Source organism: Ictidomys tridecemlineatus, chromosome 9 (genome assembly GCF_052094955.1).
Source record: "Ictidomys tridecemlineatus isolate mIctTri1 chromosome 9, mIctTri1.hap1, whole genome shotgun sequence".
Classification (NCBI taxonomy): Eukaryota; Metazoa; Chordata; class Mammalia; order Rodentia; family Sciuridae; genus Ictidomys; species Ictidomys tridecemlineatus.
Window position 1 is genome coordinate 122617486 of NC_135485.1, and position 72089 is coordinate 122689574.

General features: G+C 44.0%; 1 protein-coding gene across 1 annotated transcript; it reads left to right on the top strand.

Annotated features, from left to right (window-relative positions):
* The first annotated feature begins 8681 nt into the window (after positions 1–8681).
* Tmem154 (transmembrane protein 154) lies at positions 8682–51581 on the top strand. The gene is made up of 7 exons (XM_021734751.3): positions 8682–8845; positions 28412–28666; positions 28759–28797; positions 34766–34793; positions 35954–36039; positions 38023–38080; positions 48309–51581. Exons 1-7 carry the CDS (start codon positions 8788–8790, stop codon positions 48322–48324), a joined length of 540 nt encoding a protein of 179 aa, XP_021590426.1. The 5' UTR covers positions 8682–8787; the 3' UTR covers positions 48325–51581.
* Positions 51582–72089: the final 20508 nt, after the last annotated feature.

Here is a 72089-nt window from a genome sequence, read left to right on the forward strand (position 1 = left end):
AAGTGATTCCTTCCCTGGGCCTCAGGATGACCTTCCCCAGGGCTTCAGAGCTGGTTTATTTCCCTGTCTTACTGATGTGGGGCCAGCCACGTAACACTTGCTCTGACCAAGGATACATGGATGGAAGGACAGCGTGGCCCGTGTGGGCAAAGCTGAGAATCGTCACAGGCCTTGGCTTGCTTCTGTCGTGCTCCCGAGATCTTCGTCTTCTGTGCTCTGCCAACATGGACCCCATGATGTGAAGCCAATTCCAATAAGATCAGAGGACTGGGATCCAGCTGAGTACAGCCTAGATCAGCCAAACCTCAGCAGACCTGCGACCCACCCTCAAGATGGGTCTTTTCTAGACCTCTTAGTCTATGACTGTCTGCCATGGAGGTGTTCAGGATTATTCGTTGTATAGCATTAGTGCAGCAATAGCAGATTGATGTGTCTCTTAGGGTTATTCATTCAGGAGTGGCAAACCTGAATGGAGAAAATCAGAGGAGAAAAGAACTGTTTGTGATCTCAGGAGACGGGAAGGCTCAAGAACCTGGCTGGGTTGTTTGTAGCAAGTCTATGTTTCTAGAAGCTGAGGTTTACCTCTCTGAAAATTGTTATATGAACCTACTCCCTAAGGAAGAGGCCTGGAATCTGAGATCATCCAGCCGGCCTCACTGCTTTACAGATGGGGCAAATGAGGCCAAGAGACTCGATGGTGGACTCACTAAGACTGGGGCTGCCTTAGTCAGCCTTTCACCACTACAAAATACCTAACAAGAACAAATTAAAGGAGGAAATTTTATTTTGGACTCACAGTTTCAGAGGTCTCAGTCCATGGTTGGCCAACTCCATGGCTCTGGGCCAGAGGTGAACCAGAACATCATGGCGGAAGGGTAGCCATGGAGGAAAGCTGCTTTGAATGTGGGGGGAGAGGGGCTCAGGAAAGATGCACCCTTCCAGGGCACACCCCAGGGACCCACCTTCCCCAGCCACGTCCCACCTACCCATAGTTACCATCTAGTCAGTCCATTCCAAGTAGGATAGACTGATCTGCCTACAGCTCTCGCAACTCAACCACTTCACCTCTTCATATTCCTGCATAAACACAGGAGCTTCAGATCCAAACCACAACAGGGACTTTTACTTTTGATTCTCAGTCCAGTGAACCCACAGTTTCTCACCGTAACTGTCCTTTCCTGGGAGAAGTTTATATATTGTTACTGAAGCTATTGTGACCATAAGTGGCAAGATAGTAGAAGAAATTCAATAAATATCATACGTATTTAGGGGCCCTGGACTTATTTTGAAGTACCTAAGCCCACCAGCAAATTAGACCATTTGGTCTAGAAAAAGGAAGACACCACTAAAATGCAAAAATACCGTCAAGAGTTAATACTTAACTTTTGATCTAAGGGCCAGAGCTGCCAAGAACCAAAGACCAGAGGTGCCTTTTAGAGACAACCCTTCCGGCCAATTCTTTGGCATTCCCAAGGCCAATCCTAGAGGAAAACTGTAGAACATACAGGGGTGGGGAGGGGGCGTGAAAAGACTGAGGTTCATCTGAGTAAGTGGGAGTTACTCAACTGTGGTGTTTATAAGTAACTGCATTCGGTTTGCTAACCCAGGACCTTCTGCATGCTAGGCCAATGCTCCACTACTGAGTTACACCCCCAATCCCACCTTAATAAAAACTAATCACCTTTAATAGAAAATAAGCACTGGAATTCAAAATTGATGCCATAATAGAAAAATAGAGTAAGTTATCATTTCTCCATACCTGACTTTGTGACCTGTGAATTTTTTAACTAGAATGTATTAGCAGGGTTGTAATACCAACTGCTAGTACTGGGAAGAAAGCAGGAATAATACTGCTAGCCATTATATAGAGAAAAAAATCTAGAAGGATTAAGCATAAAAAGGTCTTGGTTCGCTTTCTTTTTCTTTTTTTCAGTATTCAATCCAGGGCCTCCTGCTTATCAGGCAAGTTCTCTACCACTGAGCTACATCTCCAGTCCTTTTTACTTTGTTTTCAAACAAGGTTTCCTGAAGTTGGCTAACCTGGCCTCCAACTTGTGATCCTCCCACCTCAGTCTCCCAAGTAGTGGGGATTACAGATATGTACCACTGCACCCAGATTGCTTTTGGTGCATTTTGAATATTTGTGTTATAAATGTCGTGTATTTATAATATGAAAAAAATATGTATTTCTGTGTGTGTGGTGCTGGGGATTAAACGCAGAACCTTTTATGCAAATGCCCTACCACTGAGCTACACCCTCAATCCTACTTTAATAAAAAAAAATAATCAACTCTCACTTTCTATTGTCCTCTCTCTCCTGATACAAAGTCCTTTCAAGTTTCTCTTATTTGTCGCACTACCCATATGTATACCCTGGCACTGGAATTGTTACTCCTACCATTTTTCCTAATTCTTTTTTTTTTATGATTCAAGAATTTATTAAGTCATTCATGCAAAAGATACTGATAATTACATTAGCAAAAGATCAATATAAAAGCAACCCCACAATTCTGCACCTGTCCATTTAAAAATTTTTGTTCTACTGGTTTAAAGGTCATTTTTTCCCTAATTATTTTATAATTTGCTATATCCTCCAAGCCCCTGGGCCTTTGTATTTTCTAGTATTGTTGTTTGAGAGTTAAGGTGGCCAGCACGCCACCAACTGTGATTCTGGAAAGTGTAATTAAACAGAAAACAACAGAGAAACCATTGAGATCACTAGTTTGCATTCATGATTCTGGAGGGGACTTTGGTATAGATACTATGTATTTACTAATGATGGATGTCTTACTTGCAGAAGTAGTTTTTTTAAAAAAAATTTGAAGTTGTAGATGGACAGTATGCCTTTATTTTATTTGTTTATTTTTATGCAGTAACCAGGATAAAACCCACATGTGCTAGGCCAATGCTCTGCCACCTGAACTACAGCCCCAGCCCCTTGTAAAAGTATTTGAAAGCATTACGGGGGAAGAGGCAGTGTGATATGATCAAAACCGAAACAGCTGTACAAGGAAGTTTAGTTCCTTTTAACAGGTGTGGGAGGCCACAGATGAGTAAGGCTGGGCAGTCACGGTGGCAGTCAGAGGTGCAGCCAGATCTTCTTGGTGTGTTCTGATGGGGGCTGTGTGGGACCCAGTGGAGCAAGGGTACTCACCCCAGCCTGTGGGTGGAGCTAGAAGGAACTTCTTAGAAGGTCTCCTGAGCTAAGTCCTGAAGACCAGTCAGGGTCAGTCAAGGGAAGAAATGTTCCTAGAAGTGGTGAAGAAACATGGGCAAGTGAAAATTACACAGCCAGGCTTTATTGTTAGTTCCAAGCTCCCTGGAAGCCAAGGCAAAAAGTGAAAATGTGACATGCTGTGTGTTTCTTACTGTTTTAGTCAGCTTCTGAGCTGCTGGGACCGAAACACCCAACAAGAACAACTTCGAGGGGGAAAAGTTTATTTGGGGTTCGTGGTTTCAGAGGTTTCAGTACAGATTCCATTGCTTTGAGCCCAAGGTGAGGCAGTAAGTCATGGGGACAGCGCCCAGCAGAGGAAAGCTACTCAGCTGCTGGCAGGGTCAGGAGAGGGTAGGAGGAGGAAGGGTCTGCAGGAAAGACACACCCTTTCAGGGCGCGCCCCCAGTGACCCACCTCCTCCAGCCATGTCCCACCTGCCTGTAGTTACCACCCAGTCATTCAAACTAGGATGGACCAATCAGGTTACAGCTCTCATAATCTAATCACTCTATTTCTGAACAGTCCTAGTTAACAGGAGCTTTGGAGAGACACCTCATATCCAAACCATAACACTTACTTTTTGAGAAAAGGAACATACTATTCCAGGAGCTAAAAGTACAATTCTTGAACAGGTGATTTTTCAGGTTTAATTGTATATAAAAATCTACTTGAGTATTATTAAAAATGCAGAGTTCTGGGCCTCAGCCTCAGGGATTCTGACCCAGTAGTTCTGGGGTAGAGTCCAGGCCTCTGCATTTTAATAAGTTCTCCCAAATAACTATGATGCAGGTGCCCCTCCTAAAGTCCACTTTAAAAAAATACTGCCACGGGGGTGGGGTAGCTCAATGGTAGAGCACTTGGTTAGCATGAGTGAGGCCCCGGGTTCAATCCCTGGTACCACACACACACAGCAAAACAAAAATTGCCCTTAAATGAATTTTATTCACTTATTCATTTGTTTCTTAAGCATTATCTTAAATGCTGAGGGTAGACCAGAGAACAAGTCACTGAAGCCACCTGCCTCAGGGAGACCCGGTCAACCAGGCTTCTTCCCAGGTCCCGCCCAAAGGGCCTTTTGTAGACCAGGCCTTCTGCACTTCCACCTCATGCCTAGTGCCACCTTAGCTCCTAGTGACAATGCTTTCCATTCTGTGGTGGGGCAGGCCACCTGCAGATACCTTGGAGGCCTCAGGATGGAGGAGGTGCAGGCTGGCGCCTGTGGAGGAAGCCCTTTGGATTCTCCCAACTTGGTAGCAGTTTCTCTGAATGAAGAGCTAAAGAATATGTGGGGGGTGGTGGCGGGCAGCCAGGAGGCGGGGACAGACTCCAGGGGTGCAGATGGGCTGAATCTGGCTGTGGAGGCTCAGCTGCTCAGCTTGAAAGGCAGTGAAATGTCTGTCCACCCCTCTCCCAGAGGCAGCTTCCTGTACTCTGTGGGGTTCATTCTCACCTGCCATGCCAGTGCTCCCTCTGGGCAGTCCCTCGGTCCCTGGGGCCTTTGTCTGTCTCCCCTTTCCTTCCTATGACTTCAGAATGATTTTCAGGTGCCACCTGGAGTTCTCATTACCTTGTCAGAGGGGACCCCTTCCTGTTACTCAAATCCCAAGGGACTGTCAGTCACCACCAGCTGCCATTTAGTCAGTGAAAGAAGCCCTAGAGTGTGTGTGGGTGGGTGGGGGAGGATGTGTGCCCATTTTATGAGTGAGTGTGCATGAGGGTGGATGTGGAGTGACTGCAGTGGCCAGCTCATACATAAAAAGTCCAACATGGACCCGTGATCTGCAGTAGGCAGGAATCGGCTCACTCTCCGACAGCTTCCCTCGTTTCCATCCCCACTTCTAATTTCAGAGAAGCCAAATACAGTTACTGGAACCCACAGGCAAACTTGCTGCTAGTCCCCCGCTGATGGGTGACTGTCACGGCCCAGCTGAAGCCTCCCGATGGATCTACTGTGAGTCCTGCCTGCCTTTGGGTCTCTGCAAAATGCAAGTGATGGCAGCTGTGTCCCACCCTGGAGCGAGCCCTGAATTAAACAGCCTTTGCTCATCCTCATTTATTCCCACAGTGTGCATGAATGAGAGGGGAAGCTGCCTGTGCACATGTGCGGGAGTGGGCACCCACGGCTCAGTGCTGGCGATGGGAAGTGGAATGGAGGGAAGGGAGTTCGCATCCGCTGTGAGATCCTATGACCTCTGAATGTGCTCCTCTAGGGTCGGTGGAGCCGGGGGGAGCAGGGGGGACAAGAGCAAAGGGAGAAGGAATCCGATGACAGAGTCGTGGATTAAAACTTAGCCATATCCCTTCTGCATGTGTTATCTGCCTCTCAATGCTACCTCAGGAGCTGGGGACTCTCCTGGGAGTAATATTTGACCCTGCCTGAGTATTTTCTTTTATTATTTACTTATTTATTTATGTACCAGGAATTGAACCCAGGCGTGCTCAACCCTGAGCCAGTATGGACAGTGATGGTAAAAACATTCTCCTCGCGATAAAGTGCTAAATGCCCCTAGAGCTGGTTTCTCTCCCTGTCCTCCCTCCTGAGCAGATGAGGCCTCAGAGCATTTCCATACGCCTTTCCTGCTGTCAGGAAGCCACTGGCAAGCACCAAGGAGATCTTCCCCTGGCTCTGTGCAGGTCCCTGGCTCCCAGGCTCCTGGTGCCTCCCTGTGGCACCAAGGCTCTGACTTCCTGCCACAAGTGTTTCGGGATTTCATCTGAAGTCGACCAGCTACTTGCCAAAATTGATGGTTGGTAAAATTAGAACAAACAGAGGTAAATAGCCCTTTCCCTGCCACACAGTCTCCCTGTGATTTTAACTGCAGCAGAGAGGTCGCTGGGGTGTTACCGTTTTCTGATCAATGATGGTAATTTTCTTTCCCTTAAGATCAGCTTTATCAAGCTAAGGGTCTTAGCAAACACTGGGGTCAAAAGAAAATTACATGCCTGTGCAGGATTTCTCTGTGGCTTCAGTTTATTTTGTACACCATTCTAACTGATTTAGGGTTGTGCTGCTTAGAAGCAACGCAAAGCACACTTGTTGAAACTCCAACAAGCTGTTTGGCCATTCCCTGGGGCTCAGAGGGAGGACTGCACAATAAGACAGGCTGAGGTCCAGCCCCAGATACCCGACTGCAAAAACTTCCCCAGCAAGCTGTAGTTTTAACAAGGAAGAACCCAAAGCTGGCAACCTTCCTTTTGCCAAATACATGTCTCAAGCCTTGAAGCAACAATGCTTTAATAGTTTGGAAATGGTAAAAGGAAAGAACTCCCAGGCCCTGGGCCTTCTGTCTTGCACGCGTGTGGAGAAATGCTTGCTGCTGCAGGAGTAACTGCCTCCTGAGCTCAGTGCTAGAGGGTCTGGAAGCCAGTGGTGTATTCACATGCTCCGCAAGAGTTCAGTGAATAGTTCTTTCCCTGTTGTTTTCTCTATTTCCTTCTGCTGTTCTGTGTTATCTTCTAAAGTGAAAAAAGCATAGTTTATCAGGAGTTCACTTAATTGCCAATTTAAAACATTAAATGCATACTATAAATCCATGAACAAACTGATCATTACATGAATCACCAACCTATTTCCTGTAGATAAGAACTAAGATAAACATGACTATGACATTGAAAAACAGCCATTCACTAAAGAAAAAGTTCTTGGCTGTGACCTGGCTGAGGAATTCCAGTTATCTTCTGCATTTACACCATTCAGATCATGAAGATAAAGTGACTCTCTGGGTGTGCCTCTCCAGGTGTGATGGTGCATGCCTATATGGCTCTGGAGGCTGAGGCAAGAGGATCACAAATTCAAGGCCAGTCAAATCAATTTAGCAAGGCCCTAAGCAACTTATTGAGATCCTGTCTCAAAAAATAAGGAGGGTTGGGGATGTGGCTCAGTGGGTAAGCAAGCACTAGGGTTCAATTCCAGTGCGAAAGAAAGAAAGAAGGAAGGAAGGAAAGGAGGGCAGGAGGGAGGGGAGGAGGGAGGGAGGGAAGGAAAAGAAAAGAAAAAGAAAGAGGAGGGAAGGAAGGAAGGAAGGAATAATCCAGATGGTAATCTGCATGGTGCATGGAAGGGTTCAGAGGTGAGATGAGTCCCAGGCCTTGACCCTACTCATTTCTCTCTGCACAGCAGCGAACATGATTAGGAGACTGTAGTCAGTGATGCTTAGGCCCTAAACCTGAACCATGAGAAAGACTTCAGATAGCATACAAAAACCTAGTACATGCTGGGCACACTGGTGCACATCTGTAATCCCAGGTACTTGAGAGGCTGAAGCAGGAGGATTGCAAGTTTGAGGCCAGCCTCAGCAACTTAGTGAGACCTTGTCTCAAAAAAAAAAAAAAAAAAAAAAAAAAAAAAAAAAGGCTGGGGATGTAGCACAGTGGTAGAGCACATTGGGTTCAGTCTCCACTACCACAAAACAATAACTACAACAACAAAAACTTGAACAAACTCGAACGTACTCTGATCTCCACAGTGTATGCAACAGACATTGCTTCCTACTTCGTTTCTGTGGGGTGGGATTTCCATTCTCATTCTAATCTGATCCAGTCCCATTTTGCTTGATGTGAACAACTTCTGAGAAATTTATAGTGAATGCAAGAAGGAAGAAGGGTGATATGCAGATTCCCTTTCCTGCCCGACATTATCTTGGCCTCTGGAAGTAGATCCTCTGAATGATGGGTTAGCCCCAGCCAGCAGAGTACTACCTTGAGCGAGCAGAGTACTACCTTGAGCGTGCCTGTAGCCTCATGTCTTGCCTCCAGATGGGCCTGAGAGCAGAGGGAGAGAGATGAGCTGGTAGAGAATCTGTGTGGCAGTTTTCTAATGGTGAAATGGTCCCTGTCCTCTGGGCCTATGCTCTCCAACACGGAAACCACCGAGTTGTTTAAATTAATTTAAAAATAAATAAAATAGTGCTGGGGCGGTAGCTCAGTGGTAGAGTTCTTGCCTTGCACATGTGAGGCACTGGGTTTGACCCTCAGCACCACATAAAAATAAATAAATAAAACAAAGCCATGCTGTCCATCTAAAACTACAAAAATATTAAATAAATTAAAATAAAAAAATTCAGTTTGCATTAGGCTCATTTCAAGCGCTCAGTAGCAGCGCAGTGCGGCTGGTGACTACTGACCTGGACAGCGCCGGGTTTGCATTTCCACCAGCGCAGTTTCACTGGACAGAGCTGTCCTAGGTTCTAGGCAGTCCCAAAGACTCCCAGGCGGGATATGGAAAAACCACAAACCCAGAAGGCACGTGGTCCAGGTCCCCCAGTCCCAGATCCTGAAGGACATCTAAGCCACAGGACACCGTTCCCAAGGGGGCATTTTCAAAAGTTGAAAACTGGGACTCGGAAGGGCCGGGGAGGGGTGCTCACTGAATCAGTGCTGGGTGAGCAACTTCTCTTTTGCAATCCTTGCTGGTCCGACAGGCTCCTGCAGTTACATCACTTCCTAAAAAACAGGCAAACACCTCTCCTTCAAGTGAGCACCGACCCAAACCAGCAGGAAACAGGAAATGTGCGCGCTGGAGGGAGGTCGGGGCGCAGCGCCGCATCCTGACCGCACCGAGGCTCGCTGACATGACCGCTGCCCGCGCCGCCCTGGTCTTCGCCCTGGGACTCGTCCCCGTCCGCCCGGGTAAGCGACCTCCGGCGGGGAAGGAGGATCGGAAGGGCTTGTGGGCGCCGGCAGCTACTGGACTCTGCAGGGGTGGGTCACGCCCAGAAAATCGAATCCTTTCTGTTACCAAAGTGGAGAAAATTAACTGTCCCGCGCGGGGCTGGGGGTGGAGGGTGGACTTCGCTGTCACCGCAGCCGTCAGATCGCGCCCCAGTCCTCGCTGGATCCAAGCCTCTTGCGAGATGGGTGGGTCCCTGTAATTGACCGACTTTAATGGGCATATTAAGAAAACCATAAACTTTTTGGCAGTTGGTGGAAAAGGACGTTTCAGTCGGCTGCAACCCAGGAAAAGTGAATTCGCTTTTCGTAGCGCGGGCTGAGAGGTCTGCAGGTTCCAAACGCTCCTGGAAGAACGCGGCTATGGAAATGTATTACTGGAAAGCATACCAAAAGTTGGGAAAAAAATGTAAACAGGAAATTATCTGAGGACTTATCATGCACCCACTCTCTAACACATGGAGAAAGTTCTTTCATCTGCTTTTCTTTGATCTTGTTACTTCCGGGGGTATTTCCTTGCATTGATGGTTACTAATGATGGTTTGTTTGAAAAAAGTAATGATCGTAGCCAAGTAAAAGAACTGGAAAAGGTAAAATATTAAATCTCAATATGTTATGTTAAAAGTAGCTATTGATGTACTCTTGACAGTTGCTACAACAGGCAAGATCAGTCTCCATTGCTTCTTAAGGTTCTGTTTGACCCGCCCTTGGTACATAAGCTGGCTGCCCAGGGTTTCTGTCAATGGATACCGGCTGCTGCTAGAGTACAGCAGTGTTTGAAGCAGACAGGAAAGCTCGCAAGCTACAGTTCTTTAAATAGGACCAGGGACATCAGCCACTGACTTTGAGGCTAACTGTCAGCCCCCCTCCTTCCCAGCCCCACAACTGGGTGCTCTCCAGGGGTGTCCCCAGACATCTGAGGCGGAAGGCTGCCGGCAAAGGCTCACGTGTGCACTGGAAGGATGTTTGGTTGGGACTGGCATAAGTGGCTCAGAATGAGTTTGGGATCAAGGTGTTGTTTTACACACAAGATTTTGAGGCTGCAGGGGAAACATGAAGGAGCCCTGGGCACCTCTAGGAGTGAACTAAAGGGGAAACCCTCTTTAGTTCATCTCTGACTTCCTCAAACTCTGTAAGGGCTCAGCCTAAATAAGGAACTCAATAATTGTTGCTAAACACTAAATCATCCCTGGAAAGGGTATGAGGCTGGTCACTAGTAGCAAGATCAAGCCATACTGGGGGGGCAGAGGGCAACCAAGTGACAGAAGGTGAGGTGACTAAGTCCTGCTACCAGTCAACGCTTCCGACTTCTACCCCAGCGTTCTTTTCACTTCCTCCAGAGACCAATCACTCTCTCTGCTGCCGAGACCTGTGGACCAGTTCCTAGGAGACGGTTGCTCATTGCTTAAAGGAGCAGAACTTAGCCGAGCAGAATTTAGCCATGCCACCTCTGCATATTGTTGTGCCTCTCAATGCTCCCCTGAGAGTAATATTTAGCCTTGCCTGAGTATTTTCCATTATTATTATTATTAGTAGTAGTAGTAGTAGTAGTACCTGAAATTGAACCCAGGGGTGCTCAATCACTGAGCCACATCACATCCCCAGCCCTTTTTATTTTGAGACAGGGTCTCACTGAGTTGTTTAGCACTTCACTTTTTGCTGAGGCTGGCTTTGAACTCGTGATCTTCCTGCCTCAGCTTCTCAAGCCTCTGAGATTACAGGCATGAGCCACTGTGCTTGGCTATGCCTGAGTATTTTCTTGAGCTCTTGAAAATTGATTGAATGGAGGTGTCTGTAGTTCAGGAGATGCTAAAAGAGGAGCGCAATTACTCTATAACTTTAAAAGGCTCAGATTAAATATGACCTTTTTTTTTTTTTTTGGACCAAGAATTGAACCCAGGGGCTTCTAACCACTGAGCCCCATCCCCAGCCCTTTTTATTTTGAGACATTGAGACGGGGCCTCCCTTAGTTGCTGAGGCTGGCTTTGAACTTGGGATCCTCCTGCCCCAGCCTCCAGAGCCTTCAGGATTACAGGCCCCGCTATGACCTCCTTCTCGATGTCTCTGTTCACAGTCCCTGCCCTGGAGCTCTGTTTATCCCCTGTCACATTTCCATGGTCCTGAACTCCTGTTAACACAGATAATTGCTTGGAACCCTAATTGTGTACATATCCATATCTCCTTCCACTAGACGGGGAGCACCTTCAAGGAAAATCCTCTTTAGTTCAGGTTTTTAAAATTTATTACTATTGTTATTATTATAACTTGGTGCTGGGCATCAAATCCAAGGCCTCTCCTGTGCTAAGCTTGTGCTCCACCACTGAGCTGTTAATTTATTTTTGGCTGTCCCTAAGTCCTACCAGAGCTTGGCATAAATTAGGAACTCAATAATTGCTGATACATGCTAACATCATCCGTAGACTGGATATGAAGCAGATCAATGAAAACTGATGAGTTCTTGAAAACAGGTAGTTTGGAATAGAAGAAGTCAAAGATGAAATCTGCATTTCAGGAGACCGCAGGGATCGGCCACATAATTGAATGTGTTAACTGGCCCTGCCTGGATGCCCCGTGTGTGAAAAATGCAAAAACGCCTACTTGAAAAAGCTGCTTAATAAAAGCTTATTATTTTGACATTAATCAAAGGAAAGGCTATTCCGAACTAAGGCTTAATTTTAAAATTAATTAGTGTATATGCTTGAGAGCTCATGGTGCCTGAGACTTAAGGATATGAGTCAGTTTATAAGTGTCACAAGAAGTCATCTGGGGATTTTTGGTAGAAGAAACCAATCTACTGACCAGCCAGAGTCTCACCTTGCATCTGTATTTTGAGATATATCCCAAGTTCAGCATGTGTGAACAACAAACAGGCCACATTATATGACACTGCAGTTGCATGAGACCAGCATGAGACCTTGGAGTCAATATCTCTTCTCTTTGTGTGGACAGACAGCCCGATGCAGGAATTGAGTGCTATCCCAAGTGAAATAATCCACTTGGAGCTCACCAGAAGACAATTAAGGAAACAGCTTTTCTGGGATTTTGACCAAATCGATGATCATGGTTTAAAAAGCTCTGGGCCATCACGTCTTGGCCAGCGAAGGATCCTCAGGAAGTTCAAACTCAGGGCCACACTCTGCCGTGCAGTGGAGGGAGGCGCTTCTATCTCTGTTCTTTATGCTGTGCCCTGTCCATGTCAGCTTCACAGGGTCAGCAAACTAAAGGAACTTCCCAGACACCAAACACATGGGACTTATTAGCTGCCACAAGCAGAGGCGGTTACAGAAAGGAGAGCTAAAGAGCACCAGGCAGAAACAAGGTGTCGGTGACTGTTCTGATGGCCAGAGGCGAACACGGGAAGGACTGGAAGATTCTCTGTTCTGTTTCAGAAGAGTAAGATCCACACAATTACTGCATGAACCTTGAGAGGCAGAGAAAAGTAGAAGAACACACCAGCTGCATAACTGAAGTTGCACTTTCTTACACCGTAGAATCTGATATCTCACGTCAATGATTAGGACTGCCATCTGCTATTTCCTGAGACAGTCCCAATTTCAAGAGTTAATAAGATTGATAGGTAACATTACAGTGCTTGTTATATGTCAGATGCTGTTCTAAACGCTACATAAACTAGCTCATTTAATTCTCAAACAACCTTATAAGGTGGACTCTGTTATCCCTGTTTTACATAGGAGAAAGTAGAAGCACGGAGATGCTAAGTGACTTGCCCAAGATCACACAGCTAAGTAGTGGACCTAAGTAAAATTCTTCCTCAGAAATCCCTGCTCTAGCCACATACCATACTACCTTGGGGTTTTCCTGTTCTGTCAGGCTTGATGTCTAGTGGATTTGGGAAACCATGGCTCTGGTACTTTCCTTGCTATAGATGTATCACCTAGCTGTTGGCCCAGTTTCACAGTTATGGCATTTTAATAATAGGGTTCCATTTGTTTGCATTGGGTTGGGGACTGATTGACAGGGAAAGGGATGGTGAATGCTGGGTTAAACTTTGAGCAGCCAACCGGGAAGGGAGGAGCCCAAATAGTGCAGAGTGAGCAATCCGAGAATCTGGGGATTAGTTTAGGGAAGACCAGAAGCAGGAAAAGCAGATTGCCAAAGCCACTAGGTAAGAGGCTTCAGGGGGTGGGGACCTGGGAGAGAGAGAGTGGCTATGTCAAGCAGAGCTACTGTGGGAACTGACCCCAAGGACCAAGTGCACTCAGGGACAAAGACAAAAGAAACCACACAGAATGCTGAAACAACCTGTCAAAAAACAAGACAGAATAATACGAATAATAAAAATAAAAATCACAAGAAAAACAGAGGTAGAGAGGGAGTGAGGTTTAAAGTCCTCCTGTGTCTACAATTCTGAATCCCAGGAACAGAGAAGAGGCGCCCTGTTGGATGGATGAGCTCAGTTCTGTACGCAACCTCAACTCGCCTGCCTGTGTATCATTTGCATCACCCTCAAATGTTGGCAAAGGTGTGGAGAAACAGGAACTGTGGGCCGGGGTGGAGGGGGTGGGGGGTGATTCAGTGCAATCCTACTGCTTAACCCATCCATTGGCCTTTGGATGTTGATGATCCTATTTTGCATTTCTAGAAAGTCTATCCTTTTAAAAAATAAAGTTCAGCTTTGTTTTTTAACCTTGGTTATTTATTCCTTTTTTTTAAAAAAAAAGATATTTGTATTTTAAGCTCTTGTCATCTCATTGATGACTTTCTTTTTTTTTATACCAAGGATTGAACCCAGAGGGTGCTTGACCACTGAGCCACATCCCAGCCCTATTTTGTATTTTATTTAGAGACAGGGTCTCACAGAGTTGCTTAGTGCCTCGATTTTGCTGAGGCTGGCTTTGAATTCGTGATCCTCCTGCCTCAGCTTCCCGAGCCTCTGGGATTACAGGCGTGCACCACAGTGCCTGGCACTTTGGTGACTTTCCTCTGCAGTGTGTGTAGACCTAACCTTGCTGCTTGTTGTCTCTGTTCACGTGCACTCATGGAATCTTTGGGGGGCACCGAGGGCAAAACCTGGCACACAGAAGATGGCTCATCCTATCTCCTTGAACCCCAAGCCCTCTGATCCCACCACTGAGCTATTGTCAAGTGCTCTCAGCTCCAATTCTTATCTAGTAGAACTCCTGTCTTGCCACCGTGAACGAGGATTTGGAAGAAGTGGTGACAGGGAAGTGCCAGCCTTGAGGAGAGCTCATGACGGGAGTTTAGGCTTAACCTCAGCCAAGAGCGGGACTGGGAAGGGGGAAGGCATCAGGGATCAGCCTCCAAGGGCTGCACGAGGAGGTACCAGAGCCTCCGCATGAGTGTGAGCAGAACTAGACCCGGCAATGGAGCCAACCCGGTCACCAGAGGTGGGACCGAGGAGACTGGAGCCATTGCCAATGACAAGGAGACAGCAGAACAGGGAAAATCAGAGTGAGTCAAGGTCATAGCTCAGTGGGAGAGAGCTGGCCCAGCAGGCATGAGGCCCTGGGTCCCATCCCCAGCTCTGAGAAGGGAAGGAGGAAGAAAATAAAAGAAACGGCCACAGAGGGCCCAGGGTGGGTTCCACAGGTGGCAAGATCACCTCCCCTAGCTTTGACCTTTGCCAAGGCCATTGTAGCAGCTTTAAAAAAAAAAACACACGACCTGGGGCTTTAACTTTAGCTTTTCACCTGGTGGATGAATAGGAGCCTCCCAGAAGCATTATGGGATCTCTTAGGGCCCCTGGCGGCCCAAATCTTTATTTTGGGGAATCCCCACTAGGCGATATGGCTTTTCATTTCCTCTACAACCTTCTTTTGATTTCTCTCCCCCCCCCCATTTTCTGGGCCATTTCCTGGCTTTCTTGTGATTTCTTTATGCATTTAAAAGGTCACTTCTTATTTTCAAGCAATGTTTCTAGGTGTAGCACACTGGGAGAAGTGTCAGGCTCTCAAGTATATCAGATTACTGAAAAAGGAAATTTTTCTATACAACTGTTTTGGAGCATGATTTAGAAATATCTAGTGACCCGAAGACAGTTTCACTCCACAATCCCAAGAATTGACTCCTGGATCACTCAAAAATGTACAGCAAAGAGACATGGCCAAGAACGTTGATTATAGCATCGTTTGTAAAAACTGGGGATGGGGAGAGAAAGCAACCTAAATGTCCATTCACAGAAGGAGGAAAAATAAGACTTTGTACACTTATAGAATGAGACACCAAAGCAGGTAAAAAAGATTTTTTTTTTGGCAGTTGAGATATATATTTTCACAAAACAGCATGTAGCACATGCACACCATTGTGCAATATGCTCATCCATATGTCATGATTTTGGGTATTATATAAAAATTATGCATGTATTTATGGTTAAAAAAGACTTCTAGATACATTGATCAAAATGAAAAAATAACACCCTGAGTGTTATTGATGTGATCTTCTCTCTTGTTTCTGGAAAAGATTCAACATGGGATCAGGAACACATCAGTGACCCTGGGCATAATTTCAACGACTTCAAACCCAAGTTTTCCATCTGTAAAATGGAAACAAAATCAAATTTTGGAATTTATATAGTCTATGCAATTACTCTTATAAGAGCTTTTTTATTCATTTTAAAAGTCGTAGGTAGCATCAGCGTTCATTTACGTAATTATATAAGCAGGGAATCCAATTCGCTCTAAGTCAGGCCCCGGTACTTTCCCTTCTCCTTCCCTTCTTCCTTCCCTGTTCCCTTCCCTCTGTTCTACTAATCTTCTATTTAGTGTTTTTTAGTTGTTGTTGTTGTTTTCTATCAGTGCCTTGTGGATATACATGAGGTGAGATTCCCTGAGGTATATTCATATATGTAACAGGACATTTTGGTGAGGTTCATGCCACTATTCTTCCCTTTTCCCATCCCTCCTCCATCCCCCTCTTATCCCCCCGCCCTGCCCCACTTTGGTCTAAGAGCAGGTAAAATTGATGAACTAGAACCACATGTATCAAGATGGATCAGTCTCAAAAATAATATTGACAAAAAAGTCATTGGAAAATAATTATACACAAGCAGGAAATGGCAGCACACACCTGTGGTGCTTAGGAGGCTGAGGCTGGAGAACTACTTAAAGCCCAGGAGTTTGAGACCAGCTTTGGCAATATAGCAAGACCCTTACCTCAAAAAATACTTTTTAAAGAGATTATTATGCACAGAATTGTTATATTTATTTTAAAAGGATTTTTGTTTTGTTTTGTACTAGGATTGAACCCAGGGTGCTTAATCACTGAGCACATCCCGAGGCCTTTTTATATATTTTTAAATTTTGAGACAAAGTCTTGCTAATTTCCTTAGGGCTTCACTAAGTTGCTGAGGCTGGCTTTGAACTTGAAATCCTTTCAGAATAAAAAGGTTGTAGTCCAAGCTTTAGCCATCTAAGACCCAGTAGCCAAACCCAGCCAGCTTCTGTTTTTTTCTTGTTCTGCATAAAGTTATGAATATTCTCTACATTTGTAAATGGTTATAATTTTATAGTTATATAAGTAAATACTTGCATCCTGGCTTGTATTTTGCTTCTTGACCCCACAAAATCTGAAATGTTTACTCTCTGGCCCTTTAAGAAAAAGTTTGCCATTGCTACTCTAATCAATATGGAAAACTTACGATATTTAGGTGGTGGGTCCCCTGCTAATTGTTGTGTGTGTGTGTGTGTGTTATTTTGTACTGGGGACTCAACCCAGGGGTGCTTAATCACTGAGCCATATGCCTAGTCCTTTTTACTTGCTTGTATTTAGAGACAGAGTCTCACTGAATTGCTTAGGGCCTCTCTAAATTGTCGAGGCTGGCTTTGAACTTGCAGTCCTCTTGCCTCAGCCTCTCAAGCTACTGGGATTACAGGAGTGCACCTCCATGCCTGGCTCTATCCACCTCTAAATCCATTGCAATGTGGTTCCTGCCTCAGGTGCAGCACCCAGATTGCTCCATCTGGGGCATGATGCCTCCTGACAGCTACACCCGAAGGAGCCATTTCTGTCCTTTTCTGCGTTTCCCTGTAGCACTGACCAGATTGACTCAATCATTGCCATTCTCCTCTTCCTTGGACCCGACGTGTCATTTTCTCCTAGGTCTCCTCTGATGACTCTGGTTGCTCCTTTTCAGCTTGGGGCTGTGAAGGATTTTTTTCAGCTGCTCATTTCATGTTCCTCTTTTCTTTCTCATTCCTTCTGCTATTCCCGGGCCCTCCTATCACTTTCATGGCTTTAATCTCACACTTGGGCTGACAGTTCCCAAATCATCACCTGCAGTCAGCTCTCTCCACCCAGCTCTCCTTGGCTCTGTCACAGGACTCTGAAGCTGAGCGTGTCCAACACAGAGTTCATTCTCTGCTCCCTCTCGTTTAGACCCTCCTTACCTTCACCTGGGCTAACTTCTTAACCCACGTCTTTGCCGCCAATTTCACCTCCATTTCACCCAACTTCCAGGGCGGTCTTGCTGTAGGACCAATGACATCCTTTTCCTCCTGTACTTATCCCTTTAGGGTTTTTTATTTTCTTAGGACAGATTCCAAACCCCTTGGCATCATGACCACCCTCTTACCAGCTGGAGCTGAGTTCCTGTCTCTCTTAACCATGGCCACATCCCATTATGTGCCCTACGATGTGACAGCTTGAACATACCAAGCTGTCAGGCCCCTGGGCCTTTTTATGTCCTGGGTCCCCAACTGCAGCACTCATCCCTGTCATCTTTGCTTGATGCACCCCTGAGATCCAGTTCAGTGGTCCACACCTCTATAAAGACTTCCTGAATCCCAGCCCCAGATGCAGCAGGTTCTCTTCCACACCCTCATGATGCTCCTTGCACATAAATATTATGGCGTTTATTAGTCTGTGTTATATTTATTGATTTACATGCCATCGTCCTGACTTAGTCATTTCCCTGGGAGCCAGAGGCCTGGTCCCATTCACCCCTCTATCTCAGGATTTAGAATAATGCTGGTATGCCATTGGTCCCCACACAAGTGTGGTGACTGACTGACACAATAAACAAATGACATGAAATTCATCTTATCTTCAAGACAAGATTAAATTTGTTGAAATAATGAAATCAAATTATAGTAATACCTGAATCAATGTGATATTTACTTAATCCACTTTTATAATTTCATTCTTAGATGTGAACTAATCCCAGATTTTTTTTTTATTTTTAAAATATTTTTTAGTTGCAGATGGACACATACCTTTATTTATTTATTTTTCTGTGGTGCTGAGGATCAAACCCGGTACCTCACACAGGCGAGGCAAGTGCTCTACCACTGACTGAGCCACAATCCCAGCCCCCAAATATTTTAATGTATGAATTAAAGGTGGTTCACTTCTGTCTCTTCAAATGAAAACAATTATCCTTCCCTCCACTTTCCTGTAGAAAAATACTGTGTAGCTTCAGAGAAAGCATCCTTACACGCCTTCTTCTCAAAATATGGAAGACCCAGAAATATGCGTTCAACGGCAGGATAACTTGCAGAAGGGACAGAAATTTAAGTGCATTTGGGGAAAATTGTTGAAGGGAAACAAAGGGACTCCAAGTTCCATAGACACTAGTTTTCAAGCCAGTCAAAGCTGATTTAAAAACTTGAAGTACATCCCATGCGAGTCAGTATACATATGAGACCCACACAGGTAATGCACGAGACATACTTACACTAAAAATCACTCATTGCTTGTCTGATATTCAAATTTAACTGAACATCTTGTATTTAATTTAGTAACTCCATTTAGGATTATGATTATCTTTTCTCAAGCAAAGATCATCTCTCTGTTTATCCATGAATAAGATCATAGACCTACTGACTATAGACATGTTGATTATGTAGCTGGGTACATATGAATTAGACAAATATTTAGGTTGAGTTCTAGATCAACAACTCAAAATAACAAGCAAAGAAACTATCACTGAAAAAAAAATTTAGATTAAAGAAAAATAAATAAAAGTAGATCAAAGAATCTATTAGTGTAATGAATCACAATAAAAACTCAATGAGCAGCATCGTAAGAGGGAATTCATAAATACAAAGAAGAGGTTGACAGAGTGAGAACAGCGCAAGGGCAGTAGCTCAAGCAGCAGCAGTGAACTTCAGAGCACTGGAGGCCTGTTCTCCCGTCCAGGTGAAAGGGCAGGACTGATTCTCCTCAAAGGTTAAGCAGGATCAAAAGCCAGCCAACCTTAGGGACCTGGGCAGGTCTTTGCTGAGTGATCTAATATTCCCTTTATCTCCTCTTAGGCTACTTCTTTTTTTCTTTCTTTTTTTGGTACCAGGGATTGAACCCAAGGATGTTTAAATACTAAGCCACATCCCCAGACCTTTTTGTATTTTATTTAGAGTTAGGGCCTCACTAAGTTGCTGAGGCTGGCTTTGAACTTGTGATCCTCCTGCCTCAGCTTCCAGAGCAGCTGGGATTACAGGCGTGCGCCACCTCGCCACTCTTAAGACCTCAGCAACTTCTTTCCTTCTTAAGCCTCTTGCAAAAAAACTTCAAACCATAAACTAACTCTTGTCCTCTGCTACCGCAGAGGCTGGTGCTGCAGCCCTGGGGTCACGGGGACCTTGGGGGACAGGTGTGCCTCCACCCTCTCCCTGGTTCCTCCTGAGCTCCGGGTGGGGTGTGTGGACCACTGGCGTGGCGGACCTCATCTCTTTCTGCTCTCCTGTTCTCACAATTCATCACAAACACACACCTGCCATTTCCTGCTGCGCTGTCCTACAGTTGTTTTTTCTGGAAAAGCTGAGCCTCTGCTGAGCTGAATGAGGACTGTGACGTGGGGACAGAAGTTCCCTGATTTCCAGAATGAGGTGGGCAGTGTCTCCCTCTGCCAGTGTCTCCTGGTAGGCCAGGCTAGGGTGTGGCCGGGAGCACTTGTTTTCAAGTTCTTCTGAAGTTGGCCAGCTTTCCACACCTGGACCGACTGCCTGAGACAATCGGCTTATAAAGGTCAAGGTCTCTACTTGGACTCACAATATGAAAGTCTCAGTCCAGGAGCCCTTGGCCTCTGTGGTTGGGGGCCTGAGGGGGGGGGCAGCGCATCATGGCAGGAAGTATGAGGCAGAGTGACGTCACTCACTTCATGGCCGGGAACTGAAGGAGGAAAAGAAGAGACCCTTCAAAGACACCCCCTCAGTGACCTAAAGACCTCCCCCTAGGCCCCACCTCTTAAGGTCCACCACCCTCCTATAGCGCCACGGGCTAGGGACCAAATTAACACATGGGCCTTGGGGGGATATTCTGGAGTCATTTTGAAATTGGTTATTCAAATAAAAGATAGAAATATACAAAAAGTAGAAAAGTACTCAGGTGAGCAATGATAACTATCATTTAATGACCCCCCGGCTCCATTTCAAAGCACTTTCAGGCCTTATTATTCTACCGATGGTGGGAACAATTTTGTTTTAAGGTTTTAAAATGTGTATGTGCTCTGACCCATAAAAATACTTATTTTTTAAAACTGTCAAGTCTACGAGCTAGGATTCCAGTGCAGGAAAGGTGAAGTCAAAGGGCTAAAGATGCAGCTTCTCAACATTAGTAACTTCCAACAAGAGACATCTTGGGATCTAGAAAAATCTGATTAAAATTGAGCAAGCTTTCCCTATAAGTAAATAAATATAAGTAAGTATAAAATGTTTAAAGAAATAAACAACATCTCCTTCGTGGTAGAGCAAGGTTTTGTTTTTGTTGTTGTTGTGTTTTGTGTATTTTTTTTTGGGGGGGGGACGGGTACCAGGTATTGAACCCAGGGGCATTTAACCCCTGAGCCAGGTCCCCAGCCCTTTTTATTTTGAGACAGGGTTTCACTAAGTTGTTCAGGTCCTCGCTAAGTTGCTGAGGCTGGCTTTGAACTCCTGATCCTCCTGCCTCAGCCTCCCGAGCAGCTGGAATGACAGACATGTGTCACTGTGCAAGGCCAGAACATGTGAACTGCAATTACAGGGCGCTTTTCAACACACAGAGATAAAAATATATATAATATAAAGCATCACAGGTGAATCCCCAGAACCCACTGCTGCATGAAGGTGCTTTTCCAGAGAACCCTCCTCAAAATGAGCAAAAAAGAGACATTTTTAAATGTTCTTTTGTCATAAGGCATTGTCTCCTGTAGGTGTCTGATGGTTGTAGAGAAAGGGTCTAAGCACCCTTTCGGCCATTAACCTGCACTGCTTTCCTCTGGCCATTTTTCTGACCATTTCTTCTTCAAGGAAATATGTCAGGACAAACAAATTAGGTGACTGTTTTCCCTTATTAAAACCTGTCACATACAAAGAGCACTGAGCTTCCAGGGAAAACAGCAGCCCCTTCACTTCCCAGTCCTGCTCCCAGGGGGGATCAAGTGGCCTGAGCTTCACGTGTGGGCAGGCCTGTGAAATGCCCCATGCCCCCCACTAAGGAAATGTAAACATGACACCTCATCACTAGGGACTCATAACTTTGCATTTCGCAATTTCTTTAATTACCCAGGATTTTTGGGGGGGAGGGGAGAGGGCCTGTATTTCCTGGAAGGAAGTTATCAGGTGAGGAGGGTATCAGATTCTTTTATTTATTTACTTAGGTACTAGAAATTGAACCCAGGGGCACTAAACACTGAGCCACATCGCCAGCCTTTTTTTTTTTTTAATTGATTTTATTTAGAGACAAGGTCTTGCTGAGTTGCTTAGGGCCTCCCTAAGTTGCTGAGGGTGGCTTTGAACTCAAGATCCTTCTGCCTCAGCCTCCTGAGCCACTGGGATTACAGGTGTGCGCCACAGCACCTGGCTCAGATCTTGATTATAGGGTGAGAGGAGTGATACCAATGTTACCTGACCCGCCTCCCCCGTCCACATTTCCTTCAGTCGTTCACTCCACAGACAGCTGTGACCTGAAGGACGACTGAAATGAAAGGAGGGATCCGATTGAACTTGGTAGGCTGGGTTCCAGATGCTCGGGACAGTCCAGGACAGTGGAGGAGACGAACAGAGAGAAGTCCATGATGGAGGCGACTTCAAACAACAAATGATAGGTTAGTGCTGTTTTGAAGCCAGGTGGTCTAGAGAAAGAGCAGAGCCCTTCCGCGCGCCATCTGGGGTCCATGAGCCAGGGTGTCCCAGAGGTGTCACCCTTCTACCTTGTCCGTCAAACAGTCCTCCCTCGACAGGCGGGTGCCTGGTGAGTCTGGTAAGGCCATTTGTTCCTGTTTTGTCCTGACCACATCAAAGCCAGTTTCCAAAATGCTACTGGGGAGAAGGAAGAGTAGGCAGACTTCTTGGATTTGGTTCCTGAGTCTCCTGAAATTCATATATGGTCCGTTGTTCCACAGAGCAGGAGAGAACAATTAACACCTGCCACGATCTGTTTCATTTCACCATCTAAATTATAAGTGTTTCCATAATTTGTGTACAGAGTTCGTATAATTAACACAAGAAAGATGGGGTATCTGATTGAGGTTCGACATTCATCCTGACATCCTGTTTAGTAATATTCTCTCACCTTGGTTTAATTTCATGTGGCATTAGCAGCCTGACAGTCCGGCCGTTAGGATATAACACTCTGTCTAATTTTAAAAATTAGAATGACGAGGGGTGTAGCTCAGTGGTAGAGCATGTGCTTAGCATGTGTGAGGCTCTGGGTTTCACGCCCAGCACCCCAAAATACAAACAAACAAATATTTTTCATTCCTAGGTTTCGGCACCAAAAAGTACAAGCCCAAAATTGAAACATAAAGCCAGATGTCAAAAAACAAAACAAAACAAAATAACAACCTTGGTTACACATTGCCACTTAAAAAAAAAAAAAAAAAAGGAGAAGTGAGCCTGTTTGCGTCACAAAGAAGCAAAGTCATTTCCACGCAGTGATGATGCTCAGATCAGTGATAAAGGGGCTCTGTGTGGCTGGGCTGCTGGGGCCCCTGGGCCTCAGGGATCCTCACCAGATGTATGAGCTATGAGACCCAGATGTGTTTGCATGAATATTGTAAATAAGCATTTGTAAATGCCTTGCACACCATGCAGTTTTTATTATCCAGGGACTTTAGGATTTACAGTCAGGGGAGGTATTGAAGGTTGTTTGCAAGGTCACATGACCGTTTCCATTATCTCTTAGTAATGCTAATAATAGTCCTGGGAGAGTTTGTGTTGAGGTCACTTGAGATAACCAGGAGTGGGCCACCCAAAAGAGAGACAATGTGTTGGATCTGCACCTTTGGGGCCACCAGCCTTGAGCCCTCACACCTGACTTGGCAGGTGGGTCACATGCAGGGTTCAGGGGCACGAATGCCAAGCTTTGCAAGGTCTTTCTGCTTTTCAAGGGCTGCGTTTGGGTTTCTTCTTCTCTCCTGCACTTGTGTTTGCTAAAGTCCCTCTCTCCACCCTCAGTCTCTCTCTCTCTCTCTCTTTAGCAGTGTCACCAGTTTCACCCAGGGCCCCACCCCTTGTGCCCTGAAATACATCCAAATTTAGATAAGAAGATTCGAACATAAAATAAGGAAGTAGTACCAGGCAGATGAACCTTCCGGGGAACAACTGAAACCGACACGTACAGAGATGGGGAAAGAAAAAGAGTATGACACAAAAATAACAAATCGACCAGCACCTGGCCTGTGCATGCCCCTTTAAGGCTTTGGAAGCATCTTCACATTCATTATTACATGGTCTGGGATGTAGTTCAACGGAGAATTCTTGCCTAACGTTTATTATTTCTTCTGCTTTCATGCTAACACTGTGGGAGAGGCAGATCAGAAGGCTTACTTTTGGGTCTTTTAAGGAATGGAAGGTTCTAGAAGGGAAAGGACTCTTCCCTGGTCTCCCAGATAGAGACTGACAGCAGGTCTCAAGCCCAGCTCTTCTGAATTCAGATCTTATCTCCCTTCAGTGATAACACGGCTGTGTCCAAGGGGCCCTGGATCAACACAAGAACTGTCCCTGCAACTCCCACGGGGCCCATCACTAGAGGAATCCTGCTTTCCTCCACAGTGCTGCTGGACCCCGGGGCTGGAAGAAGCCTTGTACCCAGGAGGCTCCCACAGGAAGTCACCCTGGACTAAATGGGCCTTGGCAAATGTTTACTAGAAAAGGCTGGAGCTGGGCTATGGGAGGCTGCAGGTGGTGTCAGGGGAACCCATGTCCACTGGGTTAAAAGTTGCTGTGACCCTGCTGGTCACGGGCGAACAGCTACAATACTTTAGGAGAAAGTCTCCCGAGCTGCTGTCTGTCTGTTCCACTCATGTCCACTGGTGTGACCCCTGGTTCTTCCTTTGGTTTCCATCTTGATTTCATCCACTTCTGATTTCTTTCCTAAATCTCACCTCTGGCGCTTTGCCGGCCCACCCACTCCTGGTTACTAATTTCATTCTGTGACACTCCCCCGGACCCTTTTCCACTCCCCTGTCTATGACTCTTAGAGCTGATCCCCAGTGGTTTCCACTTTCCTCTGACCTCACAGATCCTTGGACATCTGGCCTTTCCCTGGCTGAATCCTGCCAGTTCCCCCCGAAGTGAGCCCTGGGTGAGGGTTGTCTTGGAGAAGCCTTGAGGTCAGATGTGATGCTGTGCCCAGCTCTGCCTCTCCTGCCTCCCCCCTTCTGAGGTACCCTGTACTTGCCCTTGTGCAAACCTGGAAGGAACCACAGTGATATTGTAGCAGGCTTGGAAATACAAAAAGAACAATCTAGATTTCCATCAAAAAAGAATTCCAAACAATGGGGAGGGGGCAAAGAAAGCTCTCTGTATACACTCATGAAATAATTTCAAGATGAAATTGGAAGAGAAAAAAGTAAGATTCAGGACAGTATATAAATTTTGCTACCATTTGTGTTAAAGAAAAAAAGAAAGAAAAGAAAACAGGAAATAATACTTACTAGTGTGATAGGGTTTCTCTGGAAGGTAGCAGAAAGAGCAATTATCTCTGGGGAAGGAAACCAAGGGACTTGGGGAAAAAGGATGATAGAGAAACTTCCTTTTTGAGCTTAGTACCATGGGTATATTCATGTCCAAAATTTTAGATTAAAAACAAGCTTGGGCTGGGGATGTGGCTCAAGTGGTAGCGCGTTCGCCTGGCATGCGTGCGGCCTGGGTTCGATCCTCAGCACCACATACAAAGATGTTGTGCCCGCCGAAAACTGAAAAATAAATATTAAAAAAATTCTCTCTCTCTCTCTTTAAAAAAAAACAAACAAGTTAAATGTTTTGGAAACAACAGAGATATAGGACTAGATGGAAACTGGGGACTCAAGAGGTGATATTTTTGTTGTTTTTGTTGTTGTACCGAACAGAGCATTAAGTCATTAAGGGATTAAAGAATTTTTCCAAATTCCTACAACTAAGTGACAGAGCTATGACCAGAGCCCTCATTTGACTCTTGGCACCCTATTCGAGGTGGACAATAAAGTTGTGAAGATCAAATCAACCAACACACCTTTATCCTAGTACCCATCAGGAAGTAAGCAATCAATCAATGCCAGGTACTGTTATTCATTATTTTGAGACTATCACGGAGTTCAGGTCGATGGGGCAGGGAGAACTGTGAAGGAAGCTGTCATAGGAGTCCCTGGAAATTAATACTTGTAAGAAAAATAAAATGAGGGTATGGGAGAGAATGGTATGAACCGTTGATTCTTATTTATTTAAATAGACACTAGAAGTGGGCCGTGTAGCTCTAGCTGCTCAGGAGGTGTTTGATGGCTTGGACAACATAGTGAGACCCCATCTCAAAAAGAAAAGAAAAGGAAAAATTCACTAGAAAATAATCTCAGAGCGCAAGGGGTGCTTCATTTGGAAAACATATGTGAGGATGTGCATTATGGAGAGAATCTCTAGCTCCTTTACACAATTCCATGAAGGGCCACCTGTGACCATCATGGTCTCATGCTGGAAAACTCATGTACCCAACCCAGGACCATCAGGGGCACTTCTTTCCATTTCTCTTTTATTTCCAATTGTTGAAATGTCCTCGTTATTCCTGCTAACTTATTTTCTTCCCTATTTTCTATTTTCCTGTGGCTATAGGTCAAGTGGGGACTCAAAGAGGGTTGAGTGTTCCACTGGGAGCGTCATCTGTCTCCCCTGGAGAGGTACAGAAAAGATCATTCTGGGAAGCTTTGTTTGCAGTGCATCTGGGGTGAGAGCCTCAGCAAGAGCCCTGGCAAAGCTGAGGCTTCTGGAAATCTTTTGCTCATGTTGCCCTAGTGCCAGAAAGCTACCTCCTAGGCTCCCTCTCTTGCTCTCCACCTTATTGCCAAACTTCATGATTTGCAAGCATTCCTTTCCTCCCCGATTCAAGGAAAAATATAGTGTGAAGGGAATCAACCAGATGCCTGTCAATAGATGAAAGCATTAAGAAATGGTGTGTGTGTGTGTGTGTGTGTGTGTGTGTGTGTACATACACAATGGAGTTTTACTCAGCCACAAAGAAGAATAAAATTATGGCATTTGCTGGTAAATGGACAGAAATGGAGAACATCATGCTAAGGGAAATAAGCCAGACACAGAAAATCAAGGGTTGAATGTTTTCTCTCATATGTGGAAGCTAGAGCAAACTGAAGGAAAGGTGGAGAAGATTGGTATCATAAAGATATAGGGGACATCAGTAGAGTAGAAGCAGGAGATTGAGAGGCAGAGTGGAGACATGGGAAAAGGAAGGAAACGCTGAAAGAATTCTTTAAAAATCATGCTATGTGCATATGTAAATATGCCACAGGGAATTCAGTCTCCCACAGGAACAGGGAATCCATTTGATAATCACTTTGGTAAATGCCACCCAAAACTCTCGATCAGAATCAAGTTATATTCTGCAGTTTGTCATTAAATGATAGATACTGGGACCAAAAGATTACGAAAAGTTGCCCAAGATCACACTTGGAGTGGTAAAGATTGGATCTCAGAGGGCCCAGAACAGAAATGAAGCTTTTAACTTCACACTCTATTTTTCTTTTTCTTTTTTTATTACCTTGACAGTAGGGAAAGCTAAAAGTTTATTTATTTTTTGATTGGTTCTTCCTACTGGGACATGAAAGTGGGAGACTGAAATGTTTATCTATAAAACCAAAATAATTAACTGTGACTGTCTTCGTTCACCTGCCATAACAAAATACCACAGCCTGGGTGGCTTAAACAGTTCTGGAAACTGAGAAGTTAAAAAATCAAGGTACTGGCAGATTCAGGGTCTGGTAAGAACCCTCTTCCTGCCTGCCCGGTTGCTGAATCCTCATAGGGCAAAGAGAGAGCAGGCAGAATGAGGGCTCAGGTCTCTTCTTCCTCTTCTTATAAGGGCACTAATCCCATTTGGGGAGCCCCACCCTCATGACCTCATTAAACTTAACTACTTCCTAAATGCCCCCACCTGACACCATCATATTGGGGACATCATCATTTTGGGGATTAAGCCTTAAGGCTAATATATGAATAGGGTGGGGGTGCACACAAACACTCCTTTCATAATAGTGACCAAACAAATATTGTTATTGTTTTAACCTGAATCACAAGGCTAACATATTGAATTGTCTCTGCTGTGTCTGGGTCCGTCATTCAGTGGAGTCATGGTCTAATCTGTACTGTAGAGTGTGACATAAAGCAGCCAACTTCTCCGTTTGCATCTCACCTTTCACCATGCAGAGAAATTCCACGTACACTATCTTTGTGACCTGCCATAGGCTGGGCTAGCAATACTACCCAGGGTTCAAACAGAATAAACTTGCTTGTACCTTGTCAGTAAGGAAAGCCCCACAGTCGTATTTTATTGAATAACTTTAAGTATTGGTGGAGTTTTCTTATTCTCCAAGGGAATATTTGGAGAATATTCTTGGAGAATCTTACTTTACAAATGAGATATGCAGCATATTTTTTATTTAGAGTCCAGAAGGATTTGTCACGGGCAGACTTGGTACTTTGCAGAATAGAAGGCCTAATGTTGAAACCTAAGTAATCACTCCAAAGCCCAACATCCCTTCCTATTGATAAGTACTTTTTATTAAAAATTAGGACACAGAGTGAATTCCTTTCCACCTGCTTACATTTAATTTTTTTTTTTTTTTTTTGCGGTCCTGGAGATCTAACCCAGGGCCTTAGAGTTTTCTAGGCAAGTGCTTTACGGCTGAGCCGTGTCCCCAGCCCCATTTCTTGACATCTAAATGGGTTAGAGGTCGTTCACTGAATTTTCGGTATGTATACATTTAGATTTGTTCAGAAATTTTATTAAAATATCGTGATACCCTATAGGCGATCACCTGGAATGTCACACCACTTGGCTTGGGAAATTATCCTTGACAGGACAAAGCCTCCAACACCCCGGGCTAAAGTGTGTCCAAAGTGTCTGGTCAAAGCTAAACTGCCTGCATTGATGGAAGGAGTATCTCTGGGCACTGATTCCATGTTCAATATACTCACAGCTCAAGCTCCATTTATGTTAAATCAATACACGGTATCACCATGAACTGGAAGGCCAAGTGCAGTGGATCAAGTTTATCACCAAATGTATCTAGGATAAATTCAAAAATCATTGAAACCATAACACACCAGCTCTGTCTCCATGGCAATCTCAGTTTTGTGCATGTCCCCACAGGTAATGGTGACGAATCAGAAGATACATCTCTATCCCCAGAAAACGAAGCCACAGCTGAAGAGACCACCTCAAGTGTGTTGACTACAACAACCCCAGAAACAGTATCTGCAAATACGACTTCTATCCACATCGCCGAGGACACAGATCAGTTAGAGTTTATATTAATGGTGTTGATCCCATTGATTTCCTCGGTCCTCCTACTTTTATTAGTGGCACTCCTTGTGAGGTACTGTAGGAGAAAGAGAACTAAACAAGGTAAATATTTGGTGTATCCTTATTTTCAGAAAATTGCTTTACAGGTTAATGAGGACTCAATAAAACAGTATCATTTTTTTTCTTTTACTCAGAGCCTTCTAGCCAAGGATCTCAAAGTGCTTTACAGACATGTGAGTATTCTCCTGACATCCGTTTAGGGTTTGGGATGGGGTAGAAGGAAGTGAGATGTTTCAAAATTAAGCAACAAAAGCACCTGTAATCCCAGCGGCTGGGGAGGCTGAGGCAGGAGGGTTGCAAGTTCAAAGCCAGCCTGAACAACAGTGAGGCACTAAGTAACTCAGTGAGACCCCAAATAAAATTCAAAACAGGGCTGGGGATATGGCTCAGTGGCCGAGTGCTCCTGAGTTCAATCCCTGGTACCCCCGCCCCCCCAACCAAAAAAAGAACAAACCACTATGTGATGATAAGTGATACATTTCAATGACACATTTAAGCAGTTAATAATGGCGTGTCCTTTTTGTTTTTCTTTTAAGGACATGTTTTCAGTCTACCTTGAAATTTAAAACATAGCACTGCCATTTTGGTATCCAGTGCAGATGGTATATAGTCTTGGCCAAGAGGCCAGTGTGATGTTTCCCACCAGGTGGGAAGAGGGTCAGGAGGTGAGGCAGTGGGTCAATTTAGGGCTAGGGATGGAGGCTGGAGACCTTGGGGTCTTTACCACAAAAGGACCGGGGAAGCAGTATTCTTGTTCCCACTGAAACTTTTGCAAGGAGATTCCTGACTGGTTAAAGATTATTCACATCAATCTGGAAACCAAGACAGAAAATTCCCAAGATCAGCAGCATGAAAGTCCAGCATGGAATCATCAGATACCAGCTTTGGGGGTAGTTTTAGGTCCCAGGCAGTCTTGGGGTACTTTTGTCTTGTGCTGGTAAAAATGATGCTGACTCATTTTTTTAAATTGAAGGTTTTTTTCTTCTCCTTTTTTTCTTTTTCTGATTCTGGGAAACATACCTACAAGTGCTTTACCACGAGCTACTTTCCCAGATCTTAAGTTCAGCTTTTAAAAGTCATTCTGGAAATTACTCAAGGAATAAGAGGTTTCCTGATAACACACAGAGTCATATGCAAAACTTGCTCTGGGTCCCTCTGGCCCAGTAACAGGGCACCTGGGGCTTTGAGGTCATGACCTTGGCCTAAATGCTTCCCCCAGGGTCCCTGCGCGGGGGCAGCCCTTAGCTCTCTGCAGAAACTATAACAGCTATTTCCAAAGCCAGCAGATGAGGCAAATGTGAGCTGGGGGAGAAGCCCCAAAGTGCATTTCCCTTCATGGCTCATAAAATAGGCACCCTAGAAGCAGGAAGTACAAGTTTCTTCACCCCTTGAAATTACAGGGTGGCCTAATAACAGTGGTCAAGTGGGAGTTTCTGCAGAAGCTAAAGATAAGGCAAGAGGCGGCAGAGCTGGCTGGACCCCACTTCTTTTTTTGAGATAGGCCTCCCGTTATCCAGGTCGGCCTCAACTTGCAGGCTTAAGGCATCCCCCTGCAGCCTCCAGGAGTAGAGTAACAGGGACTACATGGACACAGACCTGGATCCCACTGTTCAACCTCAGGCAAAGTAAGGTCTTCCTGCCCCAAACCATAGCCCCACAGTCTGCTTTAATTAATGGACTCCGAGGAGGGAGGTGTCTAGTAAAGGGTCACGTTTGTAGGTTTTAGATTCAGAAAGTGATTTTCACTGAACTGCACTGTGCAAGTCTGTCTGTTCAAGGGCTGTTTACACACAAGAACTGGCCTCATCCTCCTTCAGGGCCCAAGCATCCCCACCCTGTAGCCCTACTTGAAATTTTTGCTGTTGCCAGATCACAGATTGACTTCCAGGGACCACGGACAGACGGCCCTCTGCCTTCTGTCTGGAATTTCCTTCTTGTCTGCTTGGCAAACGGCCACCCCATTCTGCAGTACCCAGGGCTAAAGCTCTTACAGAGACATTCCCCAAGCAAAATGCATCACCACTTCTGGGTTGTCATAGCACTTTGTTCACACTTACTGTCCACAAAACTCATGTTGTCATCATAAGCAAGTGACCTTTTTTTGTGTGTTTTTGTTTTTATCTTTCTTTCCTGCTACATTGTGTTCTATTTAAAGTCCAAAAGAGCCAAGAAGTTGTCTTATTCCTGTTTGACAGTGTGGCACTGCGGTTGAGAGCACAGATTGTAGAACCACACTCCTTGGTTGGCTTTTGCAAGACCAGCTCTGTAATCTCTCAGTTTCCTCATCCATAAAATGGGCAAATTCAATACTTAGCACATAGAATTGTAATTAAATGAAGGATGCATCCATTTCCCTCTATCATCTATCTGTCTATGATGTATGTAGTACTTAGGGGAAAAGTGCCTGACATAAGTTCTAAGTAAACGTTCACATGTTATTATTATCACTTTAGCTATATGGTACCCACACATATTATCTGCTCAGTATATGTTTGTTGAGTGAATGAGTTGATGACAGGATGTCAGAATATTTTTTAAAGAACACCTACTCTCAGAGGCAAAAGCAAATTGGCACATTATCCCTACTACAAATCAGCACCACATTTTTAGTTGAAATATTCTCACTGTAGGAAATCACAATATAGAAAACTTAGAAATTCAAACCAACTGCTTCTCATAAAATTTTTTGATAAAGATAACTTGTTGATTTTTTTCTTTCACTCACTAGCCACATCTTTAATATAAACATAAATATCTCTTCTGAACAGAATGCTAAATGGTTAGCAACCACTTCCTCCATCCATTTCTATTTAACATTATAATACCAGTCTAAGACAAAAGAATATTTAAATAACTAATTTTTTTTTTCAGGAAAAACAAAACTGTCAAACTCAATCAAAGAAACCAGCATTTTGCTTGGATAGTTCCAAAGGAGTGCTTAGTTGCAGGCCTGGGCACCTGGACACTTGACGTTCCCTCAGAAAGTAGGCAGAGAAACACTGGTTCTTTCCTCACATGATAGACCCTGGTCTGGTGACACCTGGGGAGGACGTGGCCAACACTTTCAGAATGGATACTTCATCTGATTGGAAATACCCTTGGTTTTGTTTCGGTGCTGACTTTGGCAGGCTAAGCACACGCTCTATCACTGAGCTAGTCCAAGATGACTTTTTAAAATTTTCTTGTTGCTTTTTTTTTAAATACCTTTATTTTATTTATTTATTTTTACATGATGCTGAGGATGGAATCCAGTGCCTCACCTGTGCTAGACAAGTGCTCTATCACTGTGCCACAACACCTTCCTCTGTTCTTTATTTTTTATGTGGTGCTGGGGATTGAACCCAGGGCCTCAGCATGCTAGGCAAATGCTTTACCACTGAGCTAAACCCCCTAAATTATCTTTTTTTCCCTTTGAGCCTGTCTTTTCATGTCCGGGGGGGAAAAGGAAATATTGCACAGTAACCTGGTGTTTTGCGATCCCTCTTCCTAAGCTTCCAGGCATTACATTTGCAGTTGTTACCATTTAACATTTATTAAGTACCTTGCTGTGAGAGTGTGTTTGGGGCAGGGGGAGGGGGTAATAGATGTCTTGAAAGAGATGCAGCTGGCAGGAAACTGTCACTTTGAACCGACAGCGGCTACATGATGTTGGGCCCTGCTCAGTAAATCTCTCAGGAAAGAGACTTGCTTACTGCTCAGCTTGGAAATAAGACAAGGAAGCCAGTCTCTTGCAGCTCCTGTGTCCCCAGCCCACACCCCAATTATCCCACCATCCCATTCACAGAGGAGAGGATCTAGGAGTGGGGTATTGTCAGGCCAAGTGGTTGTGATGCAGGAAGTGAGGGAGGAGGACAAGGTGGGGAGGAGGGTATGAAATGGAAGGACTCTAAGGGGAAAATGGAATCCAGGGGGGAGAGGGAGGGGGGCTGCTAAAAGCTGCATTTGCCTCTGGGTTGCAAAGGGAATAGGTGGCTATTAATAAAGAGCTGTAGGCCAGGTGGAGTGGAGCGGGCAGGGCCTGATTGCTGAGGACAAGTAATTGGTCTCCCTCCTGGTTTAATGTTTTACTCTCCCAGATGTTTTTCTGTTGCCATGGCGGCTGGGGCAGGAGTAATGGCCATGGAGCAGGGAAGAGGAGGCCACAAAAGGCTTTTTGCTCTCTTTTAATACTGATTATAGGAGCTTCGCATTTGGTGCATCTGGAGCACTTTGGTAATGGGTTTTTTAACTTTTCCATCATCTGCATGCAATCGAGCTTTTGCTCACCTCCAAGCCCTCAGGGAACCCGGATTACAAAGATAAATCCATTGCCCACAACAGTGGGGCTGTGGAGACACATGCTCTCTGAGAAATTAGCTGGGGGGGGGGGGGGATTAAGCAGGTAGGCAAAGAGGGAGAGGAGGAGAGAAGGAGGGACAAAATAGGGTGATTTTTATGGGTTCCCCATGGGGAGACTCAATCACCTAGGGGCTTTATTTATAGTAAAATCCCTTATGGAACAAGCCTATAAATTTTAGAAGAGATGAATATATAAAAACATGTAAGATGCAGATAGTTTCCTTTCCCCAGTCTCCAAGTTATTTTTTGAGGAGTCAGGTACCTGCAGGAAGCTTCAGATTCCTACTGGGGAGCAGGAGGATATAACAGCTCCTCCAAAGCAGGCAGTCATGGCATGAAACTTAAATGTGCGCCCGGCTTTCCTGGACTGGCAATGCCGTTCATGCTTGCCAACTGCAGGAAACCACCACAGCGCACAGCTGCCAGGAGGTCTGTTCCAGGTGCCTGCTGGTTGGGTTGCCTCGCTGGGACCTGCACTTCTGTAGGCCAGATAAAAGCAGGCCTCTGACTGCCAAGATCAGGAACATCTGACTATTGGGTGGACCTCTACAGAGTGGCTTTCTTTCTGATCGTTCTCACTTCATAAAAAACACGGTGGCGCTATCCACTATCCATTCATTTGACATTGTTGCTTCATTTCTCTGGTCTCCCTGCCAAACAAAACAGAGCCTGGGCCCAGACATCAGGCTGTGGTTCTTGCCACATGTTCATCTGGAATCTGATGTTCATTAGAGACGTTTTGTAAAATGTTTCCCTGACTTTTAGCCCAATCAGCAGCAGCAAAAGCAGGTGGGCTGGATGTCTATCATGATAATGCCATCCAACAGATTGGTGTGAATTTAACCCCAGGGATGAACAATCAAGATTAAGACTATTCATTGATTCAATAAATATTTACTAGGCATTTGCCAGGTACTGTGTAAGTAGGACAGGAGCTGGGGATGATGTGAAGAGGACAGACATGATCTCTGTCCTGGGGGAGCTGTAGGCTAGTGAGAAAGACAGGCAAAACAGAACCAAGCAGATGCATGGATGAGAAATTGTGACCAACACTCCTGGAGGAAGCAAGCAGGGTGCTGAGCCTCAGGAACACTGAAAGATGTGTCCTTCTCAAATAGAGGTGGAGCAGCCACCCTGAGGGCAGGTTACTGAAGCTCAGAACTTAGATCCAGTCATTGAAAGAGCTGGGGTAAAAAGCGCAGTTTCAGGAGGAGTCTTTGATGGAGTGACCCACATCCTGCTTCAGGACAGAGGACAGTGGCGCAGTGTTCAGCATGTGTGCCCTGGGAGATAAAGCCCTGGAGTTTTGAACTGGGACATTTTATTGAGGGTGGTCAAGGAGCAAGCTCTGGAGCTGAACCCTACCTTTCTTTCCTTTACCACTGTTTTCCTCTTCATGTGGATATAAAAAAGGTACAAGATACCTCTGATCTGAAGTGAGCTCAGGAAAGCATCCTTACCCCAAAGGAAACAGATTTCACACCCATTAGGCTTCATGTCAATATGGCAATCTGCACTGTTCAACCTGGAAGTTACTTATTGCTCCTTTAAAAATGGAATTTACTGGAGTTGGGTTTTGGCTCAGTGGTAGAGCGCTTGCCTAGCATGTGTCACACACTGGGTTCATTCTCAGCACCGCATTTAAATATGAATAAAATAAGGGTCCCTAACATCTAAGAAATATTTTTTTTTTAAAAAAACGTAATTTACTTAAAAATTTTTTGGATTGCTTTGTAAAGAAGACTTCAGCTGTAGATGCTAGTGGACAAAACTAACTTGACCTTTATATTTATTCCCTTTTAGATGAACTGGGAAGTGAAAACCTGAAAGTGTGAGTCCTCCCCACCTCCTCCAACCTGCTCGCTCCTGGATGAGAACAGCTAGGGAGGGGACATGAGCCCTCGGCCTTTTCCTGGGCTCCGATGCCCTTGCAGGGTTCTCCTACTTCCCGGGCCCCCGAGCACCGAGATGGCCCCTAACGGCGCAAGGCGGGGTGCGCCCGCGTCCCCAGATCTTACCCAGAGCGGAAGGCCGGGTGGGAGCTGCTGTATTTCATTGTCATCTGCTCAGAAAAAGACTCTCTTTCTGACTGCTACCAGTGTCGAATGCATAGTGGTTCGATATTCTGACCCTGGATGTATGTCAAGGACGTCGGTTAATCGATTCTGATTAACAAATTTATCACCCGGAAAGATTCTAGAGCTGGCGTTGCGGAAGGGGGCCCTCAGAAGCCGAAAGTTGGCGCTGCGCAGGGACCAGCAAGGACAGGGCGGGAGAGGAGGGGAGGAGGAGGGGGAGGGGGAGGGGGGGAGGGAGAGGTGACACTCTGACCCGAGTTCTAGGGCGACTCCCCCACCCCCCCTCCGGTAGCTTCACTTCCTCTCCCCAGCTCCACGCCTCCGCGGTGGTTGGGGCGTAGTCCTTCCTCCCGCGACTCCATCTGCACCCACTTGGGGTTTCTGCACCTTAGCCCTGCGCTCTGGCCCCGGGGTATTAGAGTCTGTAAACAAGTCTGGAGCGGCACCGGGGAGCCTGGACTGTTGGATTTCTGAAAGTAACAGCTCCATTTCTCTAGGAAAGCCTGGGAATTGAAGGGAGAGGTGATAAAAGTTGCCCCTTGACCGTGGTCTCTTGATCTGGGGCACTGATCCAAGACCCCAAGGAAGGAGAAGTGAAATAAAGCAAGGCTGAAATACTAAACGTGGTCTGAGGAGGCCTGCAGACCTCCAGACCCCCGGGTTCCCTTTCTAGCCCACTCCCTGGGCCTGTGGGCCTTCCCGTTTGGGATCAGGGGTAGACGTGAGTTTGTTTCGCATTTCTTCCCGTTAGAGCTCAATACTCTTGAGCAGGGTCACCCCAGGCTAACCTGGAGTGGCAGACACTGAATCAAGTCCAATTTCATCAGAATTATCCTTCTGGACTCTCAGAATGAGATGCAACGCACGACCCTCCCCGCCACCCCACAACAATCCTTTTGCTGTCTCTCTCTAGCCCTATTTTCGAGGAAGACACACCATCTGTCATGGAAATAGAGATGGAAGAACTGGATAAATGGATGAACAGCATGAATAGAAATGGTAGGTGGAAACCAAAAGCTTTTGCTTTCTTTTCTAGTAATAGAAGGCTGCAATAACTTTAAATAAATACTTGAATCAATCCTGGAGTGTGACAGAGCCCAAATACTACTATCTATCTAATGCATGTAGATAATTAACTTAGGTCTGATAGATCCTTAAATATCCAGTGGAATTATTACATGGATTATTGCAACTTGTTTTTATTTGCGTACAAGTTGTTGAAATGACCTCTTTCAAGCAGAAAACCATCTATTTTTTTCTTTTCTGTTTTGTGGTGCTGAGAATGGTACCAGGGCCTTGCACATGCTACACAAGTTCTCTACCACTGAGATACACCCGCAGGCTCCATGTCTTTTTTTCCAAGCAAGGAAATCTGAGACCAAATTATCCGGGAAAAGCATCTGGCATTTTCTTATGGATAATAGAATTTAGAAATCTATAATTTTGATTTGTATATGAGAGTAACTCTATCAAATGTACTTTACAGAGATCTATGCTGTCCAATACAATAAATGGTAGCCATGTATGACTATTCAAATTGATCAAATAAAATTCAGTTTTAGTAATCACATTTTGAGTGATCAGTAACCAGGGGGCTACGTATTAGGCTGAATCTAGAATACTTCCATCACTGCAAAAATTTCTACATAGAGGGGCTGGGGTTGTGGCTTAGCCGTAGAGCGCTCACCTAGCACTTTCGAGGTGCTGGGTTTGACCCTCAGCACCACATAAAAATAAACAAATAAAAATAAAGGTATTGTGCCCAACTATAACTAAAAAATGTTAATTTTTTTATATAGATAGTAATATTAAATATAACAACTTCCAATTGATATCTGGCAGTAAGAGTACTCTATGTTCCTTACTTCCCATTAAGTCAATAATTGGTCTTAAAATGATGATCAATATTTTTTCTCTAAAAATCAATAAATTATTTTAATGCTCAGATGTAATTGTTCAGGTGAAATCCACTATTTATGTTATCATATAATTTGTATTTTTAACTTATCTTTAAGAAAAATGCCCTGGGTCTGTCAGATTTAACACCCTACAATGGAATTTTCTCAAATCCAGAAATTTGTTATTAAAATTAGATGAGCTTTCCAAAAGATTAGAAGCGCTCGATAACTTGTATAATTTCCAACAATTTTTCATACTGAGGGACAAAGGGCCCCATAAAGCATTTGAAGATGGATGTAGGTCATGGACCTTGTCCCTAAGTGGTTATATCTTATTGTTCCTGTTTATAGATGCACACATAGTAGAATTTGGAAAATGCAAAAAAAAAAAAAAAGTGGAAAGGAGGATTCCAGTACCAATGACAGTCTCTGTCAATATTTTGTTGTATTTCCTTTCACACCTGAGACTTTGTGAAATACAAATAATAATTCTTTCACATTCACTAAAACCAGAAAACTGCCAAAAGACATCAATTTGCCAATGAAAGTGGAGAGTTATTTTGAGACATAAGGGGTATATCCAGGGGAATTCTTTTTTTTTTTTTTTTCTTAAAAATAAGGGTGGTGTAATAGAAGAGGACTTGGCTGATTCTAAGAAGGGGGCCATTCCTCACCTTCCTCCCTGCTCTTCTCTGCTGAGTGGTCTGACTGAAATCATTCTGCAGGCTCATCAGGACCTGGGTGCAGCCATTTTATCCAGTGTCTAGCCTGAAGGATGCAGATTCTGGCTTTTAGAACAACACAGAGGTTCCACGGGGAATGAAAACCAAGCAGTGATGAATTACGCCCTTTCCAGTAGGGGCAGAGGCAGGCTCAAGTCTCGAATCTGCGTTATTAGTGCTTTTTTCATTTCAGGAGCCTTGCCACCATTAATCTTTTAACCTCTAAATTCCCTAGAGTGAGATCATTTTTGCACAGGTAACCACACAGATCAAGGCAATTTCGATGCTCAAGTGTGTCAGTTTTGGGGATAGAAAATAGAATTTCGATGACTAACAATGAGTTTGCTTTTGTTCTGTTCTAGCCGACTATGAATGTTTACCTACTTTAAAAGAAGAAAAGGAATCAAACCACAACCCAAGGTACTTCTAATTTCTACCACAAGTCATATGCTTATGGCAGGAAGGGGACTAGAACCACAGAGGAGCACTTTTTCTTCACCTTGGCTGCACTTATCAATTTTTTTTTTAATATTTGCTTTTTAGTTGTAGTGGGACACAACACCTTTATTTCATTTATTTATTTTTATGTGGTGCTGAGGATCGAACCCAGGGCCTCGCACATGCTAGGCAAGCGCTCTACCGCTGAGCCACAACCCCAGCCACACTTCTCAATTTTATTATGGCAATTTACATGGAGTTATATGTATATGGAGAAAAGAAGTGAGTTTTGTTTTGGAAAAATACAAAATAAACATCCTAATGGCTCTTTACCTTTAGAAATAAATTAATATTGATATTTTCTTCCAGAGAGGCTTCTGTTTTAGTCATAAAAATGTCTGATTATAACCCTAGGGTTGTTTACCTTGCATAGATAGCTGTTTGGTAAGGACAACAGATGGAGAGGGCATTCTCAAAGCGGGTAACTGTAAATAAGAATGAATAAAAGGAGCACTTAAAAAAAATTAAAAAAAATCCAATCCACCTGGACTGGCTTATTACAGGAGAGGAATTAAATGGAAAATTTTAAATATACATTCCGTTCTACCACTAGGTGGCTCTGCTTGATAGAAAATTTTAGTGCATTGGGGTTTGGGTGTAATTTATTAGCACTCCATGATCTTGTTGAAATTATATTATCCTCTATGAGGACAGAAATGACCCTGTTTGGGTGTTTTTGATTAGAGGATTGTATGGTCAGGAAGTAGGGAGGACTCAAAAGGAAACAGGATTCATTATTTAGCAAGTTGGGGGCTTGGTGAGCGAGCTTTGCTGAGCTCTCCGGGGGCACCAGGTTGTTGGCAGGGATGATCTGTGGATGATCAGAAGGCAGAGAACTTGAGCCTGCAGTGGGAATGCTACATTTCTGTTGGAAGAAACAGAATAAAGCTTTCATGCTGGATAAATACCACCCTCCTCCTTGCCATCCATCATCAGAAGCGGCCTTGTGCAGGTCGTGGTAAATGCTTCCAGAGCACAGTCACAGGTCCCTGGGCCATCCTGGAAGGCAGAGCATTGCGAGCAAAGGCTGTTTACTAGACAGTCTAATGGGGCAGTCCCATGTTTGTCCTTTGGATCTTTTTTCCTGAACGTTACCTAAAATTCACTATCCCACCTCTCTCTTTCCACATCACACCATCATAACCTTATACTGGTAAACCTCAGCTTTGATACCAAAGTCTACCTCTTATTGTAGATTGAAGTCAGGGTTAGCTCTCTGGGTGTTTCTGTGTTAAGATTCATTGCTGGTTCAAAAAAAGATTCTATCTCATTTAAATGAGATTCCAGACTAGGGACGAACAGATGAAAGAAAGGGGAAAAAATAATGCCACAGAGAGTATGACAAAGGGCATTACAAAGGGATATTTTTAGCTTATCTAAAAAATGAGCCACTACACGTGCCTGGTATAAGGCTCAGATCAACACCCAAACTCCGTAAATATCTTATTATAGCATCACTGATGTGTGCTCTCTAATGAGGTGAAATGTCAGTGGTTTTTACATACCTGCCTCTTGTTCTTCCACATTATTGGCAACATGGAAGCAGCTTAGCCTTACCGAATTCTGTGGTGGTGAAAGCTTCTTAAAAATCAGCTCTTTGGAATACTGAGAATTTTGTTCTCTGAAATGAACCGTTGTTCATTTCTGCCTGCAAGGCAGAAAGCCTTAACTTGTTTAGAGACCTGCTTTATGTGAAATTATTATTTTCCATGGGATGGACTACACAGGACAGCTGTCAGGCCTTCCCCTCTTTCCCTCTCTGTGAAACCAGTACCAGCATTTCTAGAACGAGGACCAGCCAAGTCCCAGGGCTCTGGGCTGCAGTCACTTTCTGATTACTGAAAGGGGTCCATGATATCGTAAAGCAAAGTCTATCCATGTCTGGAGCTCTGGAAAGGGTATTAGTGCCATATAATTTGGATAATCTTCCTTTTCTGTCATAATTTTACTTACATTTCTTTCTTCCAATGTCTTGCTTACTTTGACAATCAATAAAACCTTTACTTTGACTATCCAATATGAAACAGGAATAAGATTTGAGTTTTTCCTCTAAAGCTTGTGGATCATCAGAGATCCTGGTGAAAAGCACGGTGGTCACTGGACTTTGAATGAGAGGCCTGGTTTTTAAGACCTGACTTTTATGTTCATTTGTTCTTTACACCAAGACAAGTTTCATTAGCTCTTGAGCGTCCATCTCCTCATCTTGAAAAATGGAAATATAGACACCTGTTCTTCTAGTTTCATAGCATCATGTGAGAGACTGAAACAATTATGTAAGGTGGTTTGTTTTTGGTTTTGGTAGCGGGGGTTGAACTCAGGGGCCTTAACTACTGAGCAACATCCCCAGCCCTTTTTAACATCTTGTTTAGAGACAGGGTCTCACTGAGTTGCTTAGGGCCTCACTAAATTGCTGAAGCTGGCTTGGAATCGCAATCCTCCAGTCTCTGCCTCCACAGCCGCTGAGATTACAGATATGCGCCACCTCACTTGGCCAACTATGTAAGTTTTAAAGAACCATGCAAATGAAACAAATTCTTTTTATGCCATAGCCGTAGTTCTCCTCCCCTGTTGGCTGTTTGTATTTAAATATTTTTAGAGCTGTTTTAGGTTCACAGCAAAATGGAGCAGAAAGTACAGAGAATTCCCATCCATCCCTTGCCCTCCCACATGCAAACGCCCTGTGAGCAACATTCCCCCACCAACGTGATGCGTGATGCATTTGTTATAATCAATAAGCCTACGCTGACACATCATTGTCACCCAAAGTCCCCTGCTGGCATTTACCTCTCTGAATCATCCTGCCTCTTCATTAAGCAGTGTACAGGTGAATTTAATGCTTCAGAAAGTGGGTAACAGTCAATAAAGATTGTATTTAGTGGAAATTTACCTGACAAATGAAGACCTCTGGAATCCATTTACAGGATTCAGCCTTCCATGATGCTCCAAAGACCCCCCGACCTAGGACCTCTGTGACACTTGCACTCCCCTGTGCTTCTGGGAAAAGGAATGGCTCCGATAGGCATCCAATACCTACTGTGCCACACTGCGTACGGACTTTAACCCTTCTTTTTTTGTTAAGACTCATAATCTCAGATCTTTCAGAACTTTCCCCATTATCCATTGGCCAGCCCTTGTTGTCATTGGATGAACTTTTTATTAAGCTATGGAATCCCAAATTAACATAGGATTTTTTTTTTTCTTCCAGTCCTAGGGATGGAACCCAAGGCCTGAGGCACACCAGGCAAGAGTTCTGTCACTCAGCTACACCCCCAGCCCTAGCACAGGAGTTTTAATAAAGACCAGACATGTACACGATACTATGGGAAATTTATACTAAGGTTTTCATGTTTTTTGTTTGTTTGTTTGTTTTTAAGAAAAACACAATAAAGGAGTTGTAGGGTAGGGGGGAAACTCTGTATTCTCATTTACCACCTTAGCGTTTTCCCCTGGTCTGTACCTTACATTGTCCAAAGGACTAGTGTCCGTGATGTTCATAAAGGTCAGAGGTGGTCAATGGCAGAGGTCAGCCCTACAATTGAAGAGAATTTCATTGCTGACTTTTTAAAGCACTGCTAGCAATAACAAAACCCGGATCTATTCCATTGATATTATGATTGCCTGCTAGAATTCGTTATAGAAAACACACTCCCTCATTGGCTCACCCCACCCTCACAACACCTTCCCAAATGCTTCCAAATGGCGGTACAAACAGGAAAGGTAGACCTTATCATGACCTTACGGCCTGGCCAGCCTCATTTTTTTTCCTCTGAGGTATTTCTAGTTAATTTTCTGAAAGTTTCGGTTTTTTTGGTCATTGTATCTTTGGATGAAAAACCACAGACCAAAAAAAAAAAATCACAAATATTATCCAAGAGCCCATTTTCTTTCCTTGCCCATCTCTTGACCGTCGTGATGGTTTTTACTTGAGCAACAATGTTGATGAAGATTAGGGAATGAATTAGATTTGAGTGCATTAAAGTGGGTTTATAATTTTGAAAGCACAGTAATAACAAAAACAGTAAGACATTTACATAGCATTTAATTTTTTTTTTTTAGTTGTAGGTGGACACATACCTTTATTTTGTTTATTTATATTTTTTAATGTGGTGCTGAGGATTGAACCCAGGATAGAACCACATGCTAGGCAAGCACTCTACCACTGAGCCACAACCCCAGCCCCTTATATAGCATTTTCTATAACCCAGGCCTACATCTTGTTACCTAAGAAATGAACTGAGTCAGAGAAAGGACCTAACAGTATTCCTGTTCTTATATAATAAAAATTCTGTTTATTCTGTTATTCATGTTTCTAAATTCAATGGCATTATTAAAATGGATCACTTCAATATTTATTTATTTATTGGGATTGGGATTGAACCCAGGAGCATTTAACCACTGAGCCACATCCCAGTCCCTTTTTATATTTTATTTAGAGACAGGGCCTTGCTATGTTGCTTAGGTCGTAAGTAGCTGAGGTTGGCTTTGAACTGGTGATAATCCTCCTTCCTCAGCCTCCAGAACAGCTGGGATTACAGCTGGGATTATAGGTGTGCACCACCATGCCCAGCTAACTTCAGTATTTCTCAGGGACAAAGGGGAATGAAGGGAAGGGAGAGAGAATGGAAATAGGAAAGACAGTAGAATGAATCAGACGTAACTTTCCTCTGTTCATGTGTGAATACACGACCAGTGGAACTCCACATCATGTACAACCACAAGAATGGGATCCTAAATTATATTTTACGTATGTAGAATGTGTCAAAATACACTCTACCTTCATGTATATCTAAAAAGAACAAATAAAAAAATTAAGATAACAGCAGTTTTGTGCAAAAAAAAAAAAAAAATTGGCCTCTCTGTTCAAGTAAATCTCCTAGGGCACTTCCAGTTTTTTTTTTTTTTTAATGAGTTTCTTTCCTCTTTCCTTCCCTAGTCCCTCAAAAATTATTTAAAAGTATAATTCAACAAGTATTAAGTGCCAACAAGTTTCCCTCAAATCTGAGCTAGGTGTTGTGAGAGATACAAAGTAACAGTTTATTATCCTGTGGGTTGAAGGGCGGGGCATATGTACAAATATGTGGGGTGGGGTGGGGTGGGGGTGTGAGGGAGGTTGTACTAAAGTTTGAAAACCACAGCATTGCTTGAATAGCAGCCCAGATTATGTCTATGCTGTGGGCATGATCTCTATGTCCTAGACTGATTCTAAGCCTGGCTCCAAGGGTAGCCAGAAGCACAATCTCTAACTGCCCCCAGCCAGGCCTCTTGCGGGAAAGAGAAGGGACATTATAGTGATGATGAGAAAGGGAGCCTGATCTAATTGTTATGTGACTTTGTGCCAAAGTGAACTGTGCACTCTACAAAATCCGAGTCAGCCTCATAGCAGGAGAAAGGTTCAGTGGAGGCTTATTGGCGTCTTTGGAGATGGGGTGCATTAGCTGTGGTCATAAAGAAGGACTGTTACAAGATAGACTGGTCAGGAGAACAAAGATGACTTATCTGATCCTGACTGCCACAAAGGAGCAGTTATGACTCAAGGTATTTGAGTTGGATCTCATTTAACTGGTCGCTTGCCAATTTAATGTCTTCCTAAAGGTAACACGGCAATACTTCCTAATCAACTCAATTTGTTATTACAGTTTGTCAGCCTATTACTGTATAGGCTTTTCGAAAAAGGTGTTCCATGTTCCTAAAATATCTATATAACACTCTTACACAAATTACTCATTAATGTCACTGTCATAGGTAAGTTGCTAAAACCACTCTGCATTAGCATGGAGGCAAGTCGCATGGGTTTTAAGTAGGATGGCTTATTTTATTTGTTGCAATTGTGTGGCGGTTTGCCAAGATAATTTTAACAGGGGACTCTAGAATCTGCTGGCGTTAAAAATGACAATAAATAACCACAAAGACAGCAGGGGAACACCTCTAACTAAATAAAGGAGAGAGAGAGAGAGAGAGAGAGAGAGAGAGAGAGAGAGAGAGAGAGAGAGAGAGAGAGAGAATATGTCTCTAGGCTCAGGTGCTGGGTCACATTCCAGGCTGCTGCCCACTAGCAATCCTGATGATGGCCATCGTGCCACCAGAGAGAGTTGCTACACTCTGGGAGTGACCTGATGTCCCATGATGAAGCAACCTGTACCCATTTGGGGCAGTGTCCCTCTGATCATGGTCCACAGAGCTGCAGCAGTAAGCACCCTAGTAAACGGCAGTGTCACAGGAAGTGCTTCTCCTTAGAAATCTAAAGTATGTTTTGGAAGATGGTTTCTTAAGGCCTTTGATAAGCTAATGCTTTACAAACATTTGCTAGTGTAAGACATGAAAAATAAGAATAACCAGCACAAGTCCATGTGGCTGGGTGTCAGGTCGGCGTTTCCTCATTTATTCTCTGCGTATGTGTGTGCCGTGCGGAGGGTTGAACCCAGGGCCCTAGATTGTGCTGAACAAGCGCTGTACCACTCAGCCACGCCCCACCCCTCATTATTCATCCTAACAACACTATGGGGTGCATGGTATTATTAGATTTTGTTTTGTCTTGTTTTATTTTGCAGATGAGATGAAACAAGAAAACTAAGGGTAAGTCACACAGCACGATGTGACTGATCTCATGGCCGTCTGACCCTGTGCTCTCATTAAAAAGCCACCTATTAGCACATTCCAACGTTAAAACTATCACGAAAGCCACACACTTTATGAACCACCCAGAGATAACAACAACAGTAACAGAATGCATGGGGTAATATAAAAAAAAATAAGTATTTACTTATTTATTTATGCTGCCGATGGAACCCTGGGCCTTGTGCATGCTAAGCACATGTTCTGCCCCTGAGCTTCACCCCCAGCCCTTAAATTTTTACTGAGGGACATAGGAAATTTGAATGAATGGAGAGGCATACTGTGTCCCTGAATGAAAGACAACCATATGAAAATTATCATTTTAAATTCAACTCATCTCTTAAAAATCCCAGTGCACCTATGTAGAAGAATACCTGCCCGCAAGTAGCCAGATGATTCTAAAAAGAAGAAAAAAAGCGCAATCGTGAGATGGAGTAGGAAGTGTCAGGGAGGTTCATCAGGAACATGGCAATAAATAAGACAGTGTCTACCTGGAACCAAATCAGAATTATTAATGAAATAGAATAGAAAATTCAGAACAGCCCCTTAAGTATATGTAAACACTTAATATATCATAAAGATAACATTTCACGGTGAGTGGATTGTACAATAAGTAGTCTGGAGATGGCTAACCTTGGGGGAAAACTTAGAACTCTACCTTACATGTTATGCTAAAATTACAGATAAGTGTAAATGTTAAAAAGGGGGAAAAAATCCAGAAAAAAAAATAGGTCAATTTTATATAACTTAAAGGATGGGCTTAGTTTGAAAGAATGACAGGTAAGTTGAAAGCTATCTTAGGAAAGAATAGATTTAGCTGCATTAAAAACTCAAAATTTCTGTACTTTGAAAACCATAGTAAATAAAATAAGAACGAAATATAAACTTTTTGCAGTCTATATGAACAAAAATTATTATTCTTAATACCCAAACCAATAAAAAGATAATAGTCCTATTTTAAATATGAGCAAAGACTATTGATAAGCAAGTGAGCAAAAGAAATTGAAATTACCAACTAATGGAAAACATATTTATTGTTCTTAGTAATAAAATAGTAAATGAAAGTAATGAAAAGGAAGATATAGTACCAATTTCATGTATTAGACTTAAGGAAATGAAAATAATAATATCTAGTGTTGGAGAGGATGGGGGCAAAGGACATTTCCCTAAAGAGAAGTGTTGGGAGAATATAAATTTTACACAATTTCTAGGGAAGGGAGATAATCTGACAAAGGCCATAAAAATCTTAAATACTGCACATACCTTAACCTGCAGTTCCTCTCTAGAGATTTATGCAAAGGCAATAATTAGAAGTGTATTTGGGGGGCTGGAGTTGTGGCTCAGAGGTAGAGCGCTTGCCTAGCATGCACGAGGCACTGGGTTTGATCCTCAGCACCACATAAAAATAAAATAAGGGTATGGTACAATTTTATTGTACCTACAATTAAAAAATAAATATTAAAAAGGTGTATTTGGGAGTGTAGTTTCAATAAAAATTGAAAATAGCCTAAAAGTTTAACACTAAAGAAATGTCAAAAAAAAAAATGTTGGGGTGAGGGTGGATGTTGTAGGACTATGGAATGTGATGTTGGGGGTCAAGACCCAGGCTTTACACACGCTAGATAAGCACTTTACCACTGAGCCATATACCTCTAGCCCCAGGTGTTGGATTAGCAAGCAAAGATATTTTTATGTGAATGAGAGTAGGAAAAGCAGATTACAGAACAATATGAATAACATGATCCTAACTTTGTATCTGAAAGGACTATGTATATACATATATACATATGTCTGTTACATATGTTATCACTCTTTGGAAGAATAAATACCAAGTATTAGCTATCATGACATGGTTGGGATTTTTATTTTGCTTCTTGTATTTTCTATTTTTCAACAATGAATATGGACTGGTTTTATAATAATTAAATTAAAAAATCACTTTGATCGTAACAGCTGGACAGAGATCAGAGATGTGGACAAAAGATGGCTTTACCCGTTGCTCTCCAGCTTTGTACTAAACTCTGCTTAGAGTGGCTGAAATGTCAAGATAAGGCCCCAGAATTCAGGAACTTCTGCTCTGCAGTGATGCACTCCTGCATCTTAGAAATACTATCCTGCTACCACCCAGTTTCCAAGAAATGAAACCTCTTTTCCCTATTGAAGAGTTGTTCAGAGTGACTTACTGTACTTTGAAAACCACAGTAAAGAAAATAAGAAAGGGTTGGTCTTCAGATTAAAAAGAAAAAACAACAATTTGTTTTCGAGTGGAGAAGGGTGCTGAGGATCAGATTCATCAATTGATCTGGTTGTTTTAAAGTCCTTTTTGGAAACTTTTTTTTTTTTTTTAAATTGGTGATGGGGTCTCATTACGTTGCCTAGACTGGTGTTAAATTCCTTGGCTCAAGTGAGCCTCCTGAGTACCTGAGACCACAGCTATGTCACCATGCCTGGCTACCACTCTGTGTTTTACTGAGATCACTGAAGTGGGAGTCGGAACAATATCATTCATTGCAGGCCAAACACACCTGTGAGCTCGGGGGACACCAGCTCTGTTGATAATTATTGCTCAAGTACTTTCTTGGAGACAGAGTTGACTTCAAATAGAGACATGCTAGAATTTGAGTGAAGGGGTACAAAACTAAAAAAAAAAAAAAAAAAAAAGTGGGGAGGAAGCTACTGCAGTTTGCTTTCTGGGAGACTTGTGTGGAGGTGCAGTCCCCCTGGGAACCCGATGGGAAAAAGCTGAGAAGCCAGATATTTGGCAGAGATAGTCAAGTTCGAAACAAAAGCACAGATTAGCCAATAACACCGTCAGGTTCAAATACCAACTCTATAATTTATGTCTACTCACACCCTAAGATGCCCGGTGATTGAATTCTAAATGATGCTGAATGGACACCTCCAGGTCCTCTGTGGGTGTGAACAAAACGGGCTATTGAAAACCTGCCAGGGCCACAAACTCTTGAGGGAAAACAACACATGGAATTTAAAGAGAAAAAAAATGCTATTTTGGCATCTAGTCATAGAAAAATAGGATTAGATTTAATTAAAGGGGGGAACCCCAACTCCATCTGGTTCTCTCTGCTTAAGTGCTGTGGAGGGATATTAGAACGAGAGCTGGGATTATTTCTTGGCATTCATGGATTTCCTCCTCAGGGATCAAATACAAAATTCAAACTGACCTTTGTTTCAGAAATGGTAAGCTGGACAATGTTGGCTACCTGAATGTCAGTGTTTTTTGTTTTGTTTTGTTTTGGTACTGGGGGTTTTAACTCAAGGGTGCTTAACCACTGAGCCACATCCCCAACCTTTTTTGGTATTTTATTTTGAAATAGGGTCTTAGTTGCTTAGGGCCTTGCTAAGTTGCTGAGGCTGGCTTTGAACTCACGATCCTCCTGCCTCTGCCTCCCCAGCCACTGGGATTACAGGGGTGCACCACCCTGCCTGGTGTTAATGCTCTCTTGAGTTACTTCTGCACCTTCATGTTGCTTCTTAAAAATATACTACAGTTCTGTTTTATTTTGTTTCATTTTAACAGTGACAATGAATCCTAAACCTGAAAGGTGCTGATGTTGTCCAAGAGGAGTGGCCACTGAGGAAGCCCTCCTGTCCTGCCCACCGAGGAGGAAGATGAACTTAATGAATTTCAAATCTATGTAGATGCAAGAACCTTCGGCTGTTCCTTCTACCACCCACTCCTCTGACGATGGCAGCACCTGGACTTGGAAGAAAGAACGATTGAAATGTGCTGAGAAAGGCTGGCTGCTGTCCAGCCCTGCTCCCAGGCTGGAGGAGTCCTGTGACACCTCGGCTTCTGATGGGTGGGCACCCCTCCTGGCAGCCGGCTTGCAGCTGCCCTCACTCTGTCCACCCTTGCTAGGTCCTCCTCACCTGTCCTCAGGGTTTTCGTCAGGAAGCGGCTTTATCTCTGGTTTCCTTCTGAGTCACCTTATTACCTAACCACTTTGGACAGTGTCCTGTCATTATTCAAGTCCTCTGATAGGTCAATGGCGTTCAACAGGAACTGTCCTCCAGGACACTTATGTCATGGAAAAGACATCAAACAAAGCAAGCAAGCGCTTCAATGTCTCCACTGTCCCAAGGGTTGGAAAGCACATTTCTACCTGCCAAGAAGATGCAGTGAGAGAGTCCATGGTCCTGATGAGGTGTCGCCAGGTGACTTGTAGACTTGACTTGGCCACATCCAAATGACCCTTGGGGACTTCTCAGAATCTCCAGAGAAAGAACCAAACCCGCACTTTGCTTCTCAGCTAAAGTCACCTCTACTTGGAGCATTCCCCTAAAGCTCTTTCCCTTATCTGTGATCTACGGGCAGGGAATATGTGCAGGTGGGGACCTCTGTCACCCTTCTTCTTCTCCGAGATCGAGATCGTTGAGGTTATTTGAAACAAACAGATTAGGAACAGGAAATAGTTGTACCTGAGGCTGGTGTTACTCATCGAGCACAGCCTGCCTTCCTGCCGAGCTGGGACCAACCTCCTGTCCCCAACACAGTTCTCCACGAGGTCACTATCAGTCCATCGGAGATGACATTCTACGCGGTATTTATGGACAACCTGTTGCTGAAAGCAATGGTGGAAAATGGAGAAGGGCTCATTGGCCATTCCCTCATCACATAAAATCATCTCCATCTAATCCTTAGTGTTCTCATTCTGACCTTTGAAAAGCCATCTAGCAAATTGAGAGGCCTCAGCTCTCCTAGGACATTTGATATTTTATTCCAGGAAAGAAACCAAGAATGAAAACTTTATTTATTTTGCTAACAGCGTGTAAACTGAAAGGAGATTTGAGGGTAACCAAACTTTTACTGTTGAATTTGGGGTCTGTGTTTGAAAGGCTGCCTTAATGCAAAGTGAAACTCCTCCACACCTGACTTTTAGGGTTCCTTTAACAAATTTCTTGCCTTTAGAGCTATGCAGATTTTTATTTTTACTTTTGGTACCAGGGATGGAACCCAGGGCGCTTAAACACTGAGCCACATCCCCAGCCCTTTTTTATATTTTATTTAGAGGCAGGGTCTTGCTGAGTTGCTGAGGCTGGCTTTGAACTCATGATCCTCCTGCCTCAGCCTCCTGAGCCCCAGGGAATACAGGTGTGCACCACCTTGCCCAACCTTATGCAGATAATTTTAAAGGCTGGGTTCCAAGCCAGCGAGGTCTCTATACAATGAGGCATCAGTGTCTGGTTTGTTTGAGCCCTGAAGTCATGTGTCCTGGGACCATGCAGTGCCTTGATAAAAGACAGTCTTCTTTGTGGGTTATAACTTAATAGATTTGTCTGTCATCCTCTCATTAGCACATCCTATGTGACTTTTTGTTTTCGTTGCTGTTTTGCATATTCATAATCAACTTATGGTCCATGGTGATTCTCAGATATTTATGCCAACATTGCTGTTTTCCAGATCATCACACAACTTGTCTATTTTTCTGCTTAGCGTTGTTACTTCAAGTTTGTTTCTCATGAACCGTTGGATTCTTAGAAGAGATTCAATTTGCTTTTTGCTCTCTTTAGGCATCTAAGATCTTTGCTAGGCACTCAGTCCTCTAACCTTGATTGAACCCTATCAAATAATGAACTGAGAAGTTCTGAGAAGTATAACGGATCCTGGAATCTCACTTGGATGAAGCAAAATCTTATGAGATGATAAAAACACTTCTCAAAATTTGGCATTTTAAATAACTTCAGATTCCAGAAGATACAAACTTCAGCAACATGTAATTGAGTGTATATCTGAGAAATGTACTGACCTCTATAATTGCACAGTGTGTGAGGCACTTTTTAAAAAGAGGTTCTTCTGGTAAAGTATTCAAGCCATTAATCCTAGCACCCTGCATCTCTTTATTACTATTCAATCAATGTGTATCCTTAACAATTCCAAGAATTGCTCTTAACCTCAAACTTAATTTTATGTTTCAGATTATTACTTGTAAAAAAAAAAAGTCATTAATCTGCTCTAATTGGATAGCCAATAAGAACAAAGTCTGACTTTAAAATATTTTAAAGATATGTAAGTTTTACAGCATTTTTGGGTCATTTTGTGCAAACTATGCTAACAACATTGCCTAATTGAACTCCTCAGGAAACTTGTTTTCATAAATATGTAAAAAATCTATATATGACTCCTGTCCCAATACTCTGATTCCTCCCCCTGGGAAGGACTTTGGTACCCATATGCACCCTTGATATAGCAGAGGTAGCAGAGGCCTCTTCCGACTGCCACAGCTCCAACAACGGAAATTATGTCAACATAAGTGGGTGCTTTAAGAAAATTGTGTCTGTTTATTCCTTTATTTTGATTGTATGAACCATCAATTTAGATCAGCTCTGAAAAAGGTCTATGTTGAATAGATGTTAATTTCATCTTTTGTGCATACTAGTGCATATTCTGAATTTACTGGAGTGATAAGACATGGTTTCCCACTGGAAAAATCACTGCTGAAATTCTCTAATTTTTCCCTCCAGTGCTGGAGATTGAACCCAGGGCCTTGCACTTGATAATAGGCAGATGCTCTACAACTGAGCTGCACCCTCAGCCCTGAAATTCTCATTGTGGGGAAAACATCAAAATTTTGTACTGAATTCAGGGGGATGGGAATGGCAAAGACGGTGGAGTGAACTGGGCGTAACTTTCCTAAGTTAGTATAGGATACACGACCAGTGAATTCCACATCATGTACAACCACAAAAATGAAGCATATTTTACAAATATGCTCCATGTGTGTATAATATGTCAAAATCTATCCTACTGTCATGTAGAATTAAAAAGAACAAATAAAAAATTTATACTGAATTCAGTTAATACTTGACTTTTTCATAATCAGAAGTCACTCACCATGAATTCTGGGGTTTCCTTTTAACAGCTACAACACATAGTCCAAAGCAGCTTCTCTTATGGCCACGTTTCTGTGACCTACAATGACCACAAGAGTTCCTGTGTATTAGTGAGGACCATCTAATTGGTTATTCATATCTGTATAACCGAAACCACCAATTGCCTGCCTCGTTTTTTGTTTTTGCATTTTGATCTGCATTTTGGCATTGCCTTGATACCATCTTGTCTGCTATCAAAATTAGGTTTTCCTTCTAGCCCTCTTGGGGACTGTTGTTTGTAGGCATCTGGTATTTCGTTTTGCTTTTTTTTTTTTTTTGTCTTATTTTCTTTTCTAAATAGCATGTCGTGCTCCTGAGATAGCAATTCACATAATTGGTCTTTTTATGAACTCCAAACATGCTTTGAGCTCTTTTTGAAATGATATTTTAAGAAGGTAAATTCCTAAACCAAAGTGCTTTAAGATAACATGATTTTAATGTCCGAGTTGTACAGTGTTGACCTGTTTAAGATGATCAAAGGCTTTTTGTTTATTTATGGATGGACTTCAGTTGGTGCAGAGGGCTCAGATAACTGTATTTCTCAATTCACATGGCATCATCATCATTGTCTTTTGGTCTTATCAATAAGTGACTTTCGCAAGAAGCTATTCTTCACAGAGATAATTTATTTTGTCTGTGTTGAAAGATTTAATGAATGAATGATATGCTTCTATTATGAACAGTAAGCAACATCTTTTCCAGTGTAAAAATCAGGTAAGAGTAATCACTGTATTACTCTGACTTAGATGAAACCCCTAAAATGATAAATAGTAGCAGGAACATGTTTAATAATGACAGGTGTCAGAAGAACAGGATTTATAAGTATTCAACAAGTTTAGAAAGATCCTGTAGATCAGTAAGAATTTAATACACATGGTGGCCCACACTTGATGGCTCCGGAGGCTGAGGCAGGAGGGTTGTAAGTTCAAAGCCAGCCTCCTCGATTTAGTGAGGCTATAAGCAACTTAGTGAGATCCTGTCTCTAAATAAAAAATAAAAACTGGGCTGGGGATGTTGCTCAGTGGTGACCACTGCTGGGTTGAATCCCTGGTAAAAAGAAAAAAAAAGAATTTAATACACATATGTCTTGCATTTAAGATTAACAAAATAATGTTTAAAAATACTGTGCTTTTCTCTTTCATCTTATAAGCAATAAAAAGCATTTCTTCAGAGGGTCAGTTAGATCAACAGATGTAATATTAGCTCCTTAGCTTAATCCTAGCGATGTATAAATTCTAGCCTGTGAACCACATACAAGAATTGTCCCATGGTTACAATTGGAACTGATTTTTACAAATTTCAAGACTGATTAAATCAAAATAAATAATCATATACACATTAATATGTTAAATTGTTCACTCAGCAATGGTAATTTAAAAACCATTTCTAAATTTAATTGAAAAAGCTATATAAGATAGGAGGAAAGAATATCTCCTACATTCATTTCATTGTAATTGATGAATACCGATATTCAGAACAAAAGTTTATTTGAAGGTAAGATACTTGCTGACTATTTGTTTTCTAAGAAAAAAGGGGTGAATTATGCATCTTTCCAAAGGAAAAATTTTTTAACTTAATTTCTGTGATTATAAAAAGAATTGATACATTCATAATTGCACTGTTTTGATCCATATCCCTTTTTAAGTAAACGAAACAATACCAATTCAAAAAATTTGTATAGAATTGAACTTGCTTCATACAGTTTTCTAGCCTAAAAATTAAGTGAATTTCCTGCATTTCTAGATATTCTTCTTCTTCTCTTTATTTTCCTTACAAAACATTATTAAATGGAAGATTGAAATTGTAATTGTTTATAAGAATGTGGTTTTAAAAAATATTTTCAGTAAGAATGACAAAATCAGCCGGGTGTGGTGGCGCATGCCTGTGGTCCCAGCGGCTCTGGAGACCAGGGCAGGAGGATTGCAAATTGAAAGCCAGCCTCAGCAACTTAGTGAGGCCCTAAGCAACTCAGGAAGACTCTATCCCTAAATAAAATATTATAAAGGGCTGAGGATGTGACTCAGTGGTTAAGCACCCCTGGGTTCAATCCCCAATGTCAAAAAATAAAATCAAATAAAAATAATAACCAAATCTTAGAGATGAAAGCTTCTCTTTTTCCTAACCACTAACTTTTCTTTGTGCTTTTCATTCTAACTTCATCTTCTACAACTCAGCATCATAACAGAGCAAGGCTGAGTGGCAGATTCATAGCATGCAGTTAAGGTGGAGACGTCCTTGAGTAGGACACATTCTCTCAGGTCACAGAGACCAGCCAGCATACTGACAAATACTGGGCAGGGAGATTCCTTCTATAGTCCCCAACTAAAGAAAAGCCCCATTAGTTATGGCTTCAACATACCCCTAGAATCTACCATGCAGCGTGTTTCCTTCTTATTTTAACCAGAACTAACTGGTGGGACACATCAGCCTGGAGATGGCTGGACCCCAAGAGCAGACAGTCCCATAGAGAAAAGATGCCAAGAGAGAACAAAAATCTTGACTAGCATTTATTTTTTATTTATTTTTCAGTTATAGGTGGACACAATATCTTTTTTTAAATTTTATTTTTATGTAGTGCTGAGGTTCCGAGTACTCAGATACGCTAGGCGAGCGCTCTACCACTGAGCCACGGCCCCAGCGCTTGACTAGCATTTATTATATGTCTCAATTAGGAATTAAATTCAGCCTCCAATCCTAGAGACAAAAAATAAAGTTTTTTGAAGTAACACTTCTCACATATGAAAAAAAGTACTGAGGTGAGCTGATCACAAGGTAATCCCGTGTCGTCTAGGACCTAGGATCCTTCTAACCGTCCCCCACTTGCATTAGCGTAGGGCTTCTGTCCTCAGGGTCACCGCATGATCCAAGTGGTAGTTGTCACTCCAGCATGATAGTCACAGGAAGGGGAAGGAGGGAAGCAGCCCAAGGAGGAGCCCCCCCAACTAGGTCAGCTGCTTCTAGGGAGATTTTCTTCCAACCAGTGAAACAATTCTGCCCACATGTCATTGGCCACCGTATCTGCAAGGCAGCAGGGAACAGAGGTCTCTAGGTTGGTGCATTATCATGTCCAACAATAGGGGTTCTGCTTGTTTCACAAAGCAGGTGTCTGATGCGATAGCAATCCTGGCCAACGGAGTCCATCTCATCTGAATCCTAATTATATTTATAAGGTAGGTTTAGAGAATGCATGAACTTGTTCCTTGCTTCTCCAACTGGGAGGCGCCTGCTGCTTGCCACTGTGCTGAGCAGCCTCCTCCACAATCAGCTGTAGGAAAACGTTTAAGTAGGTGTTGGTCTTGTCAAGGAAGCCTGGGAGCTGGCACAGCCTAAGATAAGAAGTAACAGAGGCTGCAAGATGGCAGTGAGGGCAGAACCCCAAGCCCAGAAGAAATGGTAGATCACACTATGAAAAAAGCCAGAGCTTACCAGTGCACGCCTGCCATCCCAGCAGTTCAGGAGGCTGAGGCAGGAGGATCACGAGTTCAAAGCCAGCCTCAGCAATTTAGGGAGGCCCTAAGCAACTCAGTGAGACCCTGTCTCTAAGTAAAATACACAAAAGGGCTGGGGATGTGGCTCAGTGGTTAAGTGCCCCTGCATTCATTCCCTGGTTAAAAAAAAAAAAACCCAGGATTTGGAGTCACAGTAATAAGGGGGGAAAAACAATCACCTTAGTTTATGGATCTAGGTACAGGGAGGGCTTTGGGGATTGGAGGAAAGAATAAAATCCGGGGCTGGGGTTATAGCTCAGCGGTAGAATGCTTGCCTTGCACATGTGAGGCACTGGGTTTGATCCTCAGCACCACATAAAAACAAATAAAATAAATAAAGATATGGTGTCCATCTTAAAAATAAATACTTTAAAATTAAAATAAAATCCCCTATTTCTAGAGCAGAGAAAAGAGGATATGAGTTGTCCCCTTTAAGAGTGCAACAGCAAGGCCCGCCAAGATGCTCTCGGGAGCAGGTGTTCAGGGCTAGAATTTTCAAGCCTTTAAAGTAGTATGAAATAGCACCTCTTTCATAGCCGCAGTCATTTTGGCTCTCGGAATTCCCGAGCTTGGGATGAACATAGGACTTGTGGAGATAAGGAGAAGCTGAGGTTTGGCCTGAGCTCAGGTGGCCCATTTCTGGATGAACCCAACCTTTTTTTTTTTTTTTTGGTACCAAGGATTGAACTCAGGGGCACTTAACCACTGAGCCACAACCCCAGCCCAGCCCCTTCTTCTTTTTTTATAGAGAGACAGCACCTAAGTTTCTTAGAGCCTCGCTAAATTGCTGAGGCTGGCTTTGAACTTGCCATCCTCCTGTCTCAGCCTTCCCAGCCTCTGAGATTATAGGCGTGCACCACAGCATCCAGCTTGCACAGGACATTTGTACTTCCCAGCACGGAAGATGCCATGGGATTGACGTGTCAGCCATCTGTTGCTGTCTAACAAACCACCTCCAAACTTTGAAGCTGAAAACCACGAAAGTCAGTTATTTTGCTCATGAATCTGCGGTTTGGGTGGGGTTGAGTGGGAATGGGGCATTCTCCTCCACATGCCTTTAGCCTGCAGCTCTACTCGGGCTGGGGTTGCACTATCAGATGGCTCCGTCATGTGCTGGTTGTCAGATAGGAGCCCAGCCAGGTCTGTGGGCCAGAGGCTTTGGTTCCTACCATATGATCCTCTCCCCACGGACTCTGGGCATCTTCAGAGTATTGGAGCCCATTTCCAAGAGCCCCAAAAGTGCAAGGAAGAAGACTTAGAAGTCCTGTAGCACTGCTCTGCCATACTTTGTTGTTTGAGGCAGTTACCAAGTCCTACCCAGGTTCAAAGGGGAGAGGGCATACACCCCTCCAGTCAATGGGAGGAATGTGAAGGTCCACAGGGAGTTGTTGCGGGCAACTTTAGAAAAGATGATCTGACAAAATTGGTGTATCTTCATGAAGACGAAGGAAACATATTAGGCAATCTCTTATCAAGTAACCTGAGATGTCCACTGGATTCCTCTGAGTCCAAAGCCCGTGTGGCTGTCTATGGCTTGGACATACTTCCCTGGTCCAATAACACATGCTAAGCAGTAGAACTAGTTTTACCAACTACATGAGCCATGAACTTTGGCACAGAATGAGGTGGATCAAACACGTAGGAATTTATGAGCACTCTTTGCACATGAGGTTCAAATGGGAGCAGGGGACTTTCGTGAGCACCGAAAGGGCAGGGTCTTCACTCCTCTCTGCTCCTTGAAGTGTTTCACATTAGTGGGTGCTCGATCACGGTGGAAATATGGACCATTTAAAGTGCAAAGAGTCACTGTTACCTAAATACTTCATCAGTTATTACTGTGGTTGACTGCAGAAACCAAACATTTTCTATCACAACTTTCTTCCAAGTGTCCTGGTTTAATTGCATTTTCCTCATCTTCTATCTAATGGATCTGGATACCATTCTTTATCTCATTGTGTGTGTGTTTTATTTTTAGCCACCTCAAATACAATTTGGAAGGAGGCAGAGAATGATCGTAATTGAACTAACAAGCAAGAGAAGGTGGATATAAAGCGGCCCCGCTTTGGAAAGTAAAGGAGTGTTAGGGAAGGAGCCCGAAGGTCATTAAAAGTCTGGAAGTAGCTCTTTCTATCTCAGGTTTGGGCTCCTCTTTTTTTGCCCACTGAAGGGTCCACAGAGAAAAAAAAAAAATACAAGTGTATTTTTAAAAAAGAGAATCTTAGCAGCCTGGGAGGCTGAGACAGGAGGATCACGAAAGCAAAGTTAGCCTCAGCAATTTAGCGAGGCTCTAGGCAACTCAGTGAGACCTTGTCTCTAATTTAAACATGTCTACTGTTTTAGTCAGCTCTTTCATTGCTGTTGACTAAAAGACCCGACCAGCACAACTATAGAGGGGGAGAAGTTTATTTAGGGGCTCACGGTTTCAGAGGTCTCAATCCATAGACTGCAAGCTCTGTTCCTTGAGGCTTGAGGTGAGGCAGAACATCATGGCATAAGAATGTGGCAGAGGGAAGCAGCTCACATGGTGATCAGCAAGCAGAGAGAGACTCCACTCTCCTCCTATACAGAATGTATACCCGATAGCCATTCCCCATCTGCCTCCAGTCAGCACTGTTAATCCCATCAAGGGTTGATCCACTGATTAGGTTAGTGCTAGAGCCCAATCATGTCTCTCTCAAATCTTCTTGCATTGGCTCACTCATGAGCTTTCGGGGGTCACCATATATAAACCATAACATTGAAAAAAAAGGCTGGGGATGTGGCTCAGTGGTTAAGTGCCCCTGGGTTCAATCCCTACTATAAAGAAGAGAAAAGAAAAGAATCCATTTAAAGTGATGATATAAGCACAAGACAAGGATTGTTTCTTGTCTGGGGAAGAAGAAAGATGAGTAAAATTTTAAAAACACCATAAATCGTTTCTGAGATGTTCCCCAGCCATCCCTGAATGTAAGATGCAGGCCACCAAGCCAGCTGGTGGGGTGGGGTGGTAACCAGGAGCCCACGTCTTACCTCCGTGGAACCTACACAGAAATACCTCCAGAGTGTTACAAGTGACAACTGACTGCTTTTTACCCTCATAACTTGGATCCTGACTGCCCCCAAAGGCCCATGTATTAAAGATCTGGTCCCCTGGGAGATGCTATTGGGAGGTGGCAGGACCTCTAGGAGGCGGGGCCAGGCAGGAAGGTCTTGGGACATGGAGGATGTGCACTAGATCTGGATGATGGGACCCTGGCCCCTCCTTACCTGCTTTTGCCTCCTGGGCGTGAGATGAGCAGTTCCACTCGGCCAAGTGCTCCCGCCATGACCTACTGCCTCGCCACAGGCCCAAAGCAGCGGGGCCAATCGTTCAGGCCCTAAAAGTTCCAAAACAATAAAGACAAAATAAGTCTTTTCTCTAAGTTGATTCCTCAGGTATGTTTTCATGGTGACGGGAAGATACAATCTGCACATATTGGGAAGGTGACTATCACAATAATTCACCACGGCTCCATTCCAAATGGACCTCTGTCCCTCGTCTTTGCTGGCACTGTCCCAACCTGTGCCTTCAGGCCGCTGGAGTGGAGTATTGTGGAGAAGCAGCCAATTGAATAAGAGTCAGGATTTATGTTCTAAGTGGAGCAGGGAGAGCCAGGGTGGAAGGATGAGAGTTCTTAGGAGGTTCTCTGACAAAGGAGGAAAAAGTAAGATTCGTTGTTAAAGCCAAGAGGGCAGGAGAGGGGTTAAGCTGTGGGACAGAAATTAAAGGCAAGAGTTCGACAGGCAGACTGGAAAGGGGGGTTTCCGTGGAGCTGAGCTATCTGGAGTCGCCTTGGCTGGTGGCTGGATGCACTGTGAACAGTGGTCAGCCCGGCCTAAGAGTGGAAAGGTGGAAGACACTTTATCTAGCGTCTTCTCCTTGCCAAAGGAGTCCACCCTCCATGTTTGTGGGGCCACCCAGTTCCAGAAAGACACGTAGATCACAGACCCTCTGCTGGGACCAGTGCTTCCACCGCAGCAAGGCACCCATCCTGACTCCTACCAGGGCTTCACAAGGAATGGGAGATAACTGGGTCCCCTGAGGTAAAGGGGGTTGCCTCCTATGCCTTTGGCCATATCCAAAGGCCCAACATTTTCCTTTGAGAAAATGTATTTCCTAAAAAAATACACTTCCAAATTTTCTCTTCCTTCCATGTAAGCTGGGTGATTTGTTTAAAAAAAAAAAACTTTGGGGGGTGGGGCTGGGGTTGTGGCTCAGTGGTGGAGTGCTCACCTAGCACGTGCAAGGCCCTGGGTTCAATCCTCAGCACCACATAAATATAAAATAAAGATATTTAAAAAAAAAACAACTTTGGGTTTCAGTGAGAAAATGTCCAACTAGTACTGATCAAAAGGAGGAAACTTATGTGTTCATGTAACCAAATTGGGAAAGGCTAAAAGTAGCTGGTTCCAGCCAGAACCCAGCACAACTGCAACAAGGAGCAACCAGACCAGAGACTCAAACACAGTCAGGGGTTCTCCAGTTTTTTGTTTTGTTTTGTTTTTTTCTTCATAATGTGAGACTGACTTTCTCTACATGGCTGTAACTACGGCAGCATCTAGCAGATGCAGGGAGCTTTTCATCTTTACCACTAGAGTAGAAGGGACCTGCCTTCTCCCTGGATCCATTGGATAAAAGTTCCCTGGGAGGAAATCGATGAGACTACCTGGGTTTCATGCCTGCTATGGTTTGTCCCCACCAAAACTCATACTGGGGCTTAATTATTTAATGCAGCAATGTTAGGAGGTGTGTGCGTCTTGGGGGTGGAGCCCTCATGAATGGATTAATGCCTTTCTCACATGAGTAAGTTTCTGTTCAAGTGGGACTAGAGCTAACCCTAACCTGAGAGTGAGGTGTTGGAAAGCAAGCCTGTCACTCATGTTTCACTTCTTTTGCATGTGCTCACGTTTCTACCATGCTGCAAGAAGCATGAGGCTATCACCAGAAGCCAAGCAGATGTTGGCACCGTGTTTTTGGACTACCTGACCTCCAGAACTGTGAAGAGAATAAAGCCTTTTTCTTTATAAATTACCCAGTTTCAGGTAGTTTGTTGTAGCAACAGAAAATGCACTAAGACAATGCCTAGCCTTGGGAAATGACTATTCAACTGACTATGGCGGATATTTTCCTCATGAAGTGTGGGTGGCTGAGTGGGTGGCTAGAAGGCCAGGTGGTTGGGTGGTTGGTTGTGGGGGGAATTGTCTCTAAAGGGAATCAGAATGTCATGACCAGATGTCTGGCATTGGGGACCAGCCAAGCACAGAGGTCCCCATCACTACAAATGTTCCTCCTTTCCTTCCCATTTATCCACATCCAGAGGGTGAAAATTTGAGAATGGGCCAGGTACTTTGCATGGTAGATTTACTGATGCTTTTCATTTCCTTCTGTCTCTCTCTCTTTTTTTTTGGTACAGGAACTTGTGATCCTATTGCCTCAGCTTCCTGAGCCACTGGGACTACAGGCGTGTGCCATAGTGCCTGGTTCTCTGTATATTTTTAATATTTTCCAAATGTTCTACAGTATATACCTATTGCCTTTTTAATTTTTTTTAAGGAAGAGAGTAGATACACTTTAATTAACCCAGACACAAATCTTAAGAACCAAAACAGAAAAATCCTGATTTTAGGTCTAATGCTCTTCTGGCATACATGCTTTTGAAATTTATTTGCAAATCAAAACCACCCTAAGATACCATTTCACTCCTGTAAGATTGGCAGCCATTATGAAGTCAAACAACAATAAGTGTTGGCGAGGATGTGGGGAAAAGGGCACACTTGTTCACTGCTGGTGGGACTGCAAAATGGTGAGGCCAATTTGGAAAGCAGTATGGAGATTCCTGGGAAAGCTGGGAATGGATCCACCATTTGACCCAGCTATTGCCCTTCTTGGACTATTCCCTGAGGACCTTAAAAGAGCACACTATACGGATACGGCCACATCAATGATTATAGCAGCACAATTCACAATAGCTAGACTGTGGAACCAACCTAGATGCCCTTCAATAGATGAGTGGATAAAAAAATTGTGGCAGCTATACACAATGGAGTATTATGCAGCACTAAGAAACGACAAAATCATAGAATTTGCAGGGAAATGGATGGCATTAGAGCAGATTATGCTAAGTGAAGCTATCCAAGCCCTAAAAAACAAATGTCAAATGTCTTCTTTGATATAAAGAGAGCCACTAAGAATAGAACAGGAAGGAAGAACATGAGGAAAAGACTAACAGTAAACTAAGACGAATGGGGGGAGAGAAAGGAAGAGAGAAGGGAAAACATATGGAAATGGTAGGAGACCTTCAGTGATACACAAAATAATAAGAGGTTATGAGGGGCAAGGGGGTGGGGGGAAAAAAAGGGGAGAGAATTGAACAACAGCAGAGGAGGTAGAGAGGGATGTTGGGAGGGGAGGGGAGGGGAGGGGGGATAGTAGGGGATAGGAAAGGTAGCAGAATACAACAGTCACTAATATGCCATTATGTAAAAATGTGAGTATGTAACAGAAGTGAGTCTGTATTATGTATCTGGGGAGTTCAAAACCCAATTGAGTCGAATGTATGAAAGATGATATGTCTTGAGCTCTGTAATGTTTTGAACAACCAATAAAAAAAAAAAAGAAAAAAAAAAGATAAAAAAAATACAAAATGAGAAAGAACAAAATAAAATAAAATAAAAACAAAAAAAAAAAAAGAAATTTATTTGCAAAACCAAATAAATATATTTACATGTATGTGACCAGGACTTTTTTTTTTTTTTAGGAAAAAGAAATGATTCTGAAAGGGAGTATAGGAAACCTTTGAAGATTTGCTTCATATTATGGAATGTGTGTTTTTTTTTTCTTCCTGCATTCTTGTAACCCGGGCTGCGTTGGATATAGTAGGCCCTTTTTCTTTCAGGAACTATGGGAGAATCGGGGAAGCTTCTGTGCCTCTGTATTTAACTGAGGCTCAATTCCACATTTTGAACAGGAGAGAAGAAGGTTAAGGCAGTCGTCAACACGCTGAGAAGGTGGATGGAGGCAAGGGAGAATTGGAAATATTTTCTCTCCCCATAACACATAAGGTCTGATCCCTTGAGTTCCTTTATTTTTTTTTTATTGTAAGGATCATTTAACACGAAAGAATATTTTGAATAGGAAGCAAAAATATGCTTTACATTCAGTTCTTTTCCTAGTGCACTTCTACAGTTGCCAAATCTCTACCATTAACATGTGCATCTTTCTGAGTAAAAAAGTTTTTGAAAATAAAGTCCCGTTAAAATTTTAAAAATCAATTTTTAATTCCACCAGCCTGGCAAAGAAATTTCCATTTTTAAGAGTGCCCCAGTGTCTCTGACTCTCTCTCTCTAAGAAAGGGAAAGTAAGAAAAGGGCTGGGTGGGAGGGCACAGCTGAGTGTTACAGGGGGTGTTTCCTGAAGGGGGGTGGGGGCACACACACGCAGCATTTCCTGAAAGGACCGGAAACACTTGACCAGTTGCTGTTGGAGGGTGAGGTGGATCAGTGGGCAAGGAAGCCAATCAGAAACCCTGGACAGGGCTGGGATTGTAGCTCAGTGGGTAGAGCACTTGCCTAGCATGTGTGAGGCACTGGGTTCCATCCTCAGCACCACATAAAAGTAAATGAATAAATAAAATAAATATATTGTGTCAAAAAACACATTGTGGGAAAAAAAAAAAGTTCTGGACAAAGAAAGTACTAGTAGGCCATCCTAAAGATGCCGCTGGGATTCATCACTCAGCAAACGTTAACCAAGTGCCTGTTCTGTATCAGATGTCAGAGAGATGGAGAGGAGGAGAAATAGCATAGAAAAAGAAAAAATGTTCATAGGGGCTGGAGCTGGATTTGAGTTCAGAGGTTGCTGTATACCTCTGGGCAGGTTGCCTAACCTCTCTGTGCACTAGTTCCCTTGTAACATTTAAAAAAAAAAAAAAAAAACTTCATGAGTCAATCTCTATGAATACTCTGAACAGTAAATGCCAAGCGTAAGGATTACATAGTGCCAGTTGTCATCATTACGGTCTCTGCACCTACAGAGTTCACAGTTCACGGGTTTACACAGCACACATGGGAAGCTGGTGGACTAAGAAGGACACAAGTTCATTTGTGAGAGCGGATGGGAAGCTCCTCCACTGAACACTGTGCAGAGATCATGCTGCCCAGAAGTCCAGCCCCAGGCACCGTCTAGTAAGAGACTGAGTCACAGTGGCATTCTTACACAGTGACGGGAACCCTGTGATGATGACCAAGACCTTTAGTCAGTACTCACTCTAGGAAGGCCCTTTTCCAACATGCTTTCTGTGAACGAACTCAAGTTACAGCATCTTGTTATCTCCCATGTGCAGACAGAGAAACTGAGGCACAGAGAGATGATTGTTTACGGGCACTCAGTAGAGCTGGGATTTGAGCTGAAGTCGTTCACATCCAAACTTAGCTTGCATGTTACCCAGGTCACCTTTGGTGTACCATTGGCATCCACTGACTGTGAAAGACATACGCAAGTGGCTCAGGAGACTGAGGGCAGGAGGATTACAAGTTCAAGGCCAGCCTCAGCAATTTAGCCAGGCCCTGAGCAATTTAGTGAGATCCTGTCTCAAAATAAAAAAATAAAAAGGGCTGGGGATGTGGCTCAGTGGTCAATTAAACTGGATTCAATCCTCAGTTTAAAAAACAAAAATTAGACACTGTGACTAGGGGTGCTAGTCACCAACTTAGATCTGAGTATCATTCATTTGCTTTGGTTGACATTTATTGAGTCCCTGGTTCTAAGGAGAGGAAGAGTTGGGTGCTGAAAGGAAGCCAAGATCTTTTTGTCAAGAAGCTATTTTGGGTGATCAGTCTTCTTCTTCTTCTTTCTTTCTTTTTTTTTTTTGTTAAATATTTTTATTAGTTATAGATGGACACAATACCTTTATTTATTTTTTATGTGGTGCTAAGAATCCAACCCAGGGCCTCACGCACGAGAGGCAAGTGCTCCACCACTGAGCTACAGCCCCAGCGGGGGAGGTCAAGAAGAGACAGGCTCCCCGCTGAGGAGCACAGAGACTGTTCAGTGACACACAGGAGGAAGAATGACTCGGGGTGGGGGAGGGCAATTTGGTTTGCAGAGGGGGTCTCAGCGGACAACCGGTCATTTAAGAAAATGGTATTCCCGTCCTAGGAAGAGCACCAGGAAAGACCTAGGCCGGCAGAGGGTGGCACGGTTTGGCTGAAGCATGCAGGCGAGGGAGAGTGGCTGGGGTCTGGGGAGGGTCCCGTGGGCTTCCAGGGCCACACTGTGGAGGCCTTGAACTCTGGCTCAGGAAGGTGGATTTCATTTAAGAGGAAATGGAAAAGCCTTGGGGAAGGGGAAGAAATGGATCAGCACTGGGATTTGGAAGAGTTTCAGAAAAATAAGTCACCTACCAGGGACAGAGGCCATGGCAGAGGGAACCAAGAGAAGAGGGGAGGAGAAATAGGAAGGGCACCGCAGAGATGATGGGCCACTGCCTCCTCTCTTTACCACTGAAGCCCCTTGGAATACCCTCCCATTGTCTCGCCAGCAACCCACGCTGAGCTGGCTTCAGAAGAGCTGGCTGCAACATGAGGCTGAGAAAACAGGGAAAAAGCACAGGCCACAGAAGTAATTTTCACATCGAGGACAGGACTGCTCTGTGTCCTTAAAGGTCAGCTTCCACGCTGGAAAAGAGAGCGTGCACCCGGAATCTCTTTATTTTTATAGGGGGACCCACAAAGGAGTTTCGATAGAATGTTCTTCACCAAATAAGGCAGGGGATAAGGTTTCAAGGGTGGAGTCCTGCTTGGTGATGTCCTGTGTCCGCAGATTGATTGACATCGTGACAAGTCACACCCATCTCAGGTGCTGTGTGGGATCACAGGCAGAGCGAGGGGAAAAGCACTCTCTTGACCCACAGCCCAGTCAGAGCACAGTGCCAGACCTGTCCCCTCATTCAGCTACGATGATGCGCATAGCTCACACACACTGCCATGGATGCCAGCAACACCAATTCTCTTAAAGTGAAACTCAAAATCATTACCATGATCTGGATCCTTCCTTTGCCTCCCGGAGCTCTTGTGGCTCCTGGTGCTTCGGCCAAGAGCCTCCTTAACTCCTGGAAGCAGGCTGCCTGTCCCTCTTTTTCCTTCTCACATGCTGTTTCCTGAAATGACAGCCGCCATCCCACACCCTGACTCTTGGTCACACTGGGTTTCCTTCATCCTCCCTGCGACAGCTCAGTTGAAGTCCTCCTTGACCCCCCTTATATGTTCTCAGCGCTCTCTTTGCAGGGCTTGGCACAGTTGCAATTTTATGATGGTTTGTGTGATTACTTAATGAACGCCTGTCTTGATCGTCAGCTTCATGAGAACAGATAAATATCTACTTGGCTTACCCTTGAACCTCCAGCCGCAGTCCTCTCTGGAGATAATACACTCTCCAAATGCTAGATCAATGAATGGAGAAGCCCTAGGGTTTGGGAACTGATTGAATAAGAGATCGAAAGATAATATGAGACTTCTGATCTCTAGTGACAAGAAAAGTGGTGTCGCCATTTACAGCAACAACAAACACAGGACACACCATTTTCCAGGGTGCTTATGAACGCAGCATTGCACATTTTGATTTGGAAGCGCCAGCAGGTCATCAATTTGTCAGGCAGACCATAGCGCATTTAATACCACAATTCAAGGGAAATGGTACAGCCAGAGAAAGGGAAAGAGTTTGAAGGTACAGCAGTAAGAATTAGTTTGTCTGCATATAGAGGAAAAAAAAAAAAGAAGCCCCCCAACATAGAGACTTAAATATGAAAGGATTTATTTCTGTCTTATGGAAAAGAAAGTTAAGGGCTGGTAGGGTGGCTCCATGGTGATCTGAGAACCATCCTGTCTCTACACTATCATCCTGAGTATGTGGATTCTATCCTCAAAGTCTCATTTGGCCCAAGATGGCTGCCAGAGATCTAGTCATCAAGTCTGTATTGCTGGCAGCAGGAAGAAAATTAGGGGAAGGTGAAGTAGACTTGCCTAAAGGCCTGATAGTGCACTGGCCAAAACTTAGAAAAGGGGTACATCTTGCTTCAAGGAAAACTGAAAAATGCATCCTTTTAGGAGGGTCCATTGCTACCCTGAACAAACTCAGAGATTCTGCTGGTAAAAAATAATGGCTATCAGGCACTGGGGTTGTGGCTCAGTGGTAGAGCGCTCGACTAGCATGCATGACACACTGGGTTCGATCCTCAGCACCACATAAAAATAAAGGAAATAAAGTCTATCAACAACTAAAAAAAATTTTTTTTTTTTTAAATAATGGTTGTCACATGGGCAATGGCTTATTCTAGTACAGAGGCAACAGCTTAGATGAGATAGTCAAGGTCATGAGAGAAATGTGAAGTTGTATAAATATACCCCGGGAGGGAAGAATAAAAGGTCATTGGATTAGACAAAGGAGAAAGGGAAGGGAGAGGGGAAGGGAATGGGAGAGAGAGAGGAGAATGGGTTGGAGATCACTTTCCCAAGCTCATGTGTGAATACACAACCGGTGAAAGTCCATTGCAAACACAAGAACGGGGTCCTGATTAGAGTCAGCTGTACTCCGGGTATGTATTACGAGTCAACAGACACTCTACTCTCGTGTGTATCTAAAAATAACACATTTTAAAAAGAAAAAGAAACTTGTGGAATAGACAAAAAGTCAGCATGTTACCATGAAAAAATAAGTACATAAAGATTCCCCCAGGTAGGAAGAATGGTCCGATCCAGGGCAGGAGGAATTTCAGAGCAGTCAGCAATCCCAGCAATCACTTGCCTTTTTCCTGTTACAGAGACTTGACTCATAGAAACAAAGAGACTGGGCTGACGTCACCTCCCAAGCCAGACTCACATCACCTTGATGAAGGGATGGGAAAGACTGTGGGGAGGATTTGTAGCCTGTCCCCCTGAACATGCCTGAACACGGGCTGACTCTATGGAGCACTCCAGTGACTCAAAGGACAGTCTGGAATGGAGCAGGGTTTGAGTCCCAGCCATGTGTCCTTGGGCAAGGACACACAGCTTCTGTGTGCCTCAGTCACTGAGTCATGGAGAATGGCACAGAGTAGTGGTGGAGTATGTTCAGAGACCATAAACAGTGGTCATACGATTATCATTTTTAGAAAGCAACAGATGGTTCTGAAACAATTGAATCAGGGAACATACGAGACATGAATGAATGAAATTAGAACAGGCAACTGACCGTCTTAGATGGTTTTGCTGTTTGCTTGTCTTGTTAGTTGACGTACCATCACTGTGATAAAATGCCTGAGAAAAAAATCAATGTAAAGGAGGAAAGGTTTATTTTGGCTCATGGTTTCAGCCAATCCACTGTCACTTTGCCCAGTTCTGACAGGCCTATGGTGAGGCAGAAGACCATGGAGAGCAGCACATGCATAGCATGATGTTTCTCATTGTGGCAGCTGGGGGGGGGGAGGGAGGGAGGAGGGATCAGGGACACAGTATTCCCTTCAAGGCACACTCCCAATGACCCACCTCTTTCAACTCAGCCCTCCCTCCTTAAAGTTCCTCTACCTCCAAGAGGCATCACCATCCTGGTGACCAATCTTTCAACCCATGAGCCTTTGGGAGACATTCCACACCCAAACACACTTGGTAGCAGCTACAAAACAGGATAGACAGGCACTAGTGTCCCTTTATGACCCATTACTCTAGCTTTCCACATTTACCCTCCAAGCCACTGTACTTCCTTGGACTCATCGTGGCCTTCCTGCCAAACCACACCACGCTCCTTCCAGACATTTGATCCTCTTCTAAGCACACCAGTCCCAACAAGGATAGCTAGACGCAGCCTTCCTCCTGGATTTCATTTTCCTCCTCTCACCTTCACGTGTCCTCATACATCCCTTATCTCACTCTTCTACCTTCTGGGCATCAATTTCCTCTCCCACTCATGGCAGGGAGCTTACCACTGAGGGACAGTCTAAAGTAGACAGTAGCCATAGGCTCTGGCCTTCGAGTACGGGCACTTTGATGACTAATGCTGATGCCACTTTAAAAGACATCAAAATTTGAGGGAAAATACAGACAGCTGTACTCTATCTATCCTCCGTCCCCTTCCTCCTCTACCTCTGGCATGTTCCCATTTATCTATTGGTGTCTGGTCTTTGCCTCTGTAACTGGTTTCATGTTGTAATTAGTCTTTTTCTTGTGGGGAATTTTTAAAGCTAGGAAATAGTTATATTTATGGTCTTTTCCGTATTGTCTTAAAAAATACTTCATTCCCTCAATACCAACACTCAAGGTAAAACAGTCTTAAATTGCCAGAAGAAACCTGCAAAACTCTGTAAACGCTATAAGTGAGATCCTCATTAAAATCAATTTGTTTTCATTGGGTATAAACTGGATTCTGGTTTTATTTGGAAATGTGGGATTTATGCCTGTTGTAAAATATGGCAATAAGTCCCCCATTGGTGTAGCCTGGACTGTCCGCCAGCTGGAGAGGAAACGGAACTCAGGATGGGCCTGTGTGAAGGTTTCACATCCAGAAAGCCCGAAGCCCTGGAGGCGGTGAGAGAGCTCCTGCAGGGTTAGGCCTCTGCCACGAACCAGCTGGGAGACTGGGAAAAGCGGCTTCATTTCTCTGGGGCTTTAGCTTTCCCCTCTGTACAATAAGGAGACGGGATTAAATTCTCTCCAAGTCAATAATCCTCATGCTAAAAGTACACATGGAAAGTATTGGAGCAGCTTCTTAAAAAAGATGATTTTTTTTTTTTAAAAGCAACTTCTTAAGAAGGCCAGGTCACCTTCTCAGAGGTCAACTCAGTCACCTGGGCTTCTGCTGAAGAATCAGCACTTTTGATGGGTAACCCCAGGTAATTCTAATCGGGGAGTCTGGGGATCCCAGCTTCAGAAAATCACTCATAGCTTTTATCCAGCTCCAATATTCTGTATCTTCTTCTAGAACATGTACATTCTAGGAAAAGGAGGAGAATGAAGGAGGACAAGGAGGAGAAGGTCAAGAAATAAGAAAGAACCCTATTATCCTCAGGAAAAGAGGTTCAAGGGCAAGTACCGTGCGATTAGCAGAGCTGAACTGTTTGCATGACCTCTCTCCTTGAGCTCTCTGCAGTCCCTTCTCAGCCTCATGCCGGGAACCTGATCAGAGGCGGCCTTGGGTACTATCTAACTGCTCCCTATGAGTGAGCGTCTTATCCATTTAAAGTGTGAGTCTCCTAGTGTGGAGTCTGCTGTGACCCACTGGGCTCTTGGAGCAGCCCCTGCACAACGCCAAGGAAATCCCCAAAGACTCGATGTGATACCACCCTAAGTGGAGTCATGGTTAACCTTGAACCCTGGGAGAGGAGCCCTTTTCAGTTTCAAACAGTGGGAAAACCTTCATCAACCATTTTTCCTCCGTATTTAGGAACAATTTCCCCCTTCATTATGGAGCTGAGGAGAGGTGGACATGCTTAATTTCCCCTAATGAGGTCTTCTTATTTCTAACAAAGTGTAGGGTGATGGGTACAGTTGTGCCTTTTGTGTGTGTGTGTGTGTGTTTGTGTGTTAATTGGGGACTGCTTGAGTACAGGACATTGAAATAATATCAGTAGGTGAAACTTAATTTGTGTCTTAAATGATACCTTCTTGCTTTTTCCTTGTATGGTGGAAGGAGACAACTAGCTCTCAGGGGTCTCTTTTATAAGGGCACTGTAGTAGTAAGCTTTCTGTCACTGTGACAAAATACCTGCAGTAATCAACTTAAAAGGAGGAAAGGTTTATTTTGGCTCACAGTTTCAGTTCATGGTCACTTGGCTATTGTTTGGGCCTATAGGGGCACAATACATCATGGCAGGAATACATTATAGAAGAGACCTGTTTGTCTCATGTTAGCTGGGAAGCAGAGAGAGACAGGAAGGGACCAAAGTCTTGATAGTCCCTTTCAAGACTATAAACCTGTGACCTAACTTCCTCCCAGTAGGTCCCACCTCTTTTTCTTTTTCTTCTTTTCTTTTTTTCGGTAGGACCAGGGATCCCTCCCAGGGCCTCACACATACCAGGGAAGCACTTTTCCACTGAACCACATCCCCAGCCCCTAGGCCCCACTTCTTTAAGGTTTTATCACCTCCCAGTAGCACAGCAGGTTGGGGACCAAGCCTTTCACACGCGGGCCTCTGGGAGACATTTCAGATCCAAACTGTAGCATTCTGCTCCTGGCCCCAAAGGCCCATTTTCATCTCAAAAGGCAAAATGCATTCAGCCCATCTCCAGAAGTCCCCAAAGTCTCCACCGTCCCAGCTGTTGTTCAAACGTCCAAGTCCAACGTCTCCTCTGAGACTCAAGAGAAACTCAGCTGTGAGCCTCTGGAAAACGAATGGAACAAGTGACACACTTCCAAGAGACAATGGCCCAGGGTAAACATTCCCATTCCAAAAGCTTAGAACAGGAAAAACAGTAAGGAAGAATCGGATCAGAGTAAGATGGAAGCCCAACTCAGAGCAAACACTCCATCCTGCAGTCCCACGTCCAGCATCTGGGGCGCACGGTGGCTAGAGACGAGCTCCAAAGGGCTGGGGAGCCCCAGGCCTACAGCCCTGCTGGCTGCAGTCTGCGGCTATTCTCTTGAGCTGGCTCTACTTGCTTCCAGCAGCTCCCCTGGGCCAGCGCTGCACATTCCTGGCATCTCCAGTGTCGGCTTCACTCTCAGTTTCACGCATGGCCCTCTCAGGAGCTGCCTGCAGCGACTCCAACCTCTGCCACATGCTGCCTGCTCTCCCAGGCTCTCCTCTGGAATCTCAGCACAAGCTTCCAAGACTCCATAACCCTGGCGAAACTAGCAACACTCGGGCAAAACCAGGGTTTGCCACTGGCATGAGCCGAATCCCATTCCTAAGGGAGAGGCCCTCTTGAGGCTCCGCTGTCCTCCAGTACCACCATCTTGGTGATTAGGCTTCAACATGAACTTTAGGGAGAAACCAACATTCAGGCCACATAGCACCAGGCCATGCTGTAGGTGATTTACCCACACGCACCCATTTCAACCTCATGATCAGACGACGAGGCGGGTATTTTTATTGGACTCATTTCCCCAAAACTGAAGCGTAAAGAAGTTAAGTAGCCCACGGAGGGCCGCACATCCAGCAGGCAGAAGACCCAGGGTCCCAGGCAGGGCAGTTCCTCTGGAGCTGAAGTCCCTTCCACTTTGCTCCTCTGCCTCTCCTATGTTTGAGGGGCCTCAGACCTCCCTCAGCTGTGGCCTGTGACCTCAAAGATCTCCATGAGCCCTTTCCCAGTTATCCCATTAGTATCTTCTTCTCAAGGAAGGCTGTGTGGAGGGCGAGATAGCCCTGGGGAAATAAGGGCGCTGGGGATGAACAAGAGTGGGCTCCCGGCCCTACTGCTCAGCAGACAGCCAGAAACCTTGGGAAACCAGATGGCCCGGTGGGCAGAGCAAATACAGGGACTGCAAAGCAGTGGCAGTCACACCCTTTGGGACCTGACTGCAAACATACATACAGTGGCAAGAGGAATGGGCAATCCAGCCGTGGCCAGCTTCTCTCCATCCTTTGACAAGCTCTACAGGGCCGGGGTGTAGCACAGAGGTAGAGTGCCGTAGCACACTTAAAGCCCCGGATTCCATCACACACACACACACACACACACACACTCAAAAAAAAAAAAGTCTGGCATATTTTCCTGAAATGTAATTTTTTTCCCTCAAGTGAATATGCTCTTATTCTTCAGCTGATTAGATGAAAGAGATAAAACGTCCCGTGCATACAAAGTTTCCTCCTGCAGGAGGTGAGCAGGTAGCTCACTGCCTGGATTTGAAACAAAGGCACCTAGGACAACACCCAAGGTGTAGACTCAGTAAACAACCCGCTAACTGGTACCTCTGAAACTCATTTCCTGATCTCCTCCCCCCCCACCCCGCCCCC

What these genes read in the sequence shown, in the direction of transcription:
- Tmem154 (XM_021734751.3), top strand. Translation starts at nt 8,788, where the DNA reads ATGACCGCTGCCCGCGCCGCCCTGGTCTTCGCCCTGGGACTCGTCCCC. An exon ending in ACTCGTCCCCGTCCGCCCGG is followed by an intron (nt 8,846 to 28,411) that starts GTAAGCGACCTC and finishes ATGTCCCCACAG; the next exon opens with GTAATGGTGACGAATCAGAA. An exon ending in GAGAAAGAGAACTAAACAAG is followed by an intron (nt 28,667 to 28,758) that starts GTAAATATTTGG and finishes TCTTTTACTCAG; the next exon opens with AGCCTTCTAGCCAAGGATCT.